This window comes from Cupressus sempervirens, chromosome 9, assembly GCF_028749045.1.
Source record: "Cupressus sempervirens isolate cs-2001-9-10 chromosome 9, ASM2874904v1, whole genome shotgun sequence".
NCBI classification, from domain to species: Eukaryota; Viridiplantae; Streptophyta; class Pinopsida; order Cupressales; family Cupressaceae; genus Cupressus; species Cupressus sempervirens.
Genome location: NC_143126.1, coordinates 561,591,415 through 561,663,503, shown reverse-complemented (window position 1 = coordinate 561,663,503; position 72,089 = coordinate 561,591,415). Strand labels below are relative to the sequence as shown.

General features: G+C 35.4%; 1 protein-coding gene across 1 annotated transcript; it reads right to left on the bottom strand.

Annotated features, from left to right (window-relative positions):
• Positions 1-56,896: 56,896 nt before the first annotated feature.
• Positions 56,897-64,363, bottom strand: LOC149539890 (protein SUPPRESSOR OF npr1-1, CONSTITUTIVE 1-like). The gene is made up of 7 exons (XM_089801086.1): positions 64,011-64,363; positions 63,743-63,859; positions 63,306-63,619; positions 59,108-59,289; positions 58,021-59,018; positions 57,658-57,936; positions 56,897-57,551 (listed from the first exon to the last, which is right to left on the bottom strand). The coding sequence occupies exons 1-7, from the start codon at positions 64,287-64,289 to the stop codon at positions 57,024-57,026; spliced, it is 2,697 nt and encodes an 898-aa protein (XP_089657212.1). The 5' UTR covers positions 64,290-64,363; the 3' UTR covers positions 56,897-57,023.
• Between the last annotated feature and the right edge of the window lie 7,726 nt (positions 64,364-72,089).

Sequence of the window (72,089 nt, the reverse complement as noted above, 5' to 3'; positions counted from 1 at the left end):
TATATGGATCTATGTATTTTGATATATATTTGAGTAATTTGTCTATGGATACATGATCTTTGATATATATTTGTGTAAAATCTTGTCTATGGATACATGTATTTTGATATATATTTTTTTCATTTATGTGCACAATGATATACATATTAATTTAATATCTAGTATTGTTCAATTTATCATGGATCATGTGTCATGCCCTAAATTTTACTAGTAAAAACATAACAATTTTTTTTTTTTTTTTAGCTTATGAAGTCACATAAGAAATTACATATTGTAAAAAAAGGTTATCATTGAATAGGAGTTCAAGACTCATGTGGATAGTGTCATCTGGTTGTAACATTTTAATCATAGGTGGTTTTCAAATAGATTGGATGACAATCTAGTTCAAGTTAGCATCACGAGTCAAAAGAGCAAGTTCAAGATACAACACTCATAAATTAGTGAGGTAATTCATATCCTAACAAGCCTCTAATACTAATATTCTATTAGGTTATCTCGGTTGTATCATATGGACTAGGTCGTGATTCTAGCATGTAAGGGAAGGGGATCAGAATTACTTATTATCCTCATTACCAATGTACACACATTCATTAATCATTACGATATATATTAATGTGACAATTACTTTATGGTGTGGAAGTGTAGTCTATCTTAATCGATTAAACACACGTATCTAGAGAATTTAGATTTAGTACTCATCACATGAGCACCCTTAGTCAAATAAGAAAATGTACACTTATCTACCACACTATATCGGATCTAACCATTGGAAATTAGAAAAGATATGCCCCAAAGGTAGCTTCAAAGTCTAAATAATGGAGAAGGGTCCACTTGTATTGATAGTATCCATCATTCAACACATACTATACACAACTTATGGAATAAACAATTTGTTTTATGTGCCAAATGTGTATCATGTGCTTGCATCCATATCTTACTAGTTACAGGTCCTCTCGAAGATTGGACCAATACTGAGTCATTTTCTCCCTCTTTACTCTATTTAGTCATCCTTATGCATTCTATCAACATTTCTTCCTCACCAAACTAGCACTCACTACAGTTTCCTAAACACAAAAATTACTATTTCAATACATAAATTAAACTCACTCTAACAAAAGACAATTACTAACTTAGCTTATCAACTACTAACTAATCTAGCTACATTGCCATGCTTTTACATTTACTATTTTAATTACTATAATTACTATACTATTACATTTACTTTTTACATTATTACATCTAATTATTCACCATAACCTTACTTTCTCACTATCAATATTATTATTATCAAAGCATGTTAAGATTCAAAGTAGTTTCATAGTACAAATTAGTAAGCACATAAAATGAGGAACTCTTAGTAAGTCTAAGGGCCAATTCAAAGTACTTAACTCAATAATAATTCACGATCAGTATTTAAACACATCCTACTACATCATCGTATTGAGTGTGTCAATTTAAATTTGTTAGATGAATTGTTTATGCAAGGATTAGGTGCAAGTGTATAAATAAGGTCTGTATATAACATACCTTGTTATTCTGACATATATGTATTCATCATTTCATGCAACTAACGTAGTAAAATGTGGTGTACATGAATCATATTATCATTAATTATATACATAGGGTACGTGAGCTGACAAGCTACATCTAATGACATGCCTATTGACCCTTATTATATACTAGCTAACTAATGCTTTATTCCTACACTACATTTTCAAATTGGTATATATATTCTATCGACTTTGATATTCTACTAATATCTTCAATTGAATCCACAACATTCATTATCTAATGAACATTCCCTCAAGCCAAATATAAAATTCACTTGACATTAAATCCAACATCTACACAGGTTTGTCATGCATTCAATTCTATCTAGTAACTCTTATCTATCAATGTGCTTTATTGACTAGATAAAAATAGATTTGAGTTATTATTTTAATCCACCATCCATCCTTATCCTTGATTCTTCAATCCCATCATCCTGACAACTTACTTCATATTAACCCTATTATATCTACATCCAACTATCCTAATCTATAGTCTTAACACTAATTTAATTAAACCCTTCGTACTTAACATCATGTTCAATTATATATGCATTCTCATAAACTTAATTATTTCATTTAGTTTATTTTCCTACATTGAGCTTTTCCATTACCATATGGTTTAATTGTTACATGTTTCTAAATGAGCCCCTTGATATAAACATTACCCTTAAACTAAGCTCAAATACACTAAGTGTCATTATCCTTTACTCAAGACCTGAAATGATTGAATAATTATCTGATACAAATAAAAACAAATCTAAAGGGTGAATCTCCTATCTATCTTAAATCATCATCATTCCCTAACTCTTAGCAAGGCCAAATTTCTTCCTACATGTGGTCCCCACAAGGTCCCACATGGGTCATGTGCAAAATTTTGACTAATCCAAGCCTTAGGACATCTTTTTTCCATCCCTCCAATCAGCAATCCTAATGTGAAAAAGTCATATTAAATGTCAACTTGACATTCTCCTAAGTAGAAATCCCTTGGGATTGCTATCCCACTCCCCCTTCATTTCAAGTTGACTACCTATGCTTGGGAACATGTGACCACTGCTGCAAGGAGGGGACGACTAGTGCATAAGACAAGGATGTCACATAAACCCTTTCTCCTATGCACCCAAGTATATTAATGGGGATGAAACCCCTTTTCAAGGAGGAAAGCTCAAGGATAAAATTTTTGACATGACATATCAGAATGAATGTCAGATTTAACAATACGCCTTGGGGAGTGGAGAAAAGTTTTTGCATTATGATGGCTTAGGAAATGTTGGGGGCTACTCTAGAAGGGCAGTCAAGATCAATATTGGCTTTTATTTTATTTTTGAGTCAAATATTTAAATTTGTTATATTCTCTAACATGCACACTAATATGCCTTTATTTATTTAATTACTAATTTATTATTTAAGTGTTGGATGTGACTTAGAGGTCACAAGATTGTAATGTGTACCATTCTGTCACTTAGAAAATATATTAGTCTAGGACACTCATTAGTCTCTATATGCTATTATTGTTATTATTTTTATTGGATAGCAGTCTATAATCTGGGAATATTCTTTAATATTTTATTGCTCTGTATTAAGGAAGGGATTTATTTGCCTTTACCATACATTTTCTAGAGAGGAAAATGCATGCCTATAGCAATGTATCTCATAGATTTTATTATGTCTTCTCTTACAACAAACTTCATTTTGTTATATCATGAAATTAATTTGATGATTTCCTTGCTTAGAATTGCATTAAGCTTGGTAATTAAAATCAATGTTATCCATGCATGTGATATGAATATAAAATTTTCCTTCCAAATTATTGAGTGCACAACAAGATTGTAAGCAATCTACTAAGTTTTAAATTTATGAAATCAATGGTATCACATAACATCTATGGATTGTTATTATCACCTAGTCATTTACAATACCACAAGGAGAAAACTTTCTTTCACATTTTCAAATGATAACAATGATGTCAAAGTAAATATGCGACTCATACCAATGCTTTCATAACAATATAAACTCTAAATGAAACATGCATATACAACCTTATCAATTATTTCCTCTACACATACATTAGGTAATAATGATACAATCTCCTTCCATCACAATGGGGCAACATAAGGGAATTTTAAAAATCATAAGGAACATGAAAATTGAAAGATATTGACAATGAGTAACATGAACATTGTCCAACTTGATCGTTGAGAACATGAACAAGCTGGTGAATCCTCCTTCACAAATGAGGGCACGATGTCAAATTTTCTCATCCAACATCAATCTGCAAGATGATCATTGCAAGCCATTTCCATTGCTCCCTTGGACACAAATCTGCATATGCAACACAACAAAATAACAAGGACCATGGGTGCTTTCCACCCAACCATAGGCCTCAAAGAGACCACCCCTGCACTAGGGAACAAGGCTCAAACTAGGATACACATGCAATCTTTCAATGCATAAAAATTACATTTCAAACTTGAATAATTTCCCCCCAAGGCTATTTCACAATGACTTCATAGATGGAACCATAAACATAGGGTGAAGGTGTGTTCTAAAATGGAGACTTGCCATACCAAACCGTATCTGCAATAAACAATTTTCATGCCCTCTCAGGGCTATCATAATTCAGCAAATTTCATGCCCTCTCGGGGTTATCATAAATCAACAATTTAATGCCCTCTTGGGGCCTCCACATTTCCTCCTCCAAATCCACTACCATCAATTGTAACTCCTCAACTTCCTTTCTACACCATACTTTCCTTATCACCCCCAATAAGATATGAATGGTTATGGCATACAATGGAGCCCATACTCCAAGGTTCTCAATACATTTTTCAAACCCAACTTAAGCCCTTCACCCTGGACTTCTCTTCCCTTCCCACAAGGGTGAGTGTAAGTCCCACGTCTATAACAACATTCAAGCACAAAACAAGAAAAAAAAATGAAGTAGAAATAAAACAAGAAATTTTCAAGAGCACATCACATTTTCACAACACAATATCAACAACCATAATACAACAAGGAAATAGAGGAAATCCAAACCTCATACTCACAATACTCCACACAATACAACAAGATGCACAATGTTGTCACACTAATCTACATGGAATGAACACCATTCAAGCACTCACATGAATGCTACTCCACAATGCAATGCAATGCATACTCCATTGATAAACTCCACACTTGCATATTTGCTTAACCATGCTAAAAGAAAGAAATGGAAAAGAAGCAAGTTTGAGATACCAACCTTGGTCCAAGCTAGGGTAAGGATAGTTGTAGTAGAACTCCCTTAATCTCCCTCCAAAACCTAACTGTCTCTAAAATTAGAGAGTGGGTAGACACTCCACTAGTTTGGCCAAGACCTTTTAATAAAGCCTTCCCACTAACTTATTTTAGCAAAAACACTAAGCCACTACTTCTTACAAACTTGTCTCCTCTAATGGTTCATTGATAGCCCTCATGAGCTCTAAGTTATGACCCTCAAAATATTGACCTCAAAATGCACTTAGAGCACCTTGGAGACTCCTCGGTATGGGGTGGCCATGGACGATGGATAGTCTCCGTGGCCAAAACAAGGGTTTCACTAAGGTTCACCCACCCACCCAGAGCTAATGGTACTGACAATTCGATGCCAAGATCAACAGTTTCAAAGTTATGTTGTGGTGCACCTATGAAGTGAGGCACACTACGAGTTTTGGCATCTAGCAAGATCGTTGTGCCAAATCCAAATGAAATGTGATCTCTCAAAACTGAGATAGATTATTTTAGGTCTTAGCATCACCTTTGTGTGGCATTCAACAGTTCATTGATAGCCCTCACGAGGTCCGAGTTATGACCCTCGAAAGATCGACCTCAAAATGCACTTAGAGCACCTTGGAGACTCCTCGATACGGGGTGGCCACAAATGATGGATGGTCTTCGTGGACAAAACAAGGGTGTGACTAGGGTTCACCCACCATCCAGAGCTAATGGCATTGACGATTCGATGCCAAGATCAACGGTTTCAAAGTTACACTGTGGTATACCTATGAACTAAGGCACACTACGAGTTTTGGCATCGAGCAAGATCGCTGTGCCGAATCCAAACATAATGTGATCTCTCAAAAATTACATAGGTTATTTTAGGCCTCAGTATCACCGTCCCATAGCAATTAATAGTTTATCGATAGCCCTCACGAGCTTTGAGTTATGACCCTCGAAAGATCGACCTCGAAATGCACTTAGAGCACCTTGGAGACTTCTCAGTATGGGGTGGCCGCAAATGATGGATGGTTTCTGTTGCTAGAACAAGGGTGTGACTAGGTTTCACCCGCCCATCCGAAGCTAATGGCATTGACAATTTGATGTCAAGATCACCAGTTTCAAAGTTACGCTATAGTGCACCTATGAACTGAGGCACACTACGAGTTTTGGCATCGAGCGAGATCGTTGTGCCGAATCCAAATGAAATGTGAACTCTAAAAAATGAGAGGTTATTTTAGGTCTCAGTATCACTGTCCTTTAGCATTTGATAGTTCATTGATAGCCCTCACGAGCTTCGAGTTATGACCCTCGAAAGATTGACCTCGAAATGCACTTAGAGCACCTTAGAGACTCCTCGATACAGGGTGGCCACAAATGATGGATGGTCTTCATGGCTGGAACAAGGGTGTGAGTAGGGTTCACCCACCCATCTGGAGCTAATGGTGCTGACAATTCAATGCCAAGATCAGTGGTTTCAAAGTTACGTTGTGGTGCACCTACGAACTGAGGCACACTGTGAGTTTTGGCATTGAGCGAGATCACTATGCCGAATCTAAATGGAATGTAATCTCTCAAAAATGAGATAGGTTATTTTAGGACATAGTATCACTGTCCTATAGCATTTGATAGTTCATCAATAGCCCTCACGAGCTTTGAGTTATGACCCTCGAAAGATCAACCTCGAAATGCACTTAGAGCACCTTGGAGACTCCTCGGTACGGGGTGGTCGCAAATGATGGATGCTCTCCGTGGTCAAAAAAAGGGTGTGACTAGGGTTCACCCACCCATTTAGAGCTAATGGAGCTGACGATTTGATGCAACGATCAGTGGTTTCAAAGTTATGTTGTGGTGCACCTATGAACTGAGGCACATTGTGAGTTGTGGCATCAAGTGAGATCGTTGTAACAAATCCAAATGGAATCTCTCAAAAATGAGATAGATTATTTTAGGCCTCAGTATCATTGTCCTATAGCATTTGACAGTTCATTGATAGCCCTCATGAGCTTTGAGTTATGACCCTTGAAAGATCAACCTCGAAATGCACTTAGAGCACCTTGGAGACTCCTCGGTACGGGGTGGTTGCAAATGATGGATGGTCTCCATGGTTGGAATAAGGGTGTGACTAGGGTTTACCCACCCATTTGGAGCTAATGACGCTAACAATTCGATGCCAAGATCAGTGGTTTCAAAGTTACGTTGTGGTGCACCTATGAACTAAGGCACACTGTGAGTTTTGGCATCGAGTGAGATCACTATGCCAAATCCAAATAGAATGTGTTCTCTCAAAAATGAGATAGGTTATTTTAGGCCTTAGTATTATTGTCCTGTAGCATTTGATAGTTCATCGATAGCCCTCACAAGCTTTGATTTATGACCCTCGAAAGATCAACCTCAAAATGCACTTAGAGCACCTTGGAGACTCCTCGATACGGGGCGGCCAAAAATGATGAATGGTCTCCATGGCTGAAACAAGGGTGTGACTAGGGTTCACCCGCCCATCTGGAGCTAATGGCATTGATGATTTTATGCCACGATCAGTGGTTTCAAAGTTACGTTGTGGTGCACCTATGAACTGAGGCACACTACAAGTTTTAGCATCGAGCGAGATCGTTGTGCCGAATCCAAACAGAATGTGATCTCTTGAAAATGAGATAGGTTATTTTAGGCCTCTACATCACTGTCTTGTAGCATTTGATAGTTTATCGATAGCCCTCATGAGCTCCGAGTTATGACCCTCAAAAGATTGACCTCAAAATGCACTTAGAGAACCTTGGGGACTCCTCAGTACGGGGTGGCCACAGATGATAGAGGATCTCTATGGTTGGAACAAGGGTGTCACTAGGGTTCACCCACCCACTTGGAGCTAATGGCACTGACAATTCAAATAGTTCTAGCCATTAGGAGTTATATTTTGAAAATTTGTCAAGAAAATTGCAAAAGTTGCTAAGCAACTTTTTGCAATTTTTGCACTAAGACAAGTTTTATTGCAAACAGACTCTACAAACTCCTAGGGACCCTAATAATGTTCTAAACATCTAGACTTACCTAAAAAATATGGAATTTACCAAAAATTCACTTTATTGGACCAATTGATGGCCAAGGCTTATAGTTGCACCATGGGGTCTTGTGTCCATTACAAATGTAGATGGTCACAAGGAGATCATTAGATCTATCCCTAGACCTTATTACATCAAGAAAAGAAAAATGATTAGGTGCTTTGCACTAGTGTTCCCTATATTTCATAAAATTTAAACTATAGAGTTTCCTTCCAAAATGATCATGTAGTCGTTACATTCAAGATTTGAATTTTCTAAAGCAATAAGCTAAATTTTAAGTGACTTATTGAATGTTTCAACTTATGAAATGACTTGAGATTATTATGAGACCTTCTTAGGACCTATGCAATGACTCACTTACCCTATGCAAACCTAGGGATTACTAAAGTTCAAATCTCATGGTCCTTTAAAACTTTTCAATATGAAAGTCTTTGAAAACATTATACAATATTATGACTCTTTATGCTTTAAAATGCCATGATTGGTTGCAAAATTGAAGAAATCAAGTATTCTAATTGTTCATCCATACTTTCTAGATTTTTCTTATTTGATTAGTTTGATAAAAATAGTTTTAATAATCATAATGTCAGCTTTATGTCAAATAAGGAAAAAATCAAATTTGTAATAAGATATCCGCAAGCAATTATTTTTTATATAGTTATAAATGCTCTTAAAATTGTCCTTATAGCCTTGTATCACATGCAAATATGATTTCCAAGAACTTGTTCAATATCTTCCTCTTATAATTCCTTACAAAGAACCTACCAAAATGCAAATTAGAATGTGCAACTAATTTAACCTGTCTTTTTCATTATTACAAAAACCATATACAAAAAAAAGTTCACATTTTATATCATAATACATCATAAATCTCAGGAATTCTCCCCAATACCACACCCCCCCCCCCCCCCCCCCCCAACCCTTCATGATGTACCTACATTCCAATATCATAAAAAAAATAGTAACTTATTGTATTAAACAAGATAATCATCAGTTCATTGAATCATTATGAATAAAATAACATAAGAAGTAAATATACCTAGTCGAGTGTTCCAATAGGGTCCTCTCTCTATTTTAGGGTCTCCAACAAGGTGTCATGATCAACATTAGCAATAGTAAAAAGTTCTTTTACTTTTGATCTTCCTTGATGCTTCAACAACTTTACATTTGTTGCTATAATAAGATGCAAATATATGAGAATTATTTTGTGCTTTTGATAGTCTTCGAATGTAGGAATTCTATTCCTTCTAAGCATGTATGTCCGTAGCCATGTTCCAGCGACAACCACTGAACCAGTAGGATATGTGAATCCATCATCATCTGTGATTGGTTGTGTAAGGTTTTTTTTACCTCTTACACAATGTGCTAACCAATAATCAGATTTCTCATCATTCCCTTGTGGTGCAACCAATGCAAAGACATGTCCTGGCTGAAGTAGATTTGATAGATGGTTATGCTTAAGTGAACTTTCCATGTCATCATTTCTGATAGAGGATATGATAGACAATGGAGTAAGATAATGTTGAGCCCATGTGTCCACCCACTCACTTGACTCACAGTGATCCCAATCGCACTAAAAAAAACTAGGACAAAAGCAACCTAGTTGTCATGTCCAAATGGCCCATGTACTAGAATCAGAGCTCTAGAATGAATGCATTTTTGATGAGTCTCTCAATGTAGCACAATCTAATCTATTAGCTATGGACACTTCCTCAACCAACCAAAAGAACCTGCGTACCACTGAATCAAGAGTCCCCCCCTGTGATAATACTAAACTACACCAATCAACAATGCTACAAGCATCAAGAAGCTCTGCTGCTAAAATCTTTAGTTGCTCCTTGACTAGAGCTCTCTTCACACATGCCCCCGCTCCATCATGTTCCCCTTTTCCATGGCTAGACTCAAAAAAAACTCCAAATATGAGGCACCCCTCTCTCTACATGCATCCTACACAACCAATAAAACATATACGCATTCTTGAATTGACCTGTACAGTTATCTGACCAAATGATATGTCTATCCATAGCAATTGCATGCTCATGTAAGAAATCAAAATAATTCTCAAAACAATGTTGCACAAACTCATGAGAGTGAGATCTATCATCACTCATATAAAAATTATACTCTCTAATAATCTTTTGATTATCTTCTGCACTATCAAGGGCATGTCTATATGTTATGTGAACAAAAATAGCAATCTGAATAGAGTTGTAATATTGAGATTGTGTCTCATTTTGAGGTTGCAATGTGTAGTTCTCAGAAAAATCAACAACTGATATAATAGTGCCAATGGGAAAAGTCTCCTTGCACCTTCTAAATTGTTCATCCAACCACTGAGACCTGTGACTATGTATTGCATACTTCTAAAAAAGATTTGCCTTGAAATCTGAAATAAAACTAGCCACACTAATATCTTTTCCAACCAATTCACATCTAGAGCTCTCACCTCCACTCTTCAATGTGTATTTCACCATTTCATATACCTTTTTTTTCACTATTGTCTTTCCAAGATCTTGTTCGCACCCCTCATGGAAGCATGTGTCAAACTTGGATAAGCCACCACATTCTAAAAACTTCTCATTTAAGCAAGCATTTCTATAAAAGAAACAACCATCAACTCTATGACATAAAAGTTTATCTAGCAAGTCTCTTGATGATTTTGGAAGCTCACTAGCACCATAATCCTCCAACATTTCTTTACTATGCAAAGTAGAACGGATGGAGAGTAACAGTTCATAGTGCATAGAAAACTCAACATGATATTTGCAACAACATGTATTTCGAATTTTGAGTGGCACACAATAAAATGGCTTCAAAGATTCAAAATCCCTTTGTGATATATGAAGACTTGGATGACTCTCTCTAAATTGTTTGAACAACATAGTTTGACTTACCTCCAAATAGTGTTTAGGATGTGGCATGCAGCCTCTGATGCCAATTCTCAACTTTAACATGTCTTTAGCATTGGGTGATACTCATGAGTTAGAGTGCCAAAATTGTGTAATTTCTTCCTTCACATCATTGGATAGCTTCTTATCCAAACGTGGAAGTCTCCCACCAAATGCCCATGTTTCATTTTGAAGAGGATCATCAATTTTCTCTCATCGACTAAGTGCTCTTCTAAAAATAGTACGATTTAGATTCAAATTAATACAAGTTTGTCTCATATATCTACCATTTCTCAAATGATGACTTACCAAAGAGGTTGTAATAACCCTTCGAGCAGCTCTGTTATCCTTCTATCTATAATTTTTCCTAATGCTATTAAGAGCACTTAAAAGATTCTTCACAATAATGGCATTTATTTCCAACTTTTTATTGACACAAATCTTCAATTTGGAAAGCATAGATCTCATCTTTTGCATCTTTAATAAGTGCATGAAAAGCTGACAATGCTCTACCACTGTCTTATTGCCGAAAAATATCTGATATAGTCTTGAAGCCCATAACCGAATGGTTCTTTCTGATTTTTTCCCTTCCAAACTAGTAATAATCATTTTATCAATTTCAATCATCTATTTTGGTGTTTTAGAACCTTCATGTCGATTATAATTAGGAGATATGTAACATTCTTATGCATTAGGTTCCTATGCATTGTCATTTTCGACATGGTCAATTATGCAATTTGGATTATGACTTGGTAGCATTTCATCTTTAAAAATATCATTCTCTAAATTTTCAATTTCGGCATTATCATTTTCAATAGGTACATTTTCATTCCCCAACTGTACATGTTCATTATCTGACTCTATGATTTCACCTTCGACTAATTCATCATCAACTTGACTGATATTTAGCATACCTTTTCTTTTTCTTCGGTGTTCAATTTTGTCTATTTCCCTCTATGCCGCAATGTCTTCATTGGATATCTTCCTTTTGCATTTATCCTTTCGACGACTGCTGCTCCCCATTGAAATGACAAATTCAAACACCTAAGGTTATATTTTCGAATTTTTTTCGATTCGTTGGGCCCCAAAATGCACTTTTTTGCAAAACTCGTAAATTTTTTTTGAAAAAGTGATGTTGTCGGGTCTGCAGGGATAGGAAAATGTTGGAAACTGGTACTAGGATAAATCAGATATCTGATTTCAGATCTGATATCCAATTTGAAATCGAATATCCAATTTTCTACAATGACATTTGGAGGGAAAACAACCTTTTCTATAATAGTATTAATATTAGAATAATTATTAATACTATTAGAATAATTATTGGAGGGAAACTGAATTTGGTTTATTAGTATTAATATATAGTATCAATATTATTATTATACCTATAATAGTATTCTTATTATTACTATAGATATAATAGTATTAATATTTAGTGTTTATTTATATTATTATTATGCTACAATAGTTTTAATATATATATTAATACTATGCCATAATAGTATTAATATATATTATTATTATAGCTATAATAGTATTATTATTATTACTATAGATATAAGAGTATTAATATCTAGTTTTTATTTATATTATTATTATTATTATGCTACAATAGTATTAATAGTATATAAATATGTCATCATTTAATGGGTCAAAGGGGGTCATAAGTCAACCTATGACCCCCTTTCACACATATGTCATCATTTAATGGGTCGTGGGGGGTCATAGGACAACCTATGACCCCCTTTGACCCATATTAACCATTCTAATATGTCCTCAAGGGTCCTAGGATCTGAAGGGACATATGTCGTCATTTCATGGGTCAAAGGGGGTTATAGGTCACCCTATGACCCCCTTTAACCCATATGAACGATTCCAATATGTCCCTAGGGGTCCTAGCACCCCTAGGGACATATGTCATTATTTAATGGGTCATGGGGGGTCATACGTCAACCTATGACCCATATTAACCATATTAGTCAACCTATGACCCATATTAGTCAACCTATATGACCCATATTAGTCAACCTATGACCCATATTAACCATTCTAATATGTCCTCAAGGGTCCTAGGATCTGAAGGGACATATGTCGTCATTTCATGGGTCAAAGGGGGTCATAGGTCACCCTATGACCCCCTTTAACCCATATGAACGATTCCAATATGTCCCTAGGGGTCCTAGGACCCCTAGGGACATATGTCATTATTTAATGGGTCATGGGGGGTCATACGTCAACCTATGACCCATATTAACCATACTATGAACCATATTAGTCAACCTATGACCCATATTATTTAATGGGTCATGGGGGGTCATACGTCAACCTGTGACCCATATTAACCATACTAATATGTTCCTAAGGTCCCTAGGACCCATAGGGACATATGTCATCATTTCATGGGTCAAAGGGGGTCATAGGTCACCCTATGACCCCCTTTCACACATATTAACCATTATCATATGTCCCTAAGGTTCCTAGGACCCCTTTGGACGTATGTCATCATTTAATGGGTCAAAGAGGGTCATAGGTCACCCTATGACCCCATTTGACCCAGATGAACGATTCTAATATGTTCCTAGGGGTCTTAGGACCCTTAGGGACATATCTCGTCATTTAATGGGTCATGGGGGGTTATATGTCAACCTATGACCCTTTTTTACACATATTAACCATTCTAATATGTCTCTAGGGGTCTTAGGACCCCTAGGGACATATGTCATCATTTAATGGGTCAAAGGGGGTCATAGGTCAACTTATGACCCCCTTTGACCCATATTAACCATTCTAATACGTCTCTAGAGGTCCTAGAACCCCTAGGGACATATGTCGTCATTTAATGAGTCGTGGGGGATTATAGGTCAACTTATGACCCCCTTTGACCCATATTAACCATTCTAATATGTCCCTAAGGGTCCTAGGATCTCTAGGGACATATGTCATCATTTAATGGGTCAAAGGGGTCATAGGTTGACCTATGACCCCCTTTCACACATATTAACCATTCTAATATGTCTCTAGGGGTCCTAGGACCCCTAGGGACATATGTCATCATTTCATAGGTCAAAAAAAATCATAGGTCAACCTATGACCCTCTTTGACCCATATGAATGATTCTAATATGTCCCTAAGGGTCCTAGGACTCCTAGGGACATATGTCATCATTTAATGCGTCAAAAGGGCTCATAGGTTACCCTATGACCCTCTTTGACCCATATTAACCATTCTTATATGTCCTTAGGGGTCCTAGGACTCCTATGGACATATGTCATCATTTAATGGGTCGAATGGGATCATAGGTCACATGACCCCCTTTGACCCATATTAACAATTGTAATATATCCCTAAGGGTCCTAGGACTCCTAGAGACATATGTCATCATTTAATGAGTCAAAGGGGGTCATAGGTCAACCTATGACCCCGTTTCACACATATTAACCATTCTAATATGTCCCTAGGGGTCCTAGGACCCCTAGGGACATATGTCGTCATTTCTTGTGTAAAACAGGATCATAGGTCACCCTATGACCCCCTTTGACCCATATGAACGATTCTAATATATCCCTAGTGGTCCTAGGACCCCTAGCAACATATGTTGTCATTTAATGGGTCGAAGGGGGTCATAGGTCACCTTATGACCCCCTTTGACCCATATTAACCATTCTAATATGTCCCGAGGGGTCATACAACCCCTCGGGACATATGTCATCATTTAATGGGTCAAAGGGGGTCATAGGTCACCCTATAACCCCCTTTGACACATATTAACCATTCTAATATGTCCTTAAGGGTCCTAGGACCAGAAGGAACATATGTTGTCATTTTATCAATCAAACGGGATCATAAATCACCCTATGTCATAGATCACCCTATGACCCCCTTTGATCCATATGAACCATTCTAATATGTCCTTAGTAGTCCTAGAAATCTCAGGGACATATGTCATCATTTAATAGGTCAAAGGGGATCATAGGTCACCCTATGACCCCCTTTCACACATATTAACCATTATAATATGTTCTTAGGGATCTTAGGACCCCTAGGGACATATGTCATTATTTAATGAGTTTAAGGGGGTCAAATGTCACCTTATGACCCCCTTTGACCCATATTAACCATTCTAATATGTCCTTAGGGGTCCTAGCACCCCAAAGGATAAATGTCATCATTTCATGGGTCAAATGGGGTCATAGGACACTCTATAAACCCTTTTGACCCATATGAATGATTCTAATATGTCCTTAGGGGTCCTAGGACACCTAGGGACATATGTCATCATTTAATGGGTCAAAGAGGGTTAGAGGTCACCCTATGACCTTCTTTCACACATATTAACCATTATAATATGTCCCTAGGACCCCTAGGGACATATGTCATCATTTAATGGGTCGAAGGGGGTTAGATGTCACCCTATGACCCCCTTTTACCCATATGACCGATTCTAATATGTCCTAGGACCCCTAGGGACATATGTCATCATTTAATGGGTCGAAGAGGGTAAAAGGTTACACTACGACAATTTTTGACCCATATTAACCATTCTAATATGTCCCTAGGGGTCCTTGGACTCGTAAAAACATATGTCATCATTTAATGCGTCGAAGGGGGTCATAAGTCACATGACCCTTTTTGACCCATATTAACCATTCTAATGTGTTCCTAAGGGTCCTAAGACCCCTACAGACATATGTCATCATTTAATGGGTCAAAGGGGGTCATAGGTCAACCTATGACTCCCTTTCACACATATTAACCATTCTAATATGTCTCTAAGCATCCTAAGACCCCTAGGGACATATGTCGTCATTTCATGGGTCAAAAGTGGTCATAGGTCACCCTATGAACCCCTTTGACTCCAAATGAACGATTCTAATATGTCCTTATGGGTCCTAAGACCCCTAGGGACATATGTCATCATTTAATGAGTCAAACCCATATTAACCATTCTAATATGTCCTTAGGGGTCCTAGGACCCCTATGTATATATGTCATCATTTAATGGGTCAAAGGGGGTCATAGGTCACCCTATGATCCCTTTGACCCATATTAACCATTCTAATGTGTCCCTAGGGGTCCTAGGACCCCTAGGGACATATGTCGTCATTTAATGGTTCAAAGGGGGTCATAGGGTGAATATTAACTATTCTAATATGTCATTAGGGGTCCTAGGACCCCAAGGGACAAATGTTGTCATTTCATGCGTCAAGTGACCTATGACCCCATTTGACCCATATGAACGATTCTAATATGTCTCTAGAGATCCTAAAACGCCTAAGGACATATGTCATCATTTAATGGGTCAAAAGGGTTGAGGTCACCCTGTGACTCCCTTTCACACATATTAACCATTATAATGTCCCTAGGGGTCCTAGGATGCCTAGGAACATATTATAATGGTTAATATGTGTGAATGGGAGTCATAGGGTGACCAATATTAAACATTCTAATATGTCATTAGGGGTCCTAGGACCCCAAAGGACAAATGTCGTCATTTCATGGGTCAAGTGACCTATGACCTCATTTGACCCATATGAACGATTCTAATATGTCTTTAAGGATCTTAAGACGTCTAAGGACATATGTCATCATTTAATGGGTCAAAAGGGGTCTGAGGTCGTCATTTAATGATTCTAAGGGGGTCAGATGTCACCCTATGACGCTCTTTGACACATATGAATGATTCTAATATGTCCCTAGGAACATATTTTGTCATTTAATGGGTCAAAGGGGGTCATGTGTCACCCTATGATGCCCTTTGACCCATATTAATCATTCTAATATGTCCTTAGAGGTCCTAGGACCCCTAGGGACATATGTCATCATTTGATGGGTCAAAGGGGGTCATAGGTCACCCTATAACCCCCTTTGACACATATTAACCATTCTAATATGTCCTTAGGGGTCCTAGGACCCTAAGGGACATATGTTATCATTTCATGTGTCAAACGGGGTCATAGATCACCCTATGACCCCCTTTGACCCATATGAACCATTCTAATATGTCCCTAGTAGTCTCAGGAATCCTAGGGACATATGTCATCATTTAATGGGTCAAAAGGGGGTCATAGGTCACCCTGACCTATGACCCCCTTTTACACATATTAACCATTATAATATGTCTTTAGCGGTCCTAGGACACTTAGGGAGACACGTCATCATTTAATGGGTCTAAGAGGGTCAAATGTCACCCTATGACCCCCTTTGACCTATATTAAACATTCTAATATGTCCATAGTGGTCCTAGGACCCCTAGGGACATATGTAATCATTTAATGGGTCAAAAGGGGTCATAGGGTAAACCTATGACCCCCTTTGACCCACATTAACCATTCTAATATGTCCTAGGACCCCAAAGGACATATGTCATCATTTCATTGGTCAAAGGGGGACATAGGTCACCCTATGACCCCCTTTGACCCATATGAAATATTCTAATATGTCCCTAGGGGTCCTAGGACACCTAGGGACATATGTGATCATTTAATGGGTCAAAGGGGGTCAAAGGTCACCCTATGACCCCCTTTCACATGTATTAACCATTATAATATGTCCCTAGGGGTCCTAGGACCCTTAGGGACATATGTCATCATTTAATAGGTCTAAGGTGGTTAGATGTCACCCTATGACCCCCTTTAACCCATATGACAGATTCTAATATGTCCCAAGGGGTCTTATGACCCCTAGGGACATATGTCATCATTTAATGGGTCGAAGAGGGTCATAGGTTACCCTACGACAACTTTTGACCCATATTAACCATTCTAATATGTCCCTAAAGGTCCTAGGACCTGTAAGGACATATGTATTCATTTAATACGTCGAAGGGGGTCATAAGTCACATGACCCTGTTTGACCCATATTAACCATTCTAATGTGTTCCTAAAGGTCCTAGGACCCCTACAGACATATGTTGTCATTTAATGGGTCAAAGGGGGTCATAGGTTAATCTATGATTCCCTTTCACACATATTAACCATTCTAATATGTCCCTATGCATCCTAAGACCCCTAAGGACATATGTCATCATTTTATGGGTCAAAGGGGGTCATAGGTCACCCTATGAACCCCTTTGACCCATATGAACGATTCTAATATGTCCCTAGGAGTCCTAAAACCCCTAGGGACATATGTCGTCATTTAATGGGTAGAACCCATATTAACCATTCTAATATGTCCTTAGGGGTCTTAGGGCCCCTAGGTACATATGTCATCATTTAATGGGTCAAAGGGGGTCATATGACCCTTTTAACCCATATTAACCATTCTAACATGTCCCTAGGGGTCCTAGGACCCCTAGGGACATATGTCGTCATTTAATGGTTCAAAGGGAGTCATAGGGTGCCCCTTTGACCCGTATTAAACATTCTAATATGTCCTTAGGGGTCCTAGGACACTAAGGGACATATGTCATCATTTCATGGGTCAAGTGACCTATGACCCCCTTTGACCCATATGAACGATTCTAATATGTCTCTAAGGGTCCTAAGATGCCTAAAGACATATGTCATCATTTAATGGGTCAAAGGGGGTCTGAGGTCACCCCATGACTCCCTTTCACACATATTAACCATTACAATATGTCATTAGGGGTCCAAGGACCCCTAGGGACATATGTCGTCATTTAATTGGTCTAAGGAGGTCAGATGTCACCTAATGACCCCCTTTGATCCATATGAATGATTTTAATATGCCCTTAGGGGTCCTAAGACCCCTAGGGACATACTTTTTCATTTAATGGGTTGAACGGGGTCATAGGTCACCTTATGACGCCCTTTGACCCATATTAACATTCTAATATGTCCATAGGGATCCTAGGACCACTAGGGACATATGTCGTCATTTAATGGATCAAAGGGGGTCATAAGTCACCCTATGACCCCCTTTGACCCATATTAACCATTCTAATATGTCCCTAGGGGTCCTACGACCCATAAGGACATATTTCATCATTTCATGAGTCAAAAGGTGTCATAGGTCACCCTATGACCCCCTTTGACCCATGTGAATGATTCTAATATGTCCCTAGGGGGCCTAGGACGCTTAACGACATATGTCATCATTTAATGGGTCAAAGGGGGTCATAGGTAACCCTATGACCCCCTTTCAGATATATTAACTATTATAATATGTCCCTAGGGATCCTAGGATCCCTAATGACATATGTTATCAATTAATGGGTCAAAGGGGGTCATAGGGTGACCTATGACTCCTTTGACCCATATTAACCATTCTAATATGTCCCTAGGGTCTTAGGACCCATAGGGACATATGTCATCATTTAATGGGTCAAAGGGAGTTATAGGTCACCCTATGACCCCCTTTGACCCATATTAACCATTCTAATATGTCCCTAGGGTTCCTAAGACCCCTAGTGACATATGTCATCATTTCATGGGTCAAAGGGGGTCATAGGTCACCCTATGACTCCCTTTGATCCATATGAACGATTCTAATATGTCCCTGGGGTCCTAGGATCCCAAAGGACATATGTCATCATTTAATGGGTCAAAGGGTGACCTATGACCCCCCTTTGACCCATATGAATGATTCTAATATGTCTCTAGGGGTCCTAAGACCCGTGAGAACATATCTCGTCATTTAATGGGTCGTGGGTAGTCATAGGTCAACCTATGACCCCCTTTCACACATATTAACCATTTTAATATGTCCCTAGCAGTGCGAAGACCCCTAGGGACATATGTCATCATTTAATTGGGCAAAGAGGGTCATAGGTCAACCTATGACCCTCTTTGACCCATATTAACCATTCTAATATGTCCCTAGGGGTCTTAGGATCCCTAGGGGCATATGTCATCATTTAGTGGGTTCTAGGGGGTCATAGGTCAACCTATAAACCCCTTTAGCCCATATTAACCATTCTAATCTATCCCTAACAGTCCTAGGACCCCTAAGGACATATGTCATCATTTAATGGGTCAAAGGGGGTCATACGTCACCCGATGACCCCCTTTCACACATATTAACCATTATAATATGTCTTTAGGGGTCCTAGGACCCCTAGTGATGTATGTCATCATTTATTGGGTCAAAGGTGGTCGTTGGTCACCCTATAACCCCTTTTGACCCATTTGAACGATTCTAATATGTCCCTAGGGGTCTTAGGACCCCTATGGACATATCTCATCATTTAATGGGTTGTGGGGGGTTATAGGTCAACCTATGACCCTCTTTCGCACATATTAACCATTCTAATATGTCTTCAGGGGTTCTAGGACCCTTAGGGACATATATCATCATTTAATGAGTCAAAGGGGGTCATAGGTCAACCTATGACCCCCTTTGACCCATATTAACCATTCTATATGTTCCTAGGGGTCCTAAGACCCCTAAGGACATAGGTCATCATTTAATGGGTCGTGGGGGGTCATAGGTCAACCTATGACCCCCTTTGACCCATATTAACCATTCTAATATGTCGCTAAGGGTCCTAAGACTCTTAGGGACATATATCATTATTTAATGGGTCAAAGGGGATCATAGGTCAACCTATGACCCCCTTTCACACATATTAACCATTCTAATATGTCCTTAGGGGTCCTAGGACCCCTAGGGACATATGTCATCATTTCATGGGTCAAAGAGGGTCGTAGGTCACCTTATGACACCCTTTGACCCATGTGAATGATTCTAATATGTCTCTAGGGGTCCTAGGATGCTTAGGGACATATGTCATCATTTAATAGGTCAAAGGGGGTCATAGGTTACCCTATGACCCCCTTTGACCCATATTAAGCATTCTAATATGTCCCTAGGGGTCCTAGGACCCCTAGGGACATATGTCATCATTTAATGGGTCGAAGGGGGTCATAGGTTACATGACCCCCTTTGACCCATATTAACAATTCTAGTATGTCCTATGGGTCCTAGGACCCCTAGGGACATATGTCGTCATTTAATGAGATATTAACCATTCTAATATGTCCCTAAGGGTCGTAGTGACATATGTCATCATTTAGTGGGTCAAAGGGGGTCATAGGTCACCCTATGACCCCCTTTGAACCATATGAACGATTCTAATATGTCCCTAGGGGTCCTAAGACCCCTAGGGACATATGTCGTCATAGGTCACCCTATGACACCCTTTGACCCATATTAACCATTCTAATAAGTCCCTAGGGGTCCTAAGACCCCTAAGGACATATGTTGTCATTTAATGGGTCAAAGGGGGTCATAGGTCACCCTATGACCCCTTTTGACCCATATATATAAATTTTATATATATATATATATATATATATATATATATTATACATTATTATATATATTAATAACATATATATATATATATTACGCTATTATAGTTAATAAAAATATTACGTTATTATGTATATATTAATAACATACATATTAATATAATAATATATTATACATATTATATTATATATATATATATATATTACGTTATTATATTTAGTAAAAATAATAATAATATAAATTATATTTATAGATTATAATAAGATTAACATAATATATTATTATATATTAATAGATTATATCTTATATATTTACATTACGTTATTTTATATATATAATATACTAAAATACGTCTTTACCTGGTAATATAAGTGAAATAATTTATAAATCATAAAGTATAACTTTTAAATGCAATTTTTCTTCCAAAATGGTTTGGGATTTGAAATTTTCTACCCAAATTCTGCCGAAGCATATTGGATATCCGATTAGGCTTGGTATTTACCAAGCCTACCCAGTCAACCCAAAAGATGTGTTTGAAGAGGGTTTTAGTTATCAAAATTGAATGAAATGAAAAGGGTTTTTTAATATCGCTCTCGAGATTCCATCAATATAATTTTTGTCAAATTATAATATCGATAATTATTTATTAGTTAATTATCAATGAAGATTATTCTAAAGTGTTGATTGACATACTGATTGAAAAATAGCTATAATTTTCAAATGGTATAACATTTTTTAACTCTAAAAGTTGCATCACATTCTATGCTTTGCCTAGTATAAGAAAGTTTTTTTTTAATTTGGTAAAAAAATTTATTAGTTAAGGTGGTTAGACACGAGACTTTTTTTTTCAAAAAAAATTTGTTAGAAAATTCATATTTAATTATTTATTTGGACTAAAATTATAAAAAAATATGCATCGCATACGGGCATGAGTCTACTCTTCATATCTATAATTATATTAAAGAAATATTATCATTTGATTTTGATTAAGGTAGTCGGACATACACCTACTTTTTATTTTTACCCTAAAATTTTTGTAGTACTGCATTAAAATTCAAACTTTTGACCAATCAATTATTTTTTTCTCCTAATAAGGCCTAGTAGTTTAGAAACTACATTCAATTTTCTCCAAATTATTTTTTTACAAATTTTTGATATAAATTCCATAACCACTTTAAAATTATGTGTCAAGTTGACATAACCCTAATTTGTTGGTTTTTCACTACCACTTAAGGCCATAGTTTGGTTGACCATGATCTACGCATACCCGTATCTTAGAGGTAAGTTAGGGGTGATACCCTTGTCCAAGGTTGTTTGAGTGATAGCAAGACTGCCCTGCATCAAATAGGTTGATTGTTGAAATAATATAAGTTGATGCAAAGGATACTGTAGGTTTTGCCTAAAGTACCTAAAGTGCTGAAATTCCAAATCAGTCACAAGCATGGTGACAAAGGGAGAAATTGGAAACTGCAAAGCTATTTAGTCTTTGGCATTGATCTCAAAGAGGGAGAAATAGCAAAAACTGATCAAATCTACAAGATCAAATGCATAGAGGGAAAAATAGCAAAAAGGAAGTAGAAAGGAAGGAGAAAGGAAACAATAGCTAAGAGGGAGAAGTAGAAGCAAAGAAATTAGTCAGGATAACAGATCTAAGAAGGAGCAGATCAGAGAGAGAGTAGAACAAAAAAGACAAGACAATGTATCAACAAAGAGGGAGATATGAAAGCTAATGAAAATAGTAATGACAAAAAATTTCTTTTTGGCATTTGAATTATTGTTTTAACCTAGTTAAAATTCTATTAACTTTGTTGATCAGTTTGGTTTTCCATCAATGCCAAAGAGGGAGATTGTTGAAATCTGATTGAAAAGATCATTATTAAAGAAGGGAGATTGTTGATAAAGAATGTTTTCAATTATGGTCTTGTCATTGATGTTAATCATGCTATTTTCTGGAATGACAATTGCTTATAAGATTCAAGTACTATCACTTAGTTGATTGTTGAAGAGGATTTAATCAATAAGATGTAACAAAAGCACCTAAAGGAAAGGTTGAGTTATGATTTTGTAATGAAGTACAAGGATCAGTTGAGACAATGGTAGAATGATGTATTGATAATACGCTTGAAGATACAGAGGTTGGCTCCACTTAGAAGAATAATTTATAACAAGGTTGTCTGCAAAGCTTGACTAAATTCATTAGTGGGTGCCAAGCAAGTTAGTTCATGTCGAGCAAACTTTTAGTAAGTTTTGAGCAAATGCAAAATCTAGTGTCTGTCGAGTGAAATAGTAGGTGCCGAGCAAGTTCAAGTGTTGAGCTAGACAAAATGTAATAGGTGTCGAGCATCAGTAAAACTTAGTTGATCTCAAGTGAATCCACAGTAGGTGTCGATTAATACAGTATGTACTGAGCATCAGAAAGTCAATAATGTCGAGCTACTACATTATTTAAAAAGTCAAAAAATTTCCATATATGATTCGATAAGGTTGTTACCTTGAATTTTGTGAACTAGATGGAAGATAAGGATGTTGAGTTGGTGGTATAGAATTTTAGGTTAACCATTTTTAGGTGAATACAGGTGGATTCCACATGATGTTTTTAGAAGAAACAAGATAAGGGGAAGATACATCTTATCTTACCTAATGCATTCAAACCCAAAATATGAGTGAGAAGATTAGAGCAGGAAAAGTATTCCAAACTCCTACTTAAAGTGTTATAGGTCAAGAAGTGAATAGAGTGGTTGGAAAAAGTGTGTGGTGTTAAGAAGAAGGCATTGAGAGGGAACAACAGAGCATACAGATTCTGCTTCAATAAGTGACCATAGAGGTAATTGGATTGGCACAATGAGCATGGAGACTCAAGGAGACAAAGCTTCAAATGAGGACAAGTTGTCAAAGCTACAAAGACTGAAAGCCAGAAAAATTGGTGAACTGAATTGAGATATAAAATATGCAAGTTATGCTATGAGTTATATCATATCAAAAGCCCTTATTTTACTCTCTTACAATTGTATTAGTTAGAGAAAAATCTTATGGCCTTAGGTTGGTCTAATAGCCATTAAGAAATCCTTTAACAACATGACATTCCAAATGAATGTTCTAAAGTCCTTTAACTAGGCACACTCCTAACAGGGTGTTTGAAATCCCTTAATTGAGTCACATTTAATAATTTGTTGTAGCCTTTAATAGGGTAGGCCTTTCATAGGGCATCAATTCAAAATCATGAGAAACAAGGTAGCATGTTACTAGTGGTTTTTTCCAGATTGGGCTTCCATGTAAATCATTGTGTTATGTGTTGATCTTTCATGTCTTATTCATGTATGTTGATTTATCAGTAACTTACTAAGAAGAATGTTTAGCTTGGATGCATGGTTAGTTTAATGGACTCACTATACTTAGTGAAAAAAATTTATTAGGCTTGAAAGATTTTTTTAAAATTATCTATGATGTACTATTTTTTATGTAGTTTAATTTGAAAGTCTTTTGTATGCCAATGATTTGAAGCTCTCTATTTAAGTTTTTGTGCAATGGGGAATAAAGTGAAAGGAGGAAAAGAAAATGACCAAGTAAGAGATGACTTGAAGAAAGGATGGACAAAATGTAATATAGAGCCACCAATTGAAGATCCATTGATTGAAGTTGAAGAAGATCCTATTGAATTTCCAGAAAGTAGTATGAAATTTGGAAAATATGCTTTAGGATTATAAAAATTAATGGAGATGGAAGAAGAATCTATTTTTAGAGGAATTGAATCATTTGAACATGTGATGCTTGAAAGTACAATTAAGCTACATCTAAAAAATATGTGGCATCATTTTTAAGAAAATAAATCTTTGATTGGTAAAGCACAATTATTTTCCAAATTGTTTAGGAAAAGAGAAATGAGTCTTGTTCTAGAGTTGCTAGGTGTTGACAATAAGAAAAGCTCCAAAGATAATGTCAAGGAAACAATAGTTCAAAATTTTATAGATGCATTCAATGTTATTGATAACACAAGCCAAGTAGCTAATTTAAGTGTTGCATGGAGAGCTTGATGTCTATGATTACCATAAAAGATTTGCCATAGAAAAAATAAGTTTGAACCATTTCTAAATTTCTCAATCTATCTAGAAGAATTGTTCAAAGATATATGAAAAGGAGAAGTTTGCTAGATAAGAACATTGAAAAGAACCAAGTTAGTATTTGTCGACTTCCTAGAAAAGATTGAATTTTTGAAGATGTTGGAAGACAAGTTGAATATTGGACTAACCAGTCATGTGTTTCTTCCAATAGAAGAGACACTATACATATCAAAGATGAAGAGACGAGTATGAAAATTGCACATCCAAAACACTTTGTAGACACAACATAAATTGAATTATTTAAAGCTTTCAAAAAGGAATTTTCAAATGTGAAAATTTTCTAGAGAATATTTGAGATGTTGCACCCATATTTTGTACGCATAAATATGGTATGTGAAACTTGTTGTTGTCGAAATCATGTTGAGTTTCATCTATATTTGCAATATTTTAGAAAAGTTATGGCAACACTTAAGCAAAATGTGATAATTCCTAGATGAACAGTTTGTCAAGTCTTGTTATGTGATATTTATGAAGAGTCGGACAAATTCATTGTACAATGCATAAACAATGCATGTACAAATTATGGAGAGTTGTAGAAATTTCCATATGAAATAGAAAATATTGATGTTTCAACAATAGTTGTATGGAACAGATTTGAGTATGAGATATATCAGAAAAAGAATGGAGAAGAATAAAAAAATAGCATTGAAGGAGAGCAATTTTCCATATGGTGAGTTTATGGATAAATTCAAGACTATAATTAATCCATACATCCAACATTGTCATGGTGCAAGATGGCAAGCAAAATAGTTTTGAGATTCAAAAAAATGTTTCCCACTAGGATGTATTCTGTCAATTGTAGACTTCTCTAAAAATTATAGTTTTTCCCCTGAATTTGAAAATCAAGCTAAATACTATCACTCTAATAAAGTTGCAATTTTTGAACAAGTTTCTTATAGACATGTACAATTTGAGGTGGATATGATAGAAAGTATTGATCCAAATGAATGCATTGACATCAAGGAAGTCTATTTTCATCTTAATGATGATAGGGTTCACGATAGAAGATATGTAGCTCATTAATTTGGAACTTTTTATGATGATCTTGTGAATCATGGGACAAATGGGTATGTGCAGGATCATGGTCAACCAAACTATGGCCTTAAGTGGTAGTGAAAAATCAACAAATTAGGGTTATGTCAACTTGACACATAATTTTAAAGTGGTTATGGACTTTATATCAAAAAGTTGTAAGAAAATAATCTATAGGAAATTGAATTTAGTTTCTAAACTACTAAGACTTATCAGGAGAAAAAAATAATTGATTGGTCAAAAGTTTGAATTTTAATGCAGTACTACGAAAATTTCAGGGCAAAAATAAAAAGTAGGTGTATGTCTGACCACCTTAATCAAAATCAAATGATAATTATTTTTTAATATAATTATAGATATGAAAAGTAGACTCATGCCCAGATGTGATGCATATTTTTTGGTATTTTTATTCCAAATAAATAATTAAATATGAATTTTCCACCAAAACTTTAAAAAAAAAATTCCCGTGTCTGACAACCCTAACTAATAGAAAATTTTACCAATTTTTTTTTTATAAATTTTTTTCTTATACTAGGCGAAGCATAGAATTTGACGCAACTTTTAGATTTAAAAAATGTTATACAGTTTGAAAGTTATAGCTATTTTCCAATCAGTATGTCAATCAGCACTTTACAATAGTCTTCATTGATAATTAACTATTAAATACTTATCAAACTTAGAATTTGATAGAAATTATATTGATGGAACCTAGAGAGCGATATTAAAGAACTTTTTTCGTTTCATTCAATTTCGATCAAAATAACATTGTCAGATGGCTACCCGAAGTCTGAGTATCACTAAAACCCTCTTCAAACACTTTTTTTGGGTTGACACCAAGCCTAATCGCATATCTGATTTCAAATTGGATATCTGATATGGCTCAATGAATTTTGTTGAAAATTTTGAAATCCCAACCCATTTTGGAGGGAAAACCGGGTTTAAGAGTTATAGCTTATGATTTATAAATTATTTCAATTATATTATTATGTAAAGATGTATTTATATATATATATATATATATATATACTAACATAATATGAAGATATAAGATATAATCTATTCATATACAATAATATATTACGTTATTCTTATTATAATTTATAAATATAATTTATATTATTATTATTTTTACTAAATATAATAACATAATATATATAATATATATTATATATTATTATATTAATATGTATGTTATTAATATATATATTAACGTGATATTTTTATTAAATATAATATATATTTATAATAACGTAACATATTATATATATATAATATGTATTATATTATTATATTAATATGTATGTTATTAATATATATAATAACGTAATATTTTTATTAAATATAATAACATTATATATATATATATATATATATATATGTATATATATATATATATGTATATATATATATATATATATATTATATTAATATGTATGTTATTAATATATATGAGTCAAAGGGGGTCATAGGTTGATGTATGACCCCTTTTGACCCATTAAATGATGACATATGTCCCTAGAGATATATTAGAATCGTTCTTATGGGTTGAAGGGGGTCATAGGTTGACCTATTACTCCCTTCGACCCATTACATGACCACATATGTCCCTAGGTCTCGTAGGGCCCCTAGGGACATATTAGAATCATTCTTATGGGTTGAAGGGGGTCATAGGTTGACTTATGAACCCCTTCAACCCATTACATGATGACATATGTCGCACCCCTAGGGACATATGTCATCATGTAATGGGTCAAAGGGGTTCATAGGTCAACCTATGACCCCCTTTGACCCATATGAACAATTCTAATATGTGCCTAGGGGTCCTAGGACCCCTAGCGACATATGTCATCATGTAATGGGTCGAAGGGGTTCATAGGTCAACCTATGACCCCCTTCGACCCATAAGAACGATTCTAATATGTCCCTAGGGGTCCTAGGACCCCTAGTGACATATGTCATCATGTAATGGGTTGAAAGGGTTCATAGGTCAACCTATGACCCCCTTCGACCCATAAGAACGATTCTAGTATGTTCCTAGGGGTCCTAGGACCCCTAAAGACATATGTGGTCATGTAATGGGTCGAAGGGGGTCATCGGTCAACCTATGACCCCCTTTGACTCATATATATTAATAATATACATGTATCTTAATAACATACATATTAATATAATAATATATATTAATAACACACACACATACACACACACACACATATATTACGTTATTATATTTAATAAAAATATTACGCTATTATATATATTAATAACATACATATTAATATAATAATATATAATACATATTATATTTAATGAAAATGTTACGTTATTATATATATATTAATAACATACATATTAATATGTATAATAAGAGCAATTCTCATATGTCCCTAAGGGTCTTAGGGAAATATGTTGTCATGTAATGGGTCAAAGGGGGTGATAGGTCAACCTATGGCCCTCTTTGACCCATATGAACAATTCTAATATGTCCCTAGGGGTCCTAGTGTAGACACCTAAAAAAAATTTAGAAAATAAAGTATTTTTATTTTTTGAAAAAGTTCCTAATGACATCATCATTAATTAATTATTTATTTATTTAATTAATTTATTTATTTTTATGTCATTAAATCCTTTTATCTTAATTAAAAATATTTAATTAAAGAATCTCTCCCAAAAATGTTTAAATCTTATTTAAACATTATTTCCTTATTTATTAATTATTTAATTAATAAATTGACTAAAAATTTCAAAATAAATAGTTTATTTATTTTTTGCTCAAAACTTGGCCAATTTTCTTAAGACCACTAACCTCTTCCAAAATCTTCTAATCCTTTTTTAATTTCGATTAAAGGCTAATCCCATCATTTCCTACCCCTAATCCCAACTCAAAATATTTAATTAAGATTAAATATTAATCCTCATGTTTAATAAAAATATCTCCTCAACCCAAACCCTTGAAATAAATAAAAATTTATTTATTTCCTAAAAACTTTATTTATCCTCATCCTAGGAAGTTCTAGACTCTTCTAGAAAGTCTTCATCCTCATCCAAAGCCTAGACTCTTCTAGAAGATGTCAATCCTTATCTTTGACCCTAATCCCAATCCCCCCCTAACCTTGTCACATTCCCTAAACATGGGTTAAGACTTGCTAACCCAAGCCAAAGCCAACAAATATCTCCTCCTTCACCCACCCTCATTAAATGTCATCCACTTGCCCATCTCTAAAAAGCCTAATCTAATCTTAACCCAAGCCTAATCCAAGCCTTAATCATTTGCACATTCTTAAGTCAAGCTTAAGACTTTCTTAATCCAACTCAAGTCAAAATATCTCAACTCTCTCACAAATATTCCAATCATAAAACTTTATGAAGTCCACAAAGCCATAAATGACTCTTACAAGCTCATTCATTGCTCTTACAAGCCATTATGAGGGTCTTTATGAGCTTTGAACCTCCTTTGTTGACCCCTCAACCCCTCTTGCTCTAACCAATGACCCTATGACATGTATCACTCCTTGATTGGCTGTAATGAAGCACAATCCATGTGCTCTCCTCTCATTCAATCTAAACCTTACATAAGCTTTCTCCCATCTTTGCATCCTAGCCCTTGATCCCTCAAGCCCTTTGTCTATTTAAAGAATCATCTCTCAAGCCATTTTAACACAATCAGCCATAGTAACAAAGTAATGTCATTTTGATTATGAAGTAAAACCATAATACCATTTTTGAGAAGCCATTTATATCAAATCCATTCACCCAAGCAAAAATCCATCAAGAACACCATTAAAGCCTTTAGAGCATCGAGCATACATCCTATCTAATTAGACAAAGCTACTCAACAAGAGAGCTTCTCATTGAGAGAGCCCATTAATGGCTCATATTCTCAATTGAGATCTCATCATAGTCTATCTTGAAATTACATTTATTTAGTTTTGTGAATACTTTTGATTTGATATTTAGTATTTTTTGCATTACTAATCCTCATATACACCTAAGACCCCTAGGGACATATGTCATCATTTAATGGGTCGTGGAGGGTCATAGGTCACCCTATGACCCCATTTGATCCATATTAACAATTCTAACATGTCCCTAGGGGTCTTAGGACCCATAGGGACATATGCTGTCATTTAATGGGTCGAAGCCCTTTGACCCATAAGAATGAAATATGTCCCTAGGGGTCCAAGGACCCCTAGGAACATATGTCGTCATGTAATGTGTTGAAGGGGGTCATAGGTCAACCTATGACCCCCTATGACCCATAAGAGTGATTCTCATATGTTTGTAGGTGTCTTAGAGACATATGTCATCATGTAATAGGTCAAAGGGGGTGATAGGTCAACCTATGACCCCCTTTGACCCATATGAACAATTCTAATATGTCCCTAACCCCTAGGGACATATGTCGTCATTTAATGGGTTGAAGGGAGTCATAGATCAACCTATGACCCCCTTTCACCCATATGAATAATTCTAATATGTCCCAAGGGGTCTTAGGACCCCGAGGGACATATGTCATCATTTAATGGATCAAAGGGGGTCATAGGTCACCCTATGACCCCCTTTGATTCATTTAGGACCCTTGGGGACATATTAGAATTGTTCATATGGTCAAAGGGGGTCATAGGTTCACCCTATGACCCCCTTTGGCCCATTAAATGATGACATACATCTTTAAGAGTCGTAGGACCCTTAGGGACATATTAGAATTATTCGTATGGGTCAAAGCGGGTCATAGGGTGACCTATGACCTTTTTTAACCCATTAAATGATGACATATGTCCACAGGGGTCCTAGGAACCCTAGGGACATATTAGAATAGTTAATATGAGTCAAAGAGGGTCATAAGGTGACCTATGAGCCCCTTTGACCTATTAAATGATGAAATATGTCCCTAGGGGTCCTTGGACCCCTAGAGACATATTAGAATTGTTCATATGGGTCAAAGGAGGTCATAGGTCACCCTTTGACTCATTACATGATGACATATGTCCCTAGGGGTCCTAGGATCCCTAGGGACATATTAGAATTGTTCATATTGGTCAAAGGGGATCATAAGTTTACCCTATGATCCCCTTTGACCCATTAAATGATGACATATGTCCCTAGGGGTCCTAGGACCCCTAGCGACATATTAAAATTATTCATATTGATCAAAAGGGGTCATAGGTTCACCCTATGACCCCCTTTGACCCATTAAATGATGACATATGTCCCTAGTGGTCCTAGCACCCCTAGGGATGTATTAGAATTATTCATATGGGTCAAAGGAGGTCATAGGGTGACCTATGACCCCCTTTGACCCATTAAATGATGACATATGTCCCTAGTGGTCCTAAGACCCCTAGGGATGTATTAGAATCGTTTATATGGATCAAAGGGGGTAATAAGGTGACCTATAACCCCTTTTGACACATTACATAACGACATATGTCCCTAGCGGTCCTAGGAACCCTAGGGACATATTATAATGGTTAATATAGGTCAAAGAGGGTCCTAGGGTAACCTACGACCCCCTTTGATCTATTAAATGATAACATATGTCCCTAAGGGTCCTAGGACCCCTAGAGACATATTAGAATTGTTCATATGGGTCAAAGGGGGTCATACGGTGACCTATGACTCCCTTTGACCCATTAAATGATGACATATGTCCCTAGGGGTCCTAGGACCCCTAGCGACATATTAGAATTGTTCATATTGGTTAAAGGGGGTCATCGGTTCACCCTATGACCCCTTTTGACCCATTAAATGATGACATATGTCTGTAGGGGTCTTAAGACCCCTAGGGATGTATTAGAATTGTTCATATGGGTGAAAAAGGGTCATAGGGTGACCTATGACCCCCTTTGACCCATTAAATGATGACATATGTCCCTAGGGGTCCTAAGACCCCTATAGACGTATTAGAATTGTTTATATGAGTCAAAGGAGGTCATAGGTCACCCTATGACCCTCTTTGACCCATTAAATGATGACATATGTCCCTAGGGGTCCTAGGACCCCTAGTGACATATTAGAATTGTTCATATGGGTCAAAGGGGGTCATAGGGTGACCTATGACCCCCTTTGACCCATTCAATGATTACATATGTCCCTAGGGGTCCTAAGACCCCTAGGGATGTATTAGAATTGTTCATATGGGTCAAAGGGGGTCATAGGGTGAAATATGACCCCCCTTTGACCCATTAAATGATAACATATGTCCCTAGGGGTCTTAAGGACATATTATAATGGTTAATATGGGTTAAAGAGGGTCATAGGCTGACCTATGACCCCCTTTGACCCATTAAATGATGACATATGTCCCTAGGGGTCTTAGGACCCTTAGGGACATATTATAATTGTTAATATGAGTCAAAAGGGGTCATAGGGTGACGTATGACCCCTTTTGACCCATTAAATGATGACATATGTCCCTAGGGGTCCTAGGACCCCTACTGACATATTAGAATTGTTCATATTGGTCAAAGGGGGTCATAGGTTCACCCTATGACCTTGTTTGACCCATTAAATGATGACATATGTCTGTAGGGGTCCTAAGACCCCTAGGGATGTATTAGAATTGTTCATATGGGTCAAAGGGGGTCAGAGGGTGACCTATGACCCCCTTTGACCCATTAAATGATGACATTTGTCCGTAGGGGTCCTAGGACCCCCAGCGACATATTAGAATTGTTCATATGGATCAAAGTGGGTCATTGGGTGACCTATGACTCCCTTTGACCCATTAAATGATGACATATGTCCCCTAAGACCATATTAGAATTTTTCATATGTGTCTTTTGAACCATTAAATAATGACATATGTCCCTAGGGGTCCTAGGACCCCTAGGGACATATTAGAATTGTTCATATGGGTCTAAGGGGGTCATAAGTTCACCCTATGACTCTCTTTGAACTATTAAATGATGACATATGTCCCTAGGGGTCCTAGGACCCCTAGGGATGTATTGCAAATTGTTCATATGGGTCAAAGAGGGGCATAGGGTGACCTATGACCCCCTTTGACCCATTAAATGACAACATATGTCCCTAGGGGTCCTAGGACTCCTAAGGACATATTAGAATTATTTATATGGGTCAAAGTGAGTCATAGGGTGACCTATGATCTCCTTTGACCCATTAAATGATTATATATGTCTCTAGGGGTCCTAGGACCCCTAAGCACGTATTAGAATTGTTCATATGGGTCAAAGGGGGTTATAAGGTGACCTATGACCCCCTTTTCTCCATTAAATGACAACATATGTCCCTAGGGCCCCTAGGGACATATTAGAATTGTTCATGTGTCAAAGGGGGTCATAGGGTGACCTATGACCCTTTTTGACCCATTAAATGACAACATATGTCCCTAGGGATCCTAGGACCCTTAGCGACATATTAGAAATTTTTATATTGGTCAAAGGTGGTCATAGGTTCACCCTATGACCCCCTTTGATCTATTAAATGATGACATATGTCCCTAGGACCCCTAAGGACGTATTAGAATTGTTCATATGGATCAAAGGGGGTCATAGGGTGACCTATGACCTCTTTTGATCTATTAAATGATGACATAGGTCCTTAGAGGTCCTAAGACCCCTAGGGACGTATTAAAATCCTTCATATGGGTCAAAGGGGGTCATAGGGTGACTTATGACCCCCTTTGAGTGATTAAATGATGACATATGTCCCTGGGGGTCCTAGGACCCCTAGGGACATATTATAATGGTTAATATGGGTCAAACAGGGTCATAGGGTGACCTATGACCCCTTTGACCCATTAAATAACGACATATGTTTGTAGGGGTCCTAGGACCCTAAGGACATATTAGAATTGTTCATATGGGTCAAAGGGGGTCATACGTTGACCTATGACCAACATTGACCCATTAAATGATGAAATATGTCCGTAGGGGTCTTAGGATGCCTAGCAACATATTAGATTTGTTCATATTGGTCAAAGGGGGTCATAGGTGAACCTATGACCCCCTTTGACACATTAAATGACGACATATGTCCCTAAGTGTCCTAGGACCCCTAGGGATGTATTAAAATTGTTCATATGGGTCAAAGGGGGTTATAAGGTGACCTATGACCCCCTTTGACCCATTGAGTGATGACATATGTCCCTAGGGGTCCTAGGACCCCTAGCGATGTATTAGAATTGTTCATATGGGTCAAAGTGGGTCATAGGGTGACCTATGATCCCCTTTGACCCATTAAATGATGACATAGGTCCCTAGGGGTCCTAGGACCCCTAGGGACATATTAGAATTTTTCATATGGGTCAAAGGGGGTCATAGTGTGACCGATGACCCAATGACGACATAGGACCCCTAGGGACATATTAGAATTTTTTATATGGATCAAAGGGGGCCATAGGGTGACCGATGACCCACTTTGACCCATTAAATGATGACATAGGTCCCTAGGGGTCCTAGGACCCTTAGGGACATATTAGAATTCTTCATATGAACCTATGACCCCCTTTGACCCATTAAATGATGACATATGTTCCTAGGGTTCCTAGGACCCCTAGGGACGTATTAGAATTGTTCATATGGGTCAAAGGGGGTCATAGGGTGACCTATGACCCACTTTGACCTATTAAATGATGACATATGTCCTTAGGGGTCCTAAGACCCCTAGCGACGTATTAGAATTGTTCATATGGGTCAAAGTGGGTCATAGGGTGACCTATGACTCCCTTTGACCCATTAAATGATGACATAGGTCCCTAGGGGTCCTAGGACCCCTAAAGACATTAGAATTTTTCATATGGGTGAAAGGGGGTCATAGGGTGACCGATGACCCCCTTTGACCCATTAAATGATGACATATGTCCTAGGACCCCTAGGGACATATTAAAATTATTCATATGGGTCAAAGGGGATCATAGGTTCACCCTATGACCCCTTTGCCCCATTAAATGATGACATATGTTCCTAGGGGTCCTAGGACCCCTAGGGACGTATTAGAATTGTTCATATGGGTCAAAGGGGGTCATAGGGTGACCTATGATCCCCTTTGACCTATTAAATAATGACATGTGTCCCTAGGGTTCCTAGGACCCCTAAGGACATATTAGAATTATTCATATTGGTCAAAGGGGGTCTTAGGGTGACGTATGATCCCCTTTGACCCATTAATTGACGACATATGTAGCATACTATATATATATATATAATTAATACGATATTTATATACTATTAATACTATTGTAGCATAATAATAATAATAATAAACAGTAAATATTAATACTATTGTATCTATAGTAATAATAATAATACTATTATAGCTATAATAATAATAATATTAATATTAATACTATTATATCTATAGTAATAATAATAATACTATTATATCTATAATAATAATATTGATACTATATATTAATACTATAGCTATAATAATAATATATATATTAATACTCTTATAGCTCTAATACTATATATTAATACTAATAAACCAAAGTCAATTTCCCTCCAATAATTATTATAACATTAATACTATTATAGAAAAGGTTGTTTTCCCTTCAAATGTCATTGGAGAAAATCGGATATCCAATCTGAAATCAGATATCCGATTTTTCCTAGCACCAATTTCCAACATATCGTTGTCCCTGCAGACTCGACAACATCACTTTTTCAGTTCTTTTTTTATGGTTTATACAAAAAAGTGCATTTTGGGGCCCAACCAATCGAAAAAAATTCAAAAATATAACCTTAGGTGTTCGAATTTGTCATCTAAATGGGGAGAACAGTCGTCGAAAGGATAAACGCAAAAGGAAGATATCCAATGAAGACATTGCGATATAGAGGGAAAGAGACAAAATGGAACACCAAAGAAAAAGAAAAGGTATGCTAAATATCAATCAAGTTGACGATGAATTAGTTGAAGGTGAAATCATAGAGTCAAATAATGAACATGTACAGTTGGGGAATGAAAATGTACCTATTGAAAACGATAATGCCAAAATTTAAAATTTAGAGAATGAAAATTTTGAAGATGAAAGGCTACCAAGTCATAATCCAAATTGCATAATTGACCATGTCGAACATGACAATGGATAGGAACCTAATGCACAAGAACGTTACATATCTCCTAATTATAATCGACATGAAGGTTCTAAAATACCAAAATGGATAATTGAAATTGATGAAATGATTATTACTAGTTTTGAAGGGGAAAAATCAGAAAGAACCATTTGGTTATGGGCTTCAAGACTATATCAGATATTTTTCGGCAACAAGACAGTGGTAGAGGAATGTTAGCTTTTCATGCACTTATTAAAGATGCAAAAGATGAGACCTATGCTTTCCAAATTGAAGATTCGTGTCAATAAAAAGTTGGAAAGAAATGCCATTATTGTGAAGAATCTTTTTAGTGCTCTCAATAGCATTGGGAAAAATAGTAGGGAGAAGGATAACAGAGCTTCTCGAAGGGTTATTACAACCTCTTTAGTAAGTCATCATTTGAGAAAGGGTAGATATATGAGACAAACTTATATTAATTTGAATATAAATCGTACTACTTTGAAAAGAGCACTTAGTTTACGAGAGGAAATTGATGATCCTCTTCAAAATGAAACATGGGCATTTGGTGGGAGACTTCCACATTTTGATAAGAAGCTATTCGATGATGTGAAGGAAGAAATTACACAATTTTGGCACTATAACTCACTAGTATCACCGAATGCTAAAGACGTGTTAAAGTTGAGAATTGGCATCAGAGACTGCACTCCACATCCTAAACACTATTTGGAGGTAAGTCAAACTATGTTGTTCAAACAATTTAGAGAGAGTCATCCAAGTCTTCATATATCACAAAGGGCTTTTGAATCTTTGAAGCCATTTTATTGTGTGCCACTCAAAATTTGAAATACATGTTGTTGCAAATATCATGTTGAGTTTTTTATGCACTATGAACTATTATGCTCCATCCATTCTACTTTGCATAGTAAAGAAATATTGGAGGATTATGGTGCTAGTGAGCTTCCAAAATCATCAAGAGACTTGCTAGATCAACTTTTATGTCGTAGAGTTAATGGTTGTTTCTTTTATAGGAATGCTTGCTTAAATGAGAAGTGTTTAGAATGTGGTGGCTTATCCAAGTTTGACACATGTTTCCATGAAGGGTGTGAACAAGATCTTGGAAAGACAATAGTGAAAAAAAAGGTATATGAAACGGTGATTTAATACACATTGAAGAATGGAGGTGAGAGCTCTAGATGTGAATTGGTTGGAAAAGATATCAGTGTGGCTAGTTTTATTTCTGATTTCAAGGCAAATCATTTTTACAAGTATGCAAGACATAGTCACAGGTCTCAGTGGTTGGATGAACAATTTAAATGTGCAAGGAGACTTTTCCCATTGGCACTATTATATCAGTTGTTGATTTTGCTAAGAACTACACATTGTAACCTCAAAATGAGATACAATCTCAGTATTACAACTCTATTCAAATTGCTATTTTTGTTCACATAACATATAGACATGCCCCTGATAGTGCGAAAGATAATCAGAAGATTATTAGAGAGTATCATTTTTATATGAGTGATGATAGATCTCACTCTCACGAGTTTGTGCAACATTGTTTTGAGAATTATTTTGATTTCTTACATGAGCATGCAATTGCTATGGATAGACATATCATTTGGTCACATAACTGTACAGGTCAATTCAAGAATGCTCGCATATTTTATTGGTTGTGTAGGATGCACATAGAGAGAGAGGTGCCTCATATTTGGAGTTTTTTTGAGTCCAGCCATGGAAAAGGGGAACATGATGGAGTGAAGGCATGTGTGAAGAGAGCTCTAGTCAAGGAGCAACTGAAGATTTCAGCAGCAAAGCTTCTTGATGCTCGTAGCATTGTTGATTGGTGTAGTTTAGCATTATCACAAGGGGGGGACTCTTGATTCAGTGGTACGTAGGTTCTTTTGGTTGGTTGAGGAAGGGTCCGTAGCTGATAGATTAGATTGTGCTATAGTGAGAGACTCATCAAAAATGCATTCATTTCAGAGCTCTGATTATAGTACATGGACCATTTGGACATGACAACTAGCTTTCTTTTATCCATTTGGAATCGGCACAATGATCTTGCTCGATGCCAAAACTCACAGTGTACCTCAGTTCATAGGTGCATCACAGCGTAACTTTGAAACCACTGATCTTGGCATCAAATCATCAATGCCATTATCTTCGGATGGGCGGGTGAACCCTAGTCACACCCTTGTTCTGGCCATGGAGACCATCCATCATTACCCCATACCGAGGAGTCTCGAAGGTGCTCTAAGTGCATTTCGAGGTCAATCTTTCAAGGGTCATAACTCGAAGCTCGTGAGGGCTATAGATGAACTGTCAAATGCTACAGGATAGTGATATTGAAGCCTAAAATAACCTATCTCATTTTTGAGAGATCACATTTTTTTTGGATTCAGCATAGCGATCTCGCTCGATGCCAAAACTCGCAGTGTGCTTCAGTTCATAGGTGCACCACAGTGTAACTTTGAAACTGTTGATCTTGGCATCGGATTGTTAGTGCCGTTAGCTCAATATGGGTGGGTTAACCCTAGTCACACCCTTGTTCTAGCCATAGAGACTATCCATCATTTGCGGCCACCCCATACTGAGGAGTCTCCAAGGTGCTCTAAGTGCATTTCGAGGTCGATCTTTCGATGGTCATAACTCGAACCTCGTGAGGGCTATCGATGAACTATAAAATGCTATAGGAAGGTGATGCTGAGACCTAAAATAATCTATCTCATTTTTGAGAGATCATATTCTGCTTGGATTCGGCACAGTGATCTTGCTCGATGCCTAAACTCGCAGTGTGCCTCAGTTCATAGGTGCACCACAACGTAACTTTGAAATCGCTCATCTTGGCATCGAATTGTTAGTGCCATTAGCTCTGGGTGGGTGGGTGAACCTTAGTGACACCCTTGTTCTGGCCATGGAGACCATCCATCGTCTGTGGCCACCCCATACCGAGGAGTCTCCAAGGTGCTCTAAGTGCATTTTGAGGTCGATATTTTGAGGGTCATAACTCAGAGCTCGTGAGGGCTATCAATGAACCTTTGAATGCTACAGGACAGTGATGCTGAGGCCTAAAATAACTCAGAGCTCATGAGGGCTATCGATGAACTATCCAATCAAGTCTCTTAAGTTGAGATATTTTGAAGTTATGTTGAAATTGAAAAGTTGTAGTATGAGGATAGTAACAAAGTGAAGTGCTAGTTATCAAAGATTACAAATCTATAAATGACTTGGTGGTTGGGGATAGAATCCATGGTTGAGGAGTGGAGTCCTTAACTGTGTTGAGATTAGATTTGAAGCCAAGAGTTAGTTTCAAGGTTGAAGGTGGAGTTTAAAATCAGATTTGGGGTTATCTAAACCTTGTGCAGGAGATTAACAAGTGTGTTTATGTCATGATAGCACTTCAAATTATACATTGCATCCAAATCTGATAATAAAGGTTGTTAAAATGTTATTCAAAAATTATTGCATTTGAATTGAATATAACAAACATAATCAAAATTAATGACATTCCATAAACATGAACAATACACATGTTCCACGATAAATTGAACAATACTAGATACTAAATTAATATGTATATCATTGTGCACATAAATGACAATAATATATATCAAAATACATGTATCCATAGACAAAATTTTACACAAATATATATCAAAGATCATGTATCCATAGACAAAGTACTCAAATATATATCAAAATACATAGATCAATATACAAAATGTGGCCGATCATGCCATCAGAATGTGTATAATATCAATGTTTCTATACACAATGTGGCATATACCATCTCAAAATGTCTCATTATGAATCCTATGACAACTATACTATCCTAGGGTGCTGGTGGATAATCAAAATGCAGCCTCTTCACTGCACTAGGTGGATCAGATGTCTCCTACATAAACAAAAAAGGAAAACCCAAAGTTAGACTACTAAATTTATATGATTCTACGTATCTAACATTGAATTACTCAAATGCATAATGATCTTTTTTGTAATGGAGATTAATACTATCAAAATTTTATAATAAATACCTCTCTCGTCGACCTCCTGCGCCAGTCAGGAGTCCTCTCGTATGCCCTTGACAATGTTGGTTTCTCTCTGATTGTGGGCTATTTATGTTCAAATACCTTTATCAGATGAATCTACAATGTAAACTATAACATTATAATTCATAACATGCTAAATTTATAACATATTTAATCATGAATTCAAACTACAACTTACTATTGTAGGCTCCTCCTCAGGAGTGAGTGGCCACATCATCAAATCTACATAACTCTCTCGTCAGACCTCATGTGCACCAGGAGTCTCCTATGAGATACAAAATAGTAGTTGTTAATATCACAAAAATTAGTTTTTAATTTATTTATGAAGATAAGGATAATAAAAAATAAATGATACTTATACATACAATGAGGCTCTTAGTGCGAATGGAAATCCCTGATGGTCTACGACGTGGAATCTGTACAGGCTCATCACCAGTAGCGACTCCCTATATACAATAAAGAATGTAATTAAATGGGATTACCACAAACATTTTACAAGAATGCATCAATATTTAATCAAATAGAAAGCGCCTAATTACCTTTCCTTTGTCAATACGTGCTGGCTCACCCTCTGCACTTTGTCCCTCCAGGACAAGTGCTACTTGCAAGATAAAAGAAAGATTAGCAACCATATATGCTACAATATCAAATAGAAAAAAAATGTGAACACAACATAATGTACCGTAGATGTCTCAAGGCCAAATGAAATGGCTGAGAGTGTGGCCTTGGTCATCAACTAAACGTGAATGAAGATCACATACATATAAAAGTCAATATGGCTTAAAAATTAAAATTAATCTATTATAAAAATTAACTTTAAATCACATATGTCATAACAAAAAAATATATACACGTACCGACACCAAAGGAGTCCATGCCTCTGCATTCTCCTCCTCTCTCGCATCAAGGTCTGTAGCCTCTGCGTGTATGTCTGGTGTATCCTCGTCTAATACAAAATGATATTCAGGAAGATCACCTATGGGACCCAGGCAAATATTCTTGCATGTAATGAAAGTGTGAGGCACATAAACTTGTGATGAGCTAGCGGATGATGAACTGGCACCAGTATCATCAACACAAGGAGGCAGAATTGACCTAGCCTGAGATATCATTAGGCTACTTAGCCTATCAATGGCTATGATAGTTTGAGAGCTAGCCTCTATCATAATATTTAGATGCTGCACTCGAGGAGGAGGGGAGATATCAGTGGGGGGGACAAAAGTGCCAGCTTTCTTTCGCTAGGAAGAGGGTCTATCCTGAGGAGCTCCTAGTCCTAAGCCCATGTTGGGCTTCATGCTCCAATAGTTCACTTTAAGTTTCAACACAAATTCAACATATAATTTTCTAAGGAAATAAAAAAGTATGTATAAATTGGCATGTGGAGGGATATCAAAGACCATCCACCAACGATCCCAAAAGTTTGCACGTATGGCATCATTTGTGCACCATTTAATCGATAGTTTAGATTTTTTTGGGTCAACTGGTAAACTCGTTTTCGGGTTCGCAAAAAGGCTGGCCAAATTGTCTTTTCTTATGTTGAGGGCTACAACCTCATCATAATCCAAACCATCATCAAACATCTCGTGCATTTGATCATGCCAATGAAGAGTGGCATTTTGTTGGTTTGTAAGGGTTTCAATGTTATCCACTATGGTGTTTAATGTGGATAACATAGGAGCTAATGCGGGTACATTATTATATGTTCTATGCAAACCTCTCAACTCGGTGAGATTTTCATTTATCAAATCCTCGATTTGAGGAGGGTTTTGAGGGGGTAGAGGATCATTTGGTGGACAGTTTTGTGGGGGTACTGGATCGTTTGGTGGGGGGTTACGAGGAATATTATTCCCTACCTCAATGTCATCATTCTGATCAGCCATTCCTATTGAATTGCAAAACGTAATATATATTTTAAAAAAACCTTAATTTTAACCTCTCTCTTTTTTCAAAAAAACCCTAGATTCAACTAAAACAAACAAAGTCATGCTAAAATCTATCGAATTTAGATTAAAAATTAATTTAAAAAATAAAAAACCTTAATATCTGATATCCGATCTTATATCTGATATTTGGTTGCGCACTAATACTGGCCCCCAAAATGTGAGAAATAAGGGCCCGCGGGTTTGGTCTTTTTTTAATATGTAATGTTACAAATATCGGATATCCGATCGCCTGCATATCTTATATTTTATATATAAGATATAACATATATAACATATAACATATAGCTTTTAAATATTATATTATATTATATTATTATAGTTTATAATATATTATACTTTATTATTATTATATTATATTATATATATATATTATTACATTACTATATATTATAATATTGAATATTATATTATATTATTATAATATAATATTATTATTGTAGTATAATATTATAAGATTATAATATAATAATAATATTATTATTATATTATAGTATAATAATTATTATTATAATAATATTATGTTATATCATGTTAAATAATATATTATACTATTATAATATAATGTTTTTATATTATTATAATATTATAATAATAATGTTATATGATTATCGGATATCCGATATTAGATCGGATATTCGATAAGACTTGACCTTTCCTTCCAGGCTTGGTACCTGGATAGGTGGAAAAAGGTCAGAGCGGATTTTGAAGCACTTTTAGACGTGTTCAAATTCTATTTTTTTCACATCGCCACTTTTTGGCACACCATGATCCTGCACATACCCAAATGCTTCAGAATAATGAATTTGGTCTAATGGTTGTGCTGGTAAGTGTATTTGGAAGTTAAACTTCAAAATTTCATGCACATATTTAATTAAGTGAACAATTATGTATGTATAAATTTGATTACTCATAAATTTATTTAGATTTTTTTTCGTAGGGTAATTTAAATCTGCAAAAGCATTGAATTGGCTTGCAAGACAACATGTGAGACATAATGTTAAGTTTCATTAGAACTTCTTTAAAAGTAGTCATGGAAAAGGAGAGCATGATGAAGTAGGAGCATTTGTAAAGTGTGGATTTTGTCAACATAAACTTTTAGGTATAATATTGTTATGTACTAATCAAATTTGATGTATATGAGCATCTAGTAGATAATTATTTTATATTTTGTTAAAATTCATATAATTTTCTTATATAGGTATAAAGATAGACAAAGGGAATCAAGTTGTTGAATGCTGCAAATCTAATTTTTCTCCTTGAGACACAACATATAATAAACATTTTTTTTGGGAAGTGCAAGGTAAGATCTCCATTTTCCTTTGATTTGATTACTTTTATATTTTGAATTGAAAGTAAGATTATTGACATAGAAACTTGTCAATTTAATGTGTTACAGATATTGATCGTTCAAATCCTATAATGGGCACCCCTGGATGTCCCAAAAAACTAAACCAAATTGCTGAAAGGAATTATGTCAAACAGTTTGCATTCAACTTCTTATTTCTCCGTTTAATGTTTTAAACCCCTTATAATTCCGGAAATCAAACATTTATTGTTTGTTGTGTTTCGTGCATGGAATTGGTATCATACAACATAAACAAGAAAGCAACTACAATGATATGCAAAGTGGAAATGAACTGCTGCTAATAAAATGTTATTTTCAGAATTCATAAAATCAAATACATAGCAGATTTATCAACTCACTAATTACTTCAGCAATATTGTCATAATACTCCAGCCCATGCTTACGAACCTGTTGCTACAATACTTTGTCCTCCAATCAGTCCACTACCTTCATAATACCATTCCCTCCAAGCGGCATAAGCGTCGGACAAGTAGTGAAGAAGATATGAGCAAAATATCAAATCTGCCTGTAGCCGGAAATGCAACTAAACTGCTTGATAATGAAGCCAATAAGAAAGAATTCCAAAGGCCAAACCCCAAGGGAATGATGTCTAGAATGTTACAAGAGAGGATAGACGTCCTCAAATGCCGAAAACAAAGCTGCAACTCACACACCAATTTCTTCTCATATTCCACCTGTCTAATGAAGCCACAAATGCTTCCTTTTATTCTATTCCCACGGGTCCCCTCAACTCATATGGGCAATGTGGGATAAAAGATGTGTAATATAAAACATATATTAAAATACCCCTTATGTCTCCCTTGGGTACACATCACCATAAAATATATATTAAAGTAACACTTTAATATTTTACAATTAAATTAGACGTTACTTTAATAAAACTTCAGGCATTAAAATGTATTAGCAATCGGACTCCAAATAATGCGAGTGATAGCTCATCGGAAAGCTCTCACCGAGGAGTATCGAGTCCAATCACCAAAATTGACCTGCACTATGTCCTGCCGACTTACTAAAAATAGTAAGTATGCCTGAAACTAAGTAAATCAACTTCGTTTTGGCCCAAACTGGAAATGACTAGGCCAAAACACTCCAAGATCCCATTAAACCCTTCGTTAGCCCTCGGGACCATGTAGAACAAGGCTAACGCGCACACACTTGGTCAACTGCTAAAATGGGGACATTACAGTCTGCCCCCCTTGAAATTGCTTGTCCTCAAGCAACCTCAGTCCAGCCTGCTGAATAACCTGCTCACTCTCCCATGTAGAATCTTCCTCCGGTAGGTCTTTCCATTTGACCAAATACTCCTTCACTAACCTATTTCTAAGCTTCCTCTCTCTGGTATCCACAATAGCCTCAGGTACTAACACAAGCTTCCCCTCCTCATCCAAAGGGGGTAAATCTATAGAAGGCACTACACTCTGACCAATGGCTTTCTTAAGCCTAGACACATGAAACACATTGTGCACTCGATTGCCCTCTGGAAGCTCAAGCTCATAGGCGACTTTGCCCACTTTGCGAATCACCCTGTAGGGACCATAAAATATAGGTTTCAACTTTTCAACTCTGCTCTTCTTGAGCGATGACTGTCTATATGGTTGTAGCCTCAAGTAAACCATATCCCCTACCTCGAAGCTACGCTCTATTCGGTGCTGATTAGCATACAATTTCTGTTGATTCTGGGCCTGTTGTATATTCTCTTTGAGCACTTTCAGGATGTCATGACTATCCTGCAATAAGTTTTTGGCTTTGGGCACTCTACTGTCCCCCAAAACTAAATCCATGAAGCTAGGTGCTTCATAACCATAGAGTGCCATGAAAGGAGTCATCTTGATGGACATATGATAAGTGGTGTTATAACAATACTCTCCCATATGCAACCATCTGATCCAAGCCTTTTGTTGTGTAGTTACATAGTTCCTCAAATATCCTTCTGCCCATTTATTCACAATCTCTGTTTGCCCATCTGTTTGCGGATGATAACTAGTGCTAGGTGTAAGATCTGTACCACACAACCTAAACAACTCTTGCCAAAAAACACTCATAAACTTACTATCCCGGTCGCTGACAATGAATCTGGGCAGCCCATGTAACCTGAATATCTCTTTAAAGAAAAGATCTGCCACCTGTGTTGCTGTGTAAGTGGACGGAATAGCAAAGAAGTGAGCAAACTTCGTCAAGCGGTCCACCACCACATAGATGCAATCCCTTCCCTGCACTCGTGGTAAACCAGTGATGAAGTCCATCGAAATACTTTCCCATTTCCTATCAGGAATGGGCAAGGGCTTTAATAAACCTGCAGGAAATGTGTGTTCTCCCTTATTCTGTTGACAAACCATACACTCCCTGACATACCTCTGAACATCATCCTTGAGCCCTTTCCATGAAAACCACTCTCAGATCTGCCTGTAGGTCTTGAAGACCCCCGGATGTCCTGCTGTGGGTGCATCATGAAATGCCTTCAATATCGCCTCTCTCAAATGTGATGACGGAATCAAATAAACCCTGTCCTGAACTCTGATCAATCCATCTATCACCTCATAGCGATCATCCTGTATAGTACCTGAAATCAATCCAGAAGCCCAAGCATCTCCGACATACTCTGCTATAATCCGATCTCTCCAATCTCCTGAAATCTCTGCCAGAGCACATAAGTGAGGTCTCCGAGATAAGGCATCAACCACCACATTTTTCTTACCTTTGACAAACTCTATGTCAAAGTCATAAGCCTGCAATTTAGTCACCCATTTTTGTTGCCAGTCATTAAGATCACGCTGGCTCATGAAGTATTTAATACTGTTGTGATCAGTCTTGATCAAAAAACGTCCACCTACCAAATATGATCGAAATTTGGCCAATGCATGCATTATGGCCAACATCTCTCGGTCATAGACAGAATAACTTTTCTCAACTCCTCGGAGCTTCCTACTCTCGAATGCAATGGGATGCTTCTCCTGCATCAATACTGCTCCAATCCCATCACCTGATGCATCACAATGAAGCTCAAAAGGCTTTGTGAAATCCGGTAGAGCTAGAACTGGACATGAAGACATTACCTGCTTGAAATGCTCAAAACACCTCTGTGCTGCCCCTGTCCACACGAAGGCTCCTTTCCTGGTAAGATCTGTCAAGGGTGTAGCAATCTGTGAGAATCCCTTAACAAACCTTCTATAAAAACCACATAAACCAAAGAATCCCTTAAGCTGTGTAAGGTTTGTGGGAGTAGGCCACTCTACAATAGCTCTAATATTTTCGGGATCAACCCGAACGCCATCTGCACTAATGATATGCCCCAGGTAAAGGAGCTCAGTCATGCCAAACTCACATTTAGATTCCTTGGCATACAATGACTCTCTCTCCAAAATAGATAACACCTCCTCCAGATGATGTAAGTGCTCCTCCCAGGTCTTACTGAAGACCAAGATGTCATCAAAGAAGATCAAGACAAATCTCCTCAGCTGCTTCCTGAATACCTGGTTCATACAACTTTGAAATGTAGCAGGTGCATTGGTTAGACCAAATGGCATAACCATGAACTCAAAGTGGCCATAGTGACATCGGAAGGCTGTTTTCTCAATGTCCTTTGCTCTCATCCTGATCTGATGGTATCCGGATTGCAAATCAATTTTGGTGAAGAAGCATGCCCCATGCAACTCATCAATCAGCTCATCAATCCTAGGAATGGGATACCTGTTTTTAATTGTTTTCTTATTCAGTGCCCTATAATCGATGCACATGCGCATTGTCCCATCCTTCTTCTTTACCAATACTACTGCTGAAGCAAAAGGGCTCTTACTGGGCCTGATATGCCCCATCTCCAACAAATCCTTAATCGCCTTCTCTATCTCATCCTTGTGTTTCTTAGGATGACGATAGGGAGTAATCATAACTGGTTTGGCTCCCTCCTCAAGCTCAATAACATGTTCCATCCCTCTGTCAGGAGGAACCCCATGACGAATATCGCTAAATACTTTAGCATGTCTATCAAGTATCTTCTGGACATCTAGTGGATGACTCTTTTCTTGTGGCTCTGGTGAAGTTGGCATAATGTGGCACTCTGCCGCCCACTCTATGTCATCATGACGAAAAAGTCTCTGCATTCTCCTCAAGGACACTATTCTGCAACCTCCAGCTAAAAGCCCTCTAAGTACCACAGTTCTCCCCTCATGCTGGAATCTCATCTCCAATTTTGCTAGATTGAGTGTGAACTCAACTAGTGAAGCCATCCATGTCATGCCGAGGATGACATCATAATCTCCCATGTCCACAACATAGAACTCATCTTCCAACTCGTAGCCATCTCCAAACCTGATGCGAAGATTAGATATCTTCCGAGTGCATAATAACTTATCACCATTAGCCACCATGACTCTAAACCCATCATGCTCCTCTGTCTGTAACCCTCTCCTGGCTACCAACTGTGCATCTATGAAGTTATGTGTAGCCCCAGTGTCAATAAGAGATATCACTTTCTGCCCCTGGATAGTACCCCTAACCTTAAATGTGATTGCCTTTTGGGCCCCTGTCAAGCGTGCCAATGATCTATCATCCTTAGGAATGTTGCTCTCCTCTATAGTGTTACCCTCATCTAAATCGGAGTGCTGATCCTCCCCTTCTGACTCTGACTCTTCTGCTGAAAAATACTCCATTTGATTTGCCTTAGCCTTGAGAGAACATTTATGAGATAAGTCCCAAGGCTCTCTACAATGGAAGCACAGCTTCTTCTTTCGAAGTTCATTCAAGGTTTCATTGTCTAGTCCTTTTGATCCTTCTTTGGGTTTGCTATACTCTTTCTGAAATGATTTTTTGTCTTTGTCCTTGCGGTAGGAAGAATCTGTTGAATGGTTTTTTCCTTTGTATACTGAAGGGGCTAAATCTCGTGCCTTTTTAGTTGCTTCAGCTAACGTGAGTGGATCATGTCCCTTCACCCAACCTCGTAATGGATCAGCAAGACCATCACAAAATAACACCACCAATCTCCTAGGAGAGATATCAGTAACAAGTACAGACAAGCCCTGAAACTCGGCAATGTAAGCATCCACAGAACCTGACTGTTTTAACTATGCTAGCTCCTTGAAATGTAACTCGGGATCCTTAGTGTCAAATCTCCCAATCAATGTTTCGGTGAATTCCTCATAAGATGTAATCTGATTATGCCCCAAAGTCACCATGCCATGATGCCACCATTCATGTGCAACGCCATCCAAGTGCATAGCCGCATACTTGATAGCCTCCTCCTCAGGCATAGGATTAAGCTGCAAGTATGTATCTACCTTCTGCACCCAAGCTCGTGCAGTCATCTTCCCTAAAGCATCATAATAAGGTAAAGAAAGTTTTCCAACTTTCTTCCTCAGCTCAAAGTTTTGATTCCTCCCTCCTGCTTTAGGCATGTGTCTCATCCTCAAGTCCATATAATCTCTAAGAGAAATATCCGCCTGAAACTCTGGTCCACTAGCCTCCCAGTCCCTCCTGAACTGATCCTGTAACTCGGTAATCTGCGGTTTGTTTACTGGATGAACCGGATCTCTTGGTGGAAAAGTGGGTAGAAGAGGTCTCGAGCTCACAGTCCGTGCTGGGCGTGCAATGTGTCTAAAGTTATCAGCCTCATTCCCATTGTTGCCGTGTCCATTATTACCATTAATGTTATTCTTAGGACCATTGTTGTTGCCTTGGCCTTCATGTTTATTGTTTCCCCCGTTGTTATTGTTTCCCTCGTTGTTATTGTTTCTGTTGTTGGCATCACCTGGATTAATATTGACACCCATCTGTCTAGCCATGAGCTGCAACATCATGTCCATTCGCCTATTCTGCTCCTGCTGCATACGCTGCCCCTGCTCTAATGTATCCAGTAACTATCGGAATAGTACCTCCCCTTGATCTGGACCAGCATTTCTGCCTCCGCCTAATCCTGTATTCCTGTCATCTCGATCACCCATATTATTGTCCTGATCACAGAATATCTCCTCTGTGTCTGTATGGTTGAATTCAATGTCCCCCTGCACGGATGTACTAGACTGTTTGCTTTGCAAGTCTGAAATCCTATTTTGTCTTGCTCTGGTATCGCAGAAATTATAAGACCCCTGTCGCATGCTCAAACATAAATGTTTAGCCTGTGTTTTTTTACTTACTTTTTCCCTCTATCCGGCTGTTCCAAATTCCCTATAAGACCTCCACAGGATGGTAGGACTTATAGCTCTGATACCACTGTAATGGGCACCCCTGGATGTCCCAAAAAACTAAACCAAATTGCTGAAAGGAATTATGTCAAACAGTTTGCATTCAACTTCTTATTTCTCCGTTTAATGTTTTAAACCTCTTATAATTCCGAAAATCAAACATTTATTGTTTGTTGTGTTTCGTGCATGGAATTGGTATCATACAACATAAACAAGAAAGCAACTACAATGATATGCAAAGTGGAAATGAACTGCTGCTAATAAAATGTTATTTTCAGAATTCATAAAATCAAATACATAGCAGATTTATCAACTCACTAATTACTTCAGCAATATTGTCATAATACTCCAGCCCATGCTTACGAACTTGCTGCTACAATACTTTGTCCTCCAATCAGTCCACTACCTTCATAATACCATTCCCTCCAAGTGGCATAAGCGTCGGACAAGTAGTGAAGAAGATATGAGCAAAATATCAAATCTGCCTGTAGCCGGAAATGCAACTAAACTGCCTGATAATGAAGCCAATAAGAAAGAATTCCAAAGGCCAAACCCCAAGGGAATGACGTCTAGAATGTTACAAGAGAGGATAGACGTCCTCAAATGCCGAAAACAAAGCTGCAACTCACACACCAATTTCTTCTCATATTCCACCTGTCTAATGAAGCCACAAATGCTTCCTTTTATTCTATTCCCATGGGTCCCCTCAACTCATATGGGCAATGTGGGATAAAAGATGTGTAATATAAAACATATATTAAAATACCCCTTATGTCTCCCTTGGGTACACATCACCATAAAATATATATTAAAGTAACACTTTAATATTTTACAATTAAATTAGACATTACTTTAATAAAACTTCAGGCATTAAAATGTATTAGCAATCGGACTCCGAATAATGCGAGTGATAGCTCATCGGAAAGCTCTCACCAAGGAGTATCGAGTCCAATCACCAAAATTGACCTGCACTGTGTCCTGCCGACTTACTAAAAATAGTAAGTATGCCTGAAACTAAGTAAATCAACTTCGTTTTGGCCCAAACTGGAAATGACTAGGCCAAAACACTCCAAGATCCCATTAAACCCTTCGTTAGCCCTCGGGACCATGTAGAACAAGGCTAATGCGCACACACTTGGTCAACTGCTAAAATGGGGACATTACAAATCCTTATAATTGTCAACCAATTTTTGGAATTAAAAGATTGCATCTACTAATGACTGCCAAAAAACAAAAATCTTTAGTAATTTCAAGTAAGAAAAAAATCATGTTTTTGTGATGTCTGCTTTCAAAACAATGCAATGGCTCAATGCAAGAATATTGCGAATAGGTATCTCTCTGAATGGAAGTGGAAAAAAATAATTAGAAGTCCTTGTTATGAAGAAGATGAAAATGACATAGGAATTCCTAATCCTATGTATTCAACTGATAATGAGTGAGTTTTTGATTAGTTGTTCCAAGCAAATTTTTACAAATATGTTTCATTATTATATTTAATTGTCTTCATATTTATTTATTTACACTTTCCATTGTTTTTGTACATTTGTAGGTGACATCTTTTTTGTGTCTGTGGATTCTAGAAGGTGTAGATTATTCTTTTCTTAGATGCACTCAAACAAAATTCAAGTTGATTAAACCAACTATAGATGATGATAACTAGTCATATCCAACTAGTTCAGTTGTTATAGAAGGTATAGATTAAATATTTATTTATTTTCTATATTATTAAGAATACTCAATGAAGTAAATCTTATTTTCTAAGCACCTATTATCATAAAACAAAAATTGACCACAATGGTGTTGAATTTGTTGAATACATGCCTGGCCAAAAGGTTTTGCATTACAACCACTTGGTTTTAGCTACAAAGATTCAATTTGACATTGTGCCAATAATAGGACATAGAAAACAAAAGTGGAGGTTAGATATCGAGGAGCATGAAAAGTTGTTTGAGATTATTAAAGATAGAGAGGATCCTGACCATATGTATTAGTGGTTTTATGTTAAGAAGTAGTTATATTTTATTACTTTGATATTTTTCTTATATATCTATAGTACTTTGATATACACATGTACAAGTTACATACATGTTCATCTCATTACTTGTTCAATATATATACATGTTGCTTCTTTTTAACATTGCTTTATTTAATATATATGCAAGTTCCTTTTTTTTTACATTGCTTTAAGTGTATAAATGTAGATATAATGTTTTAATTTCTTTAGATGAAATAGTTATATGTACATGCATAATTCTTATCTGTCATGCATATGTATGTGTGCATTTCTTAAGTGTACATTGATAGATAAGTTTATGATTCATATGAATATTTCAAATTTATATACATGTGTACCTGTAAATATGTGTGTGTTTATATATGCAAATGTAGAAGTTTACTTAATTATAAATTTAAGCACATGCAAATATATTCAAAATAATTTCTATACACATTTACAATGGACATGTACATTTATCTAAAATATATTTTCATAAATTTATAGAATATGTAAATTTATTACATTGTACACATTAACAATTATTGAAAAATATTGCACAGAGATTTCATAAACATGTATCCACATTTATGTAAAAGATATTCTATAAATTTTGAAAATATGTATGCAAATGTCAAATATGTCAACTATAAATGTAAATATCAAATATATCAAATACCTATAAGCATGGTCACATAACTCATGCAAATATCATATATGTCAACTATAAATGTAAATGGTCAGACAACTCATGAAAATATCAAATATGTCTACTATAAATGTAAATGGTCAGATAACTCGTGCAAATATGAAATATGTCAAATATGAGCACTATAAATGTAAAATGTCCCATAGCTATAAATCTAAATGATCTCATCTTAAATGAATATCAAACATCTAAAACATATTAGCTAGACTTATGTATATGACATGTATAAACATCAAACATGATCTTGTTGCACTCCACGATGTGATCAAATGACACAAGATCTTGAACCCTATGTGCAATATAAGAACAAATGTATCATGACCATGTCTATATATTAAATAAGTACTAACATACATACAATAAAATTTACTTGTGACTCAGGATGACAAGGGTCAACAAACATCTCTCCATCTCCACCCTTATGAGTTGCAGATGCAACCTATATGCAATAGAAGAAACAATATGTCACAACTTATAATTTACTAAATTGAATAATATTAGATTTAAAAATAAATAGAAGATTTGTAGAAAATTTAATAGACATATTTGTAATGTTTTACCCATATCTCCTACTATAAAGAATGCGTAGGTGTCTACAAGTCCCCATATGACCTTGTCTTTGCAAATATATGTCTACACATTTTACTCGGGTTTGTATCACTAAAGGTCATATCTAGGATGTCAAGAATAGGATCTGTGATCATATCTGTGAACAATTATCATCTTGGTGGGTAAGAACCAACCTTGGTGGGGGGGGGCTACATCCTGTCTACATATGTCACTTAGGTTTGTATCACTAAAGGTCATATCTGGGATGTCAAGCATAGGATCCACAATCATATTTATAAACAATGATCATCATGGTGGGTAAGAACCAACCTTGGTAGGGGGGGCTACATCCTCCCTAATAGTGGTCTATGGTGGAGCTATAGATATAATATGTATGTCCTCCTATCCCTAACCACCTTGTGCCTTTGATCTACCACTAATGATACCAGTACATATGATGGAATTGCACTAAGATGGTGTCCAATCAACAATTCAATATCTCGATAGGATAAAAGAAGATCAATAGACAAACATGTACTCATAACCCTCAAATGTTCTACTAAAGACTCCACGGAGATGTCTACTAGAGATGGGATGTCAACCTCATGATACATATCATCAGCTGAAGATGATGTACCATCGTGACCACCTATAGATGTAGATCCTCAGCATGTCATGTATTTGCACACTTGCTTAGTAGACATCTCATGCACTTGGGTCGCAATAGTGAAAATCCTTTCATACACATCTCTATGTGTATCATCTGCCACTCTATCTCTGGCTGTAGCTAAGTCCACATATTTTAGCATCACCAAAAGGTCTAGACCAACAAATACCCATTTATTAAAAGGAAAAAAAGCATCAGGTGTGTCTAAATTTATCTAAGAATGTACTCTGACCCTACCTAGCATGCCTAAGGATATCAATGTAATTAACATCATGATGTAGATTAAACTATGCAACAATTGTTTGCAAAAATATAAGGGGAACTCATCCTTTTGGGGCCTCATTTGATGTGCAACCAATTAATGAGGATGTATAAAAGGAGCCACAAATGGATCAGTACACCTCATAGTACGGTATCCTTGGACCATTTTGAACAGTTGATAATGCGAGAACATGCTCTTCACATTCTCCACTAACACCATATTATCTATCTCTCTCCACCTCAAACCACCAATGACACTATGGGATAGAGAGCTATAAAATGTGTCCAAACTAGAACTATCATAAGGGTTTAAACCCTAGACACTATGCATCATACTGATTAGCTCATCTATAATCGCAGTCACCTTATCCCTATGTTGTAGGGCAGGTGAAGCATGTGAGCTTTGATCAATAGCATCAAGTGCACTCTGTAAATGTTGAAGAGTCTCGGTGAAAAGTTTCTTCCTATCTTGGGTACTATTAGTGGATCTATGTGACGATCCACTGGGGATGACCATGTACACTGGCCTCTCCAGAATCACTACCACCACATGCCATGTAATGATGAAATATATAAAAAAACAAAACAAGATAGATGATTGGTGTGTTTTGAAAAAGTGGTTTTTAAAGATCCATACCAAAAAAAAAAATCTATCATATGGATACACAAATAAATTATATATTCAAAAACTAGATTCCAAACACTAAAATTTTTATTTCTGAAGTTTTTTTATATTTGATCTCTAAAAACCTCAAATTTTGACATCAATTGACAAGAAATTTCAAAAATAGGAATAACACTTCCACATTTTTCCCAAAAGTGAGACCCAACTTCTTGCACTTACCCGCATGCTCATTTGGTTTGTCACATAAGATTGATGTTATGAATTGGCTCGATCATTTATGAAAAACATTTTGAGAACCGCCATTGTCTTCTATCATCTTTCTGAACCCTTGATAGTACAAATCAAATTCAACATGATATCGACAACATGTTTCAAAAGATCTATTTATCTTCACAAAATAGGGTTTCAATCTTTCAAACATTGTTTATCCAATCTTTGTGTTAGGATTTAAATTACAAAATGAGATATACAATTCATGTTGTGTGACATCCAACCAATGTTTTGCCTATTGAAGATACTCCTTAGGCCCAATCCTCTACTTGATGATATCTCTTCTATTTGGAGAAGGATGAGTATTATCAATCCAAAATTGAATGCCTAAGTTCTTGATTATTTCCACAATCCTATTAGATCGAGGAACTCTACACATTAGTGCCCAGTTTCCTTCTAATTTACTGTCATCCAAATTGTTTCTCTTTTTCAGATAATGTAATATTGTCTTTCAACTATACCCAATATGAGATGACAGTGAAGCAATTTTTCTTTTTTGCTATAATTTCTTATTTAAAATAGATGTTAGTATCACTCTCTGTGCAATGGATTTATCTGCAGATCTAGATTTTTTCCCAATGGAGTGCAACCCTTCCTTAACACTTTCTACAATACCTTTTTAGTTTAGAAGTCTTCCTCTTTTTTACACTTGTATCTACACCCAATAGTTTCAATGGCTCTTTTAATTCATCTTTAACAAGTGAAATTGATAATAGTTGAGTTTTCTCCACTGTATCAAGATTCTCAAATTGTGCAATTATTTCTTTAGACTTTTTATTCAATTTCCTCTTCACAGTATGTGTAGGTTGACTAGCATATTCTCTCAATTTTTCCACATCCATTTCAATTAAATGATCTATGTTTCTATGATATATTTTTCTCTTCAAACTTTGAGCTAGATTAACATTCTCATTTGTTTGATCTCGAGCTGCAATAAAAATTAAGATAAAGACTTAACATACAACTTTTCTTTAGTGTCCACATATGTGTATATACATAACAAATGAACTATTAAATACAATTTTATCTAACCTTCAGATGGTCCTTCTTTGATATCCATTGCTTCATCTTCAATTTCCTCATGTCCAACATTTTCATCATCTACTATTGTACATGCACGATATAATAAATAAAATGAAGCAAGTTTGTAATTCTAGGGATTTGTCTCTGAAATTAAAAACGAAAGATATAAAGTTTGCCTCTACATAGGTAGAAATCGAGAAAGAGATTATACTTGTGAGAGATGTGTGCATACATACATGTTTGAACTTGGGATGAACCTTCTCCAACCTCAATAGGTTGTCCTATTTCACTATGTCCTAAACAAATTCATAATTTAAAACAACATAATTAAAATGTACCAAAACTCTAAATATTCATAATATTTATACCATAATATAATAAACCCTAATTCTAAATATTCATAATTTAAAAACTATAATTTAATAAACCCTAATTCTAAATATTCATAATTTAAAAACCATAATCTAATAAACCGTAATACTATATATTCATAATTTAAAAACCATAATGTAATAAATCCTAATTCTAAATATTCATAATTTAAAAACCATAATGTAAGAAACCCTAATTCTAAATATTCATAATTTAAAAACCATAATGTAATAAATTCTAATAGGACTAAATATTCATAATTTAATAAAACCTAATGCTAAATATTCATAATTCAATAAGCCCTTAATATTAGTTAATAATAACCCTAAGTTTATATTTACCATATTCCTAATATCAATTAGATTAATACAATTATATAAGCTAATATAGATTTATAAATAAATTATCATATTAAGTATAATATCAATTAGATTAATACAATTATATAAGCTAATATAAATTCTATTTTTTAAATAGATGTATTTAAAAGATGTTGAAAAATATCATTTTAAACTTAATTTTTAAAATTATTTTATTTTAATTAGACTATTTATTAAAGCATTCTTATAATTAATAAATAATTTATTTTAGTTAAAATTAGTCTGTATTACAGCAAAATCATTTGGTTTAGCTTATTTACTAAATTTAAAACTATTTAAAAAATCATCAAACTTAATAAGATAATTTCTTATAGAAACAAATAAAAATTAATACAAAATTATTTATTCAAGTAAATTAAAAATAATATATAAAATAATAATAATAATTGACTAAAATAAAATGAGAAATCATAGAAATTTTTTAATCGATAGAAAGCCCTCACAAAAAAATTATTTAATTACATTCTTCAAATTCTTTGATTTTTTTTTACTATTTATCCTCACTCCAATATAATACAATTATTTCCTTTAATATTTTGAGGCAAGGAATCTTTTAACTTTGAAGAACAACCGACCAAATCTATTACCTCCATCTTTGTGAGAGCTCCAAAGCTTAATGGCCATTCTTCTAACTTGGAACAATGCCTCAAATTTAACCTTCTCAAGTTTTAACCTTCTCAAGTTTTGTAGCTGACCAAGATCTGAAGGCAGCTCTGACAATTCAGAACAAAACGACAAATCCAACTTTTCTAAATTTGTGAGCTGCCCCAAGTTTGAAGGCAACTCTTTCAATTCATCGTATCTAATTAGGTCCAACTCTTTTAGATCTCCCAATTTGGAAGGAAGCTCCCTTAACTCTGCGCATCCCCATAAACTTAATCTCTCTAACTTCGTTAGCTTCTCCACTCCATCTGGCAACCTTTGCATTCTTTTAAAACCACATAAGAATAACTCTACAAGCGAAGAATCTGGAGTGACTTTTGGAGGAATTTTAGAATATGCAACTCTGTTCTCAGAATAATCCTCAATGTACATATAGCGCAGGCTTGGAGGAAACTACACGTTTGCACAATAATTATGAAGAAGGTTGTATTAGTTTGTTTATATAATGTATTGAAATATTATTAAAATTATAATAATAAATATGCTCTGCAGATCTTACCTCGTACAAATTCATGCCTTGCGTCATTGGTCCATTGTAATAGACGAGATGCTCTAGTTTCTCAAACTCCATTGGTAAATCAGGAACGTCAGCCCTAATAAAAAGGCATCTGAGCTGTTCAAATGGTTTTTGATATTTCTCCGTAAATGTTATCCGCGATCCTCTATAACGTAGCGCTCTCAAAGAATTGCTCATGCAATTAAGATGATGACAATTAATTTCGATTGGAGGCTGCTCAGATTCTTCTGTTAAACGAATCCCTCTCAATTTTTTGAGTTTCTGCACATAAACATCATCATTATGGATGTGAATAACAAGTGTATTTCCATAATATTTATTACAAATATTGTAAATATGGTGTACCTCATCATTTTTTAAACATTCCAATAAACTTTCAGTGTCTGTGATTCTGTTTCCCTCCTCCTCTGAAAGCTTTTTCCCTCTTGCGCGAACTATGTCATGAACAATCACATAACCATCTTCATCCGTCTTGACGAAAGAGGCAGCTTCCAGAGCTCTGAACTCCTCCTCTCCAACTATGCTGGCCACTACTCTACTTCTCCAATATTTATAAAAGAAGAATGCGATGTCCAGAAAGGCGTCTTGAACAGGTGGTAATAATCTGTCGTATACAAAACCCACCATACGATCACTTATATCTCTCTCCCTCACCTTCTCTCCTTCTTTGAGCATCTCTAATACTATATTCTTTCTATTTCCCCTGTTTATAGCCAATTGTGAACCAGCTAATTCTAATAGAAGTGGAACCCCGCCACACAGCTTGAGGAGTTTGACTATATTATTTTCATCATTGTAGTCAGAGACATTTTCTAACAAAAGCTTTCTAGACTCTTTTTCATGAAGAGGACTTACATCATATTGTCGGCGTTCAATATTTCCGCCTACAAATATGTTTGTCTCCTGCAGATTTCGAGTAGTGACAAGTATTCTACTCCTTCGTGGAAGGCAACTGCTGAGGCCTTTGGGTAGAAGTTTCTCCAGATCTGTGCTTTTGAGACCATTGTCAATGTACAAAAATAAAGGCTGATTAGAATTCTTTTTAAAAAATGATGACAACCTTCCCTGACCTTCATCACAGTTTTTCAATTTTATGTTCTCTCTGAACAACCCATTCAAAATCTGTTCTTGATAGCGCATAAGATCGTTGCTGGTACAGTCCTGATCCATAGAGATTCTGCAATGTTTATAAGATTGGAGATTGAGCTGGGCATAAACTGCATCGGCAAGTGTGGTTTTGCCTATACCACCAAAACCGTAGACAACCACAACAATGACTGTTGGATCTTGTGCATTCAATTCAAGAAGTTTAATGACATTCTCCTGTGCGCTCTCAGTCCCAACTGCAAAGTCAATGGAAAAACTCAATAAAAGTTTATGGCAAACACAAAAGATAATAGAAGAATATAATTAAACTTGAAATATATCCTGCCTGCCGGTCGGTATGCATAGATTTTCTGTGATTCTGAAGCAATCTTTGGCACTCTGTCCCCAATGTCAGTCAATCTTTTTCCCGTGTCAATTGCAGTCCATAATTGGATGTCTATACACAATCGGTCAATTTTGTTCTGAAAATCCTTTAGACTCGTCTCACTCACTTGAGCGGTTATAAACCTTCATACAATTCACACATTGGATTTACATTAAATATGATGATTGACTGGATCCCCAACACAGAGATATATAATGATTTCAGTGGTAAAAACAATACTTTCATCTTGGCTTACTACTATATGGGTCATAACAAATTTGGACCAACTTAAACAAATTTAACACAGTGTTTGAAATCTGATATCTAAATTTATCCATTTTCACTCTATTGTACTATACTATTTCTTAACCTCCAAACTCAATCACAGATGATGATTTAAAACAAATTTACCGTTGAAATAGGTTCGTTAGTCTGCTGAGAATGTAGGGAAAGCTCTTATATATATATATAGACACACGGGATGGTTTAGTTTGCCAAAAAGGGATATATTTTATATTTGGATTATAGTTTTTACAAGTTTTTTTTGTGTTTTTTTTAAAATTATTTTATTTCAGTTGGATCTGTTTATTTTTCATTATAATTAAAATTATTATGGTAAATTATAGATTATGAACAATTAAAATATGTATGTATAAGTATTTCTTTTATTTGATTTTTTTCCTTTTTATCTATAGATTATGTTTTGAGTTATTAAAATGACTAAATCTTAGTTTGTAACAATAAATATTATTTGTAACAATTTGATATTGAGATAGTGTAAGGTATAAAAAATTGAGAACTAAAAATATAATGTCAAATACTTAAGAGAGTTTGATGTAAAAAATCCATAAAGAAGTTGAAATAACAAATAAGATCAAAGAGGAAAAAGTTTGAGAGTGAGAGTGATGAGGAGTGATTGAGGCCGACTGGGCTAGGGCTCAATCCCTAGCTCGATATTCTTCCCTCTTCCTTTTGGATTGACAGCTGCTGGACAAAGTTAGTGTGGGTTCTGGTTTTTGGAGAGCATTTGCAGACAATTTTGGATTGGAGTTTTTATTGTTTGCATGGCAAGGCTTGGGATTTCTTCTGCATTGGTGAGGATAGATGGTTCTTCTCCAACTATGCATGCAACAAGATCTAAATCATTTTATTCAGGGCAAAGCTCCAAAATGAAAAAAAAATAAAGTTTGTTATCCGTGTAGCCATGATCACCCTATTCTGGTTATTCCTCCAGTGGTGGTGATGGAGAACATTGAATATTGGATCAAGCATGCATTGATATGCAAATTTCTTGGAATTTGGATTTCCTTATCTACTCTTGAGGCTTGGATCTGGTGCTCATGGAAGGTGGAAGGAGATACGAAGATCATGCTAGCAGGGAATATTTATTTTTTGGTTGTATTCTCATGCATGTCCGATTGTAATCATGTTTTTGAAGGACGGGCTTATTTCTACAACCATGTAGGTTTATTTGTCAAACCCTAGCATTCAAGATTTAATTTTGTTGAGGATCTCCCTTCAACAGTGCCAGTTTGGCTTCACTTGCCTCACCTTCCCCTGGAATTTTGGCGAGAAGACATCCTTCATCAAATTGTTGCTTTGTTAGGAAAGCCAACTGCAATTGCACATCAATCCCTCGATAAAAAGGTTATTTATTTTGCTAGAATTTGTGTTGAAATTAATTTGAATAACCCATTACGAGATTCTTTGAAAATTTTTCTCGGGGCTTCTTCCTGGGTGCATCAGTTAGATTATGAATCCCTCCCTTTCTGATGCTAGATATGTCATGACTATGGTCATTTATAGCGTCAGTGTCCTTGCAACTTGACTTCCAAAGGAGTGGATGGTTCTACAGATGACAATGGTGGCAGACTAGCAAATGCTATAGGGAAAGGACAAGCTCAGATGGATAATACAACCAAGAGGAAGAATCAACCAGATGTTATAGGAAAGGGAAAGGCTCAAATGTAGGATAAGGATGGATTTACCCCTGCTCGCCTATGAGCCAAGGAAAGTGGTTAGAAGAGGCATTTGAAAGATAGACTATCTAATTCAAGTTTTAATCGCTTTGAGGTGTTGGATAGTATGGTTCTAGAGGAGGATATTCCTCCTAGTGTCTCTTCTGACCCAGTTTGCCCAGATGAGGGACTTTCACCTAATGACGCTTGTGGGGCATCCTAGGTTGTGGTACATCAGAACTGTGAGGTCCCTATAGCTCCTGTGTTAGATGCTCTAGTGACACCTGTGGTGTTGGAGGATAATGACATTGTCTTGGCAGACTTGGTTAAGGATGTGCTAGCATCTTGTAAGGGAGAGGGGTCTCCTCTCCCCTCGTGGTTGATGCATATACCCTTTAAGTGGGTTTCCTTTACTCCTCTTCTAAGGAGTGGGCACAAAATAGACCAATAGAAGATTAAAATCACAGGAGATATATTGATAGAGTCTAGGTTAGTGAAACCATTGGATGCTCATTTTCCCCATTCTATTCAATGATGATTATCCTCTCATGGAATGTTAGGGGGTTGAATAACATCCCTAGATAAAAGGCTATTCAAAATTTGGTGGTTGATCATTCTCCTAGTATTTTTTCTATCCAAGAGACTAAGCTCTCTGTGGAGTCTATGGTCCAACATGCCTCTAGTATTTGGACTCATGGGCAATGGTAGTGTGTTGGGGCTATGGGCAATGCTAGTGGTTTGGCTATCTTTTGGGATCCACAGAAAATTTCTCCCCTTGGTTGGGTGTCTTCTCACTCAGCTTTCTCTATGGTGACTTCTACTTTGGACTCAAGAGAGGTAATCATGATTACTAATGTGTATGTGTGTGTTGATTTTATGGGAAATGAGGAATTTTGGAGGCATATTCAATATGTTAGAAATTGTCACCCGTTTCATCCTTAGGTGTTAGTAGGGGACTTCAATTTAGTTTTAAGTGTGGAGGAGTAGCAAGGTGGTTCGGCTAGATTGGGGCCTTCTTTTGCTCTTTGTCAATAACACTTATTGCTTTTGCATCTCTTTGATGTTAAGCCTTCTAATGGTCTCTATACTTGGAATAATCGAAGGATTGGAGTTGATGCTATCTCTAAGCATTTGGACAAATTTCTTGTTTCTTATTTCTGGGTTAGTGCCACCCTTACTCTCTCTTTGGAAATTCTGGACTGGAGGGGTTCTGATCATATGCTAATCAAATTTTTTGCTACTCAAGCTTTTATTCCAAAGCATCCACCTTTTAAGTTCTAGTTGATGTGGCTTTGTGATTCCTCTCTTCATGATTTTGTTTTATGTTGGTGGAGAGATGGCACTCATGCATATGGTACTGCCATGTCTTCATTTAATAAAAGGCTTTGATATGTTAAAAGCAAGCTATGGATATGGAATAGACAATGTTTTGGGAACCTTCACTCTATGAAGAGGCTTGCTTGGGAAGATCTTGATGTCATCACCTGGCATATTAGAGATCGAGGTTTCTCGGAGGATCTTGGAAGGGCTGAATCCCTTGCTTCTAGAGCTCTAAAAGAATGGGAACTTTGAGAGAAAAATTTGTACCCCTCTTTTTCCCAAATAAGATCAAATAGAGGTAGAATAAAAAGACTAACAAAGAAAGTTCTAAAAATTAGAATTTAAATGGAAAGATTTGTGGTGAATATTGAAGTAGTTTGGGGAGTGCAATAATAATAAGATGCAGAGAGGCAATGAAGGTGTGAAGATGGAAAGAATAGTCACAATTAACATTCACCATTTGAGTAAGATTTGTTTTCAAACATAAAATTTAAACAAATCTAAGATTAATCAATGAATGGAATTGTTAGAAGAAGGAAAAGTTCTTGAATATGATTGTCAAAATATCGAAGCTAATGGTTGAGGTAGATAACTATATTAAAAATGGAAGAAAATTAAAAGATTACAATGTTCTATACATTTGTATTGGTGGGTTTGAGATAAATAGAATAGAAGATTAAAAAAGAGCTGAAAAAAATAGTTTCAAACAATATTTTGTTTATATATATATATATATATAACAAAAATAGATGACTCATTAAATAAAACTTTGTAAATCCCATTAATATAAAAGCAAAATGGATTTTTAGTAAATCCATTGTTATAAGAGAATATTTCACTTGCAATATCAGAGGTTGTGTGCATCAAATAGTCAAACTAACCTGAAAATATTGGCTCTTGCAAGTTGGGAGGTGCACATAATGGTTCCTTCAATAATGCGTTGGACTCCCTCATTTAGTTTCTCCTTCTGCTCTGGAATTTGCTCATTCAACTGCACAATTTGCTTGCCAAGATTAAGCATCCTTCTCAAAACATCAAGACACTCGCTCTTGTTCTCAGACATCTTTATAAATCTCTCCAACACGGATCCCAACATACAAAGTGCTATTCCTACTTTAGGAATCTTCTCAGAGGCTTTGAGCGCTTCTATACAAACTTTTTCAATCTCTGCAATTGTGCTATTCCCAGAGTTTTGCTGCACAGAAATTATGCAAGAATATATAAGATATGACAATCAATAACTGGCTAGAAATAAATTCAATAGAGAAATAATACTATCACTAGTTAATCATATAGTTCTGAAATGGGAAGTATATACCGTTGTAGGACGCTTGCCAAAGCGTCTGTCGAGCATCTCCAGGATTGTTTGACCATCTTTGATTTGAGAACTAGCAACCGCTGAATTAGATCCTCCATCATCAATCCTTTCCCCCGACTGTTTTGGAACACCATATTTACACTTAGTATAATAGTATTCAATTTTTTTAGGCACAAAAATCATTTAAAAAAATTTGAATCGTAGAAATCTGATCTGGTACATGATTACATTTCTAGAACAATATAGAGCATATGTGTAGATGACCTACCGCGATCTTAACAAGCTCTTCTAAGAATGAAATTAGAGTATCAATCTGGCTTACACCATTGAGCTTATGCAAGAAATTTTTTAAATCAGTGATGGTGGGATCTTGTTCACAAGGTCGTGAAGACGAGGATGTTGTGGGATGATCAATAATGGCTTGTTGGTGAGGAGGTAGTTGTGGATCTGAAATCGGTGATTGTTGTTGTTGGGAAGATTGTTGAGGAGAAGGGGAGAGTAAACCACAGCAAGAGCAGCAGCAAAAGGAACATATATTTTTGGCCATCTCAAAAGTGAGTAAATGAGAAAGATAAGTAGGAATATATGAACAGATAAGAAAGAGTTTTTCTCATTCTGATTACCCTCTTAAAGAGACTTGGGGTGTTTATAGGAGGCCATGGCTCATTTTCCACAAGTCGTCAATGTGAATGTGGGCCAATGATTGAATTGCATAACAGCTCAAAAGAGCCAAGCTTCAATGTGGTGCAAACATAGAATAGCATCGCGCCAACTCATCTTTATTGTTTGTTACTATTCACATTAACAAGAATAATGTGAATGTGGGGCAAGTATAGAATTTCAGGGAGGAGGGACGTTTGACAAGACAAAAGAGCCAATCAAGGAAGTTTTCAAAGGCAATGTACGTGGCTTTATGTCAACTTCGTAGGTCCGCCTTTTCTGGAATAGGTTTAATACTTCCTATCGATTAAGAAATGGACTTTATTATTGATCAGCAGTGATCTTCATAAAATGTTGGATTGTCTGTGAAAATGTTCCTTGTTCTCACCAGATGTGACTTAGAAAAATCACGTTTAGGTTTTAGAATCTCTAAAAGCCAAGTTCACAAACGTCTCTTTTTTAAGTGGAGCTCACAGTTAAACTAATCTAAAGTTAATTCTTTGAAAATAATCGGGAACAATTTAAACAAGATTAAAGAAATAGTTTAAAATAAATCTGACCTAATGATCATTTTGTGATTATTTAAATAAATTTGTTTGTCAATTAAATATGATAAATTATTTATTATTGATAAAATAATACTTTTGTTTGGGTATAATAGGGAGTTAAGTTATATAATATTGTTCTGATTTTCTAGATTAGATTGTGTATAATTTATTATTAATCACATTTCTATTATTTAGACTCTCTATATTATACTTGATTTTTTTTTAATCTTTGAAATTATTCAATCAAAATAAGTTTTAATTCTCAAACTAAGTTCCCATCAACATCAATTGTAAGTATAATTAATATTTTACCTTTTTAGAGAATTATTTATATCATTCACAAATATCATTACTTTGAGTGAGTTTTTTAGAATGACAATCAACCAATTATAATTGTGAGATCAATGATAATAGTTCAAGATGTAACTTGGTCTATGTTTCAAAATCTAAATTTAGATTAAGGTGAAATAACTACAATGTTATAAAATTATCTTAGACCAAAGAATAGAAAATGTGAGTTAATCATAAGATTACAATTATGATCAAACCACGACATTATTTTAATTTTGAATAAAAATAACAAATAAGCTCTTCTTTACTTTTGATTTCACTAAGATAACTAGAATATGCATGACATCACTCAACATTATAAAGGAAAATTCATAATAAATTGTATGATTGTGGTTAATTCACATCATAATTTGTATTCTAAGAATTTTAGTTTAAGACATTTTGTTTGAGTTGTATCTTGTCAATCTTTATTTTTTAATTTTTCTCTTTAGAAATATCTTTTTACAATATATATAGTTTGATTATATAACTTGTGACTTTTATATCTTGTTGTAGCAAGCTAAAACCACCTACAATGTTAAAGCTATTTGATTAAACTGAAAATGCACAATAACATAAATATTATTCAACAATATGTTATTTTTACAAATTTTCTTTTGCTAAATGTTCTCAAATAAATCAACTATTTTTAGTCCCGCCTATCTATAAGCGGAGACTATAGTTTTTGCTTGATTCTTTCCAATTAATCTATGCTTTGAAAACTATGTCAAAAAATTTTAAGCTATAGTACTTTCAAATAATTTTGTTAAAACATAATTTTCTATTTTTAGTGTTATTTAATGATTGGTTCTGACTAATTTTTCCGGCAATCATTCTTATTTTTAAGTTAAAATTTGGACAGAAAAGTAACTCTACTTATTGTCCACCTATCCAACCATTAGGGATAGATGTGATCATTATAATAGTTCATGTGGCTACATGCATACTGCTATTATGTGGCATTCCTAGCTTGATATGATATGGACTAATTTCATAATCATGACAAATACTAATACTTTGCTCAAACATTTAGCCAAAATGATGCCTCATTTTGAACCATTTTACAATTGTATTAGTAATTAGTTGTCCATGTTTCATTGCCTCTGTCAATTGGGGCTTTCTTCTACTGAATTTGGGGTACCTCATTATCCATGCAGGTAATATAATTTCTATGTAAACTAGATTGATTTTCATAGTGCAGTTTAAGTGCCACAAAATAGGTGTCTGGCCTTAGTTGCAAAAGCATACTGGCAGAGCTTGAAATTTTGGTGCCATTAACAAATTTGTATCTTTCCAATATTTATCACTTGTCTAATCTGATGCAGAGTTTTATCATGAGAGGCTATCCAGAGAATTTTTTGGCTGAGTGGATTTATGTTGCACCAAAAAAATAGTGGGGTCTATTGTATCATCTCGCTTGCAACTATCTCTTTCCATGGTTGAATGTGTTATGTTTCTTCTCTTTCCTCTCGAGTATGATAGCTTCAAAAATATGGTTACTTCTCTCTGCCATCTGGATTTCACTAGCAATAGGAAAAGAGATTTTTCAGAAAATATCCCAATTTGGCCTTATATTTTCACCGAAATGCATATGTTAAATCTCAACAGTTGTGAACTTTCAGGTAACATTTTCTAATTCATACTCTTTTCCTCAGCTTGATTTTTACCCCAAATAATCTGAGTAGGGATGTTTCTTTCAATTTTTTTGGAATTAGTCATTTTTCTCTTGGTTGTCTCTCAAGAGAAAATAAAATTGGGGCACAATCTTTTCTTTTTATTCACCAAAATATTAGGAAAATATAATTAGACTATTACAACTTTTTAAATTTATTTTATTTTATTAATCTCTACCTATAGTAATGTTTTCAACTACTTATTTGTATTTAATAACTACTTCAAAAATTGTGTAATTGCTAATATTCATCTCCCTAATGCTTGTACTACATCTTCTATTACAAGGAAAATATCACACCTCAAAAATTGTTTTATTGCGAGTATCACACCTTAGCTCTCTATTAAAATGTCTGGCACTAAAATAAATAAATTCCTTTAGGTTATAGAACTTTATATTTAGTTTTTCTTTTTCCTTTTTTATAGAAGTGCATAGTTGGTTAAAGGATGATAGGTATATCTTAAGGCTAATATCTATTAGTATACTCTCAAGACAAGAATATCATAAACTCTCAAGACTAGAAATGATTTTATTCATTTAATTGTTATCATTGACTTTTTTATAATGGTTGTTATTAATAATATACCTATGTACTTTATCTATTGCAATAATAAACTTTCAGTGTTTATTCGATGGACATATTATATAATGCAGATTTAAGTTGTATGTAATCTCATGGGACATGAATTGATTCCGTGTTAAGAGTATTTTTCTTTTGTATTTCTTTTACTATGAATTATTAAATATCTTTTACTATGAATTGTTAAATATTTAAAAGTTCTTAGGGAAGTAGATTAACTTGTTAAGATAGTCATTTAAGATATTAAAATTAGTTGGTAAAGTTGGTTTAGGAAAGAAAGAGTACTTATGTACATTACAAGAAATTAGAATTACTTAGTACATTAAGAATCAATTACTTTATGTTTTGAGATTTTAATGTTTGCAGGTAATGTACACTCTTCAAAATTATTTGAAATTTATAAATAATAGGATGTTTTAATTTCATGATGTGAAGAAAAATTCTAAGGCAATGCAAATATTAGGTTTCCTACCAATAACTGATGAAAATCATTTATATTTTTATATAAATATCCATAAGTCTATTTGTCTTTCTTTATTGCTTATTTTAGCTATCTATCTTTTAAATCTTTGAGGGAAGTAGAATATAATGCTTAGAAAAATAAAGCGATCATCATATATTTTATTTAAAACACTTCCCTTTGGTATTGCATCACTCATGGTCATTTCATTTTGGCATGTAACTTTTGATTTGTAGGAACATACATGGCACTTTATTTCATACTTTCATAAATAAATTTCTTGTCCATCAAAATAATGATAAGATTATGGTGTAAGAGATATGTCTCCCAACATTAACAATATTTTTAATAGTATAGTTTATTATTTACCACAATGAAATCCGACATCAATGAGCACTGATAATATCTTTTCTTTTCTATTTTATCAATTGCTATTTCCAACTTTCTATTTGATTGATTGCTACTCTAAATTCAAAAGGTTCTATAAATATGTCACTTTGAAATCAACCATAGAAGTAAAATTTACATGAAATGAATCCAGAAGATTCCAAATATGTGTCATTTTATAGAGACCCTAATTCACACAAAACATGGGACTGGTACAATGGTCTTTCAATTCCATCGAGACATTGGATTGGGTTTGATTCTTTCTAAGTGCATGTGCATGAAAATGTTGAATAATTTGTTGTCTTTGGTGTATAATTTTTTATTATCTTTGGTGTGTTAGTAAATAATTTTTAGGTCAAATTTTGCACTACCTCAACTAATCCTCTTCTCATCTTACAGTCTTGCATAATTGAGTCGTGGTAGTTTATTACATGTAATATACATGTTCATGTCACCTTATAAGTCATTTTAAATGTCTACTCAAAAGTGAAATAGATAAGATTGAAGGCACAAATTGATAATTTATTTATCTTTCTAAGTTTAGGAAAGTCAATGAATTCGCATACTCTATTTGAAACGGGCTAGATATATGCACAATCATAAGCTTAAGAACTCTCTTTATACAACAACATATGCTTATCACCCCACTTATCTATCTCAACATGATGCTCCAATGCATACTGCTAGCACCATCATTTCCATTATACTCGAGTTACAGATTAATAGACAAGAAAATAAAATTTACATACTAAAACAAATGAAGTATAAAATATCAAATAGAAGGTACACACAAGAAGGGGTAGTTGTAAACTTACTGAGCTCTAGCTTAGAAATATTATATACTCTTTTTTTCTTTCTATACCATAATCTATATTAAATCATTATATGGTATTGTAGGGATTAATTTTCTCAATAGCTATTTGTATTTAACATTTACCAAGAAAAATTCCATTTCCCAAGAAAAATTCCCTTTTTAAAAAAAAATTACTACAACCCTTCGTATTTCTCATGTTTCTCCTTTCTTGCACATGGCGGGACTATAGCTCTGGGAGCTCTTGTTTTAGATATTAATAATTGCGATCAAGAATCCAAAATGATAGTGAAATTAAAGTTCTTCTCAAATCTATAGAATAAATTATTTTTTATTTTCCGTTTAGATCTTCTCTTTAAGTTCAAGAGGCCACTGCTGGAGAGATCAAATGGACACAAAACTTAATTAGTACGAATTTAATAAATTCTGGTACTCCTTTATCTTTTTGTGGGTCGTGCGTTCTTTATGTTATATGGCTGAAATCAAAAGAGAGGACACCCAGTATTCCATAGGAGTAAGATGCGTACAGAAAAACGCTGGGAAAAACGAGAAAGTGAGATAAGATTCCCACGCAATTGAATTGGGTTAAATTTTGTATCGATCTAGGTACTGAGAAAATTTTGTATAATAAATATTTATGAGCTGAGCATAGCGAACAAAAGTGGGGTCAAACTTGGGGTCTAAAGTTTTCAGCATGGAGAAATGATATTCTATAAAGAAAAAGAATTATAATCTTATTTTAATCTTATTTACTGTTTTCTATTGACTAATTTTACTCAATGTAATGGCAGTTAATTTTTTATTTATTTTAATCACATTTACAGTTCTTGTCCACTCAATCTCGGTATTGATACAACTTTAGTTGAAATATTTTATTAGATATTATATTATTATAATAAATACAATATAAAAATGTCAATTAAGATTAAATAGGAGTTGCACGCTCGTCCGCTAATAAAATAAAAATTTAAAATATAATCAGAACAAATTAGATTATTAATAATTTTTATTTAAATAAAATAATATTTACTAAAATATTTTAAATAGATTAATAAATATAGTTTATTTAAACTGAATTTATCAAATATGAAAAAAATCATTTCAAAAAATTCCATCAAATAATAATATACAAAAATAACGTCTCTAACAAATATTTTGTTAATTAAATAAATTATGGAAACTAAAAAATAATATTTAAAGAAAAAACAAAACTAATATAAAATAAATTAATTAAGAACTAAAATCTAAATCAATTTGAAAAATCAAAAGTTAAATAAATAGATATCACATGAGCTTGCAGATCACACATAATCATCTTTTAAATAAATAGGAAAAGAAAAATAATAGTTTAAAGTGGAGATTTAAAATATAATCTTATGTGAACAAATTAAATTATTAATAATTTTCAATTTAAATAACATAATATTTATGGATTTTTTTTAATAGATATTATTTAGTTAAATTTAATTTATTAAATATGAAAAAAATTATTTAAAAAACCCATCAAAAAATCTATTATAAAAATTAATAAGAGAAATACAAACAAAACTAAACTAATATAAAAAAATAATTTAAAATAATTTAAAAACTAAAATCAAAATCAATTTTAAAAATCAAAAGTTAAATAAATAGAGATGACAACATGAGCTAATGTAGAGATCACAAGTGATTTTTTTTAAATGAATAAAAAATGAAAGACAATTGTTTTGATTAAGTAAAAAGGGGTTTTAAAGGACCTGAACCATTACAACAACGGAGTTCTAGAGAAAAGCACGAGAGAAGAAAAACAGAGAAAAGAAACTGAAAACAACATGAAATAGACCTCAAAAATCAAACAATGGGTTGCACAAGACAGAGCTAGAAAAGATAGCAAAAGTCTAGCAAAGGAATAGCAACCGACCAGCTAAGGAGTATTTATCAAGTTCACAGCCTGGTCCACCAGATTATGCATGGTTTTAGCAGCAGCCTTCACCTCATCCTTCTTATTGGTTTCCTCAATCTTCTTCGAATGGGCCCAAGTACGTTTGCTTGGTCCTTGAGAATCAACCCCTAGAGGGGAATCCTGGCCCTTATCTGCCTCATTCTTCTTCAGGAAAATAGTAACATTATCCACCAATTGTTTAAGCTATTTATCCATGTTACCCATCCTGGTTTCAAGTTTGGACACCTTCCCCGAAATGCCACTAATATCCTTATCCATGACCCTTTGCTTAGCTTCCATCACAAGGATCTTATGCATTAGGTTTTTCACTTTTTCAGCATTCCTTATGACCTTCGAAAGCCTATCAATGTATTGTCCTAAATTTCTTTCCCCGCTAGCCATTTTGCTCAATTGATCCATTTCCGTGTTCAGTAGCAACATTTTATGCTTGAGGATACCAATCTCCTTTTGAATAGAGCCAGTGTTGCCGAAAAGTCCCTTAGAAGACCCTAGCCCTCCTTCGGCCTCATCACCCAAATTAGACTTAGACCCTTATTCACTGTCATCTCCATAATCAGAATCCTCACTCTTCTTAGTACCATATTTATTCTTTTGTCACTGCAAGGAATTTCTTTTCATCTCCAAACGTTGAGCCAGGGGCTCATCATCAAACTGAGGAGAGACTTGCTCATCTTGACAACCCTTACCCTTTCCTTTGCTACCACCCCTTTTTTTGATATGTTCTCTCACAATTTCCTCGACAAAATCACTTTCCTGGTCCTAATAAGAATCTTCCTTCTCAACATTATTTTTCTTCTTTTTAGTACTGCCACCCAAGCCTTTTCTCGAGCTAACTAGACCCCCTTCGACCTCATCTTGCATCTTAGAGTCGTAGCCCTTATCTTGAATACTCCCTTTAGTATCCTGATCAGCCCCTTTTAAGGTTTTGGGTTTTGGATTTTTTTTTGATCTCAGCAC

What these genes read in the sequence shown, in the direction of transcription:
- LOC149539890 (XM_089801086.1), bottom strand. Translation starts at nt 64,289, where the DNA reads ATGGCCAAAAATATATGTTCCTTTTGCTGCTGCTCTTGCTGTGGTTTA. An exon ending in AAGAGCTTGTTAAGATCGCG is followed by an intron (nt 63,860 to 64,010) that starts GTAGGTCATCTA and finishes GTTCCAAAACAG; the next exon opens with TCGGGGGAAAGGATTGATGA. An exon ending in AATGTTTAAAAAATGATGAG is followed by an intron (nt 57,937 to 58,020) that starts GTACACCATATT and finishes GTTTATGTGCAG; the next exon opens with AAACTCAAAAAATTGAGAGG.